The sequence below is a fragment of the Hypanus sabinus genome, chromosome 2 (assembly GCF_030144855.1).
Source record: "Hypanus sabinus isolate sHypSab1 chromosome 2, sHypSab1.hap1, whole genome shotgun sequence".
In the NCBI taxonomy this organism is placed as follows: Eukaryota; Metazoa; Chordata; class Chondrichthyes; order Myliobatiformes; family Dasyatidae; genus Hypanus; species Hypanus sabinus.
This window is the reverse complement of record NC_082707.1, coordinates 55,986,639-56,058,727: the sequence shown is the minus strand read 5'-3', so window position 1 is coordinate 56,058,727 and position 72,089 is coordinate 55,986,639. Positions and strand designations below refer to the sequence as shown.

At 39.9% G+C, this 72,089-nt stretch overlaps 1 protein-coding gene across 1 annotated transcript; it reads right to left on the bottom strand.

Moving 5' to 3' along the window:
* Positions 1–53,565: 53,565 nt before the first annotated feature.
* On the bottom strand, positions 53,566–70,524 carry LOC132404743 (vomeronasal type-2 receptor 1). Its single transcript, XM_059989177.1, has 6 exons — positions 70,406–70,524; positions 65,617–65,908; positions 61,865–62,755; positions 58,725–58,952; positions 56,907–57,030; positions 53,566–54,622 (listed from the first exon to the last, which is right to left on the bottom strand). Exons 1-6 carry the CDS (start codon positions 70,507–70,509, stop codon positions 53,622–53,624), a joined length of 2,640 nt encoding a protein of 879 aa, XP_059845160.1. The 5' UTR covers positions 70,510–70,524; the 3' UTR covers positions 53,566–53,621.
* Between the last annotated feature and the right edge of the window lie 1,565 nt (positions 70,525–72,089).

Sequence of the window (72,089 nt, the reverse complement as noted above, 5' to 3'; positions counted from 1 at the left end):
AGCTTGCATGTCAAGTGAGTGCTCTTCAGGTACTGAGAGAGAAGAACCATTGAGATTCTAGAATAGCATAAAAAATTGTTCATTAATATGATCAAAGTACAGTCGGCCCTCCTTATCCGCGGGGGATTGGTTCCAGGACCCCTCACAAATACCAAAAGACACGGATGCTCAAGTCCCTTATTCAACCGGTCTCAATACGGGGGACCTTAGGACCCAGCAGAACCCCAGATCTTATTTAACCTGTCTCAGTGTGGTGGGCATTAGGACCCGGTGGTAGAGCTCTGAATCCACAGTGTTTCTGTTCACAAAAATAATACGATCATGATTGAAAATAAAGTGGAAATAATAAAGCGATTGGAAAGAGGTAAAATGCCATCAGTCATTGTAAAAGCATTAGGCTACAGTCGGCCAACGATTGGAACAATTTTAAAGGATAAAGTGAGAAAGGCCCTGCCCCGGTGAAAGCTACAATTATCACTAAGCAGTGGTTTAATTATTGGATTTTGGGTTTTTGATCCTCCACATCAACCAGGCACGGATGGAGAGTGCATTCAGAAGCCATCTTTCACTGGATCGAACTCGGGAACTTCCTGAGCCCGGCTCTGAAACATACGTTCTTAAGTGTTTTATATGCATAGAAAGGTAAAATATATACTATATACTAAGACAAACGTTTGACTAACTGACGCTAAATAATACCGGATGTACCTGTTCCGACTTACTTAGTAAGAGAACTTCTGATTTTTTTTCGATCCCGACCCATGGTAACCTACGCACATCCTCCTGTATACTTTAAATCATCTCTAGATTACGTAGAATACCTAATACAATGTAAATGCTGTGTAAAATAGTTGTTATACTGCATTGTTTAGGGAATAATGACAAGAAAATAAAGTCTGTACATGCTCAAACAACAAGTGCTGGAAGAGCACTTCCGGGTTTTCTCGATTTGCAGTTGGTTGAATTTGTGCATGCGGAACTCGCGGAGAAGGAGGGCCGACTGAATTACCTAATGCAACTTTTCTGTCTCTAGTAGTGCATTGGCTGCACAAAACTACTCATTCACACTTTATATTGAGAGAATGTACAGTATCTATCCTTACAGCAGTGTGATCATTAATTCTGCATAATATTCCTACCTTACTGAAGCATATCTACTTCACCTTGTGAATTATCCAATGTTGATTAATGTCTGAATGACGCCTCCCACTGACACACTCTCACTGTTAAACCTATCTTTTGCAGAAAGACAAATCATCAGCCCTCCATACTGATACCTTTCAGTTGCTAATAGCTTTGCTTGCTTCAAATTCTCTTCATCTCTTCATCTTTCTCTTCATCTCATCGCAGCCAAAGCATTGTCTCCTTCACATATTTGCCTCTTTCTAGTGTGCCCATGAAAGACTTTTGCTCAAATCTTTCAAAGACTAAGACAATTCAGAATCCTTTATTGCAGTTCTTCCAAAGAGACATCCTACAAAGAAGTGCCTTGATGAATTTCGTATCTGAAATCCTCAGGTAGTAGTGATTCATGATGCCTTCTCATTCAAAGTCTCACAAAGATCACCACGATGCACAATTACTACAAATTAGAAAAATAGACAATGCAAGAAGAAAGATTTTACAAGTTAGCATTTGTGGTTTTCATGAACCATTCAGATACGAATGACAGAGGGAAAGAAGCTGCTCCAGAATCATTGATGTGGGCCAGGCTCATGTACCTCCTCCCTGTTGGTAGTAATGAGGAGAAGACTTGTTCCATATGGTGACAACACTTAGTGAGAGTTGCCGCTGCCTTAATTACATATTCAGTGCCGGAGAGAGTTGTGTCTGTGATAGAGCTGACTCTGTCTATGACCCTCTGCACTGGAACCTCCTTACTAGGCTGATGCAACCAGTCGGGATGCTCACCGACATACATCTTCCAAGGCTGCTGAGAGACGCAGAAATGGAAACTGTAGAAGGTAGATGCCAAAGGATTGTAAATGGCAAATAGATTCTAATGAGTGTAAGGATAAATGCTGCAAATATATGCTGTGTAGTTTAAGATCAGTGGTGGGAATGCTTCGAGAGATTACCTCCAGGGGAAACATTAATAACCACTTAATGAGATTTGAACAAAGGTCAGTGATGCACCATCAATAACTCTCGGAGACGGGAGGCGAACGAAAGGTTTTTATTAGCAGCAAAATGGAGCACAGCATCTCGGATACTGAGGGGGGGAGCAGTGCCTCCAATCGCCTTTATACGGGGGTCTGTGGGAGGAGCCACAGGAGCAGTCAGCAGAGGGGCGTGTCTAGACAGGTATACATAGTTCACCACAGTCAGCAGAACCGATTTGTTAAAGGGAAATCACGATTAAGCTTTCTTTTGCCAGGTAGCAGGTTGGAGGCAGCCATGGGAAAGATGCTAATTTACAGAAACCGTCAATAAAGTCCTACATTAAGTGCTGATTATTAAAACTGATACCAAGGGATTAAAATAGTCAGTGGCAGCACAAATAAGAAATTAGTTTAGCAATAGAAAGCAAAAGTCTTTAAACATCTGTTTTTAGTCTGGAGAGTGGTAAATAGTGATGTTTCACAAGGATATTTGCTGTCAATGTGCCTTTCTTTTCTGATTTGTATTAGTAGTCTGGATTTTTCACTCAGTTCAGATCAGTCAGTGGAAATGCCAGCAAGTTCAGGGCCAGTACACAATGACAAACAAGTTCTGACAGTAATTTCCTGGTACAGTCTAATGGTGGAACAGAACTTTTTTTAAAATTTCATAGCCCTTACACTGGGAACTTGTTTATGCCTCGTGCAAGATTGCAACCCATTCACTTCAATAGAGACTAGAGAAGCAATTAAAAAATTATAAGAACAAAGTAAGTTGCAATCTATTTAAATATCGGTGTTTATAGTTTTTAAAAAATTATTTAAATGTAGTTTTAACATTTTACTTTTTCTAAATTTGGTTTCAATAATTACAAATATTCAAATTATATTTTTTAACATTTTATGAATGCTTCTGAATAGATCACAAGACCATAAGATATAGAAACAGAATAAGGCCAATCAGCATGTTGAGCTTGCTGCATATTCACTTACGGTTGAGTTTTTTCAATCTCCTTCTCCTGTCTTTTCCCCGTAACCCTCAATCCCCTACCAATGACAAAGCTAAGAAAGCCAAAGATATTCAAAAGTATAAAAATGCTTTACAGCTTTGAAAGTGGGGAAATGCTGGTGGATTCAGCTTTGCCAGTTGTCAAAGTTCCGTCGAGGAGTTTCATGGATGGGGCTCGCTCTGGCCCTTGAACTGTCTCAGAACTGACACTAGGACAGTCTCAGACAAGTTAGGTGCCAGGAGTATGGCAGGAATTTTAATGAGATCAAGTGTAAAAGTGGCACATATTGGCATGAAGAGAGTAGAAATGATGAACTGAAACAACTTAGAAGTGAGTGTCGGAACAGAGAGGCCTGGATGTACATGTGCAAGTTGGGAAAATGGTTGATAAAGTGTATGGGATCCTCCGCTTCATAAACAGTGGCAAAGAAGACAATAAAGAAGTTATTTTAAGCCCTTAAATCCTTAACCTCATTATGAGATTAGTGTTCAGATCTGTTCTCTGCACTTTAGTAGGGACACATGGGTCCAACAGAGGGTTTGGGAAAGGTTTCCAGATGATTCCAGTTACAAGGACAGATGAGAAGGTTAGGAGATGTTCTCCTTGGAGCAGGGGAAACTGAGAGGAAATTTATTTATGCAGATTAATACTCAATAGATTATGTAAGGTTAATATAAAGAAATTGTCCTCAGTGACAGAGTTAACCAAAGGCCTGAGGACACCGCTTTAAATTGACTGACTGCCCTTTCTTAACAAATCAGTTATTATCTAGAAATCACTGACTGAAAATGAGGGGAGTGCCAATTCATTCGTACCATTCTAAGGGAACCTGAGAAGCATCTAAAGGTTTAAAAGATGGGAAGAACATACAAAATGTTGGAGGAACTCAGCAGGCCAGGCAGCATCTGTGGAAAAAGTACAGTCGATGTTTCGGGCCAAAACTCTTTGGCAGGACTGGAGAAAAAAAAGCTGAGGAGTAGATTTGAGAAGTGGTGGGAGGGGAAGAGAGAAATGCCAGGGGATAGGTGAAACGGAGAGGGAGAGATAAAGGAAAGAGCTAGGAAGTTGATTGGCGAAAGAGACAAAAGGCCATGGAAGAAGGAAGAAAGAAAAAAACCTGGGGGGGTGGGGAGAAGCTCCAGGAGGAGTCAAGATAAGGCCATACTGTACTTAGGTTCAAGAAACAACACCTTGTATTCCAACCAGATGGCATGAACATCGATTTCTCAAACTTCCAGTAATGCCTCCCCCCTTCTCCATTTCCCATTCTCTTGTCCCTCTCTCATGTTATCCCCTTGGCCGCCATCACCTCCCTCTGGTGCTCTCCCCCCCCCATCCCCCACCTTTTCTCTTTCTTCCATGGCCTTCTGTTTCTTTCACAATCAATATCCTAGATCTTTGCTTCATCCCTCCCTCCATCTTTCACCTATCGCCTGACATTTCTCTCTCCCTTCCCTCCACCTTTCAAATCTACTTCTCAGCTATTTTTCTGCAGTCCTGCCAAAGGGTTTCGACCCGAAACATCGACTGTACTTTTTTCCATTGATGCTGCCTGGTCTGCTGAACTCCCCCAGGATCTTGCGTGTGTTGCTCAGATTTCTAGCATCTGCATTTTCTTTGTTTGTTAAAGAGATGGAGGTGGGATTGACTAAATACAACACAAAAAGAGCCACAGCCTATTTGATTAGCTGAATCATCTCCTTCAACGCTGTGATAATGTATCAGTTCTTTAATGGTGCAGTAAATGTAAAACTGGTGTCAAAATTAATGTACTAAAACTGTCATTTCTGCCTTCATACTCTGTCATAGACACCCACAATAAAGAAATGCCATCTTGAAGCAGCAAACAGGATCAGTTATTCCCTTCCATCTGCATACTCGGGGGCTACTCCAACCAATGTAGCAAAAAATTACCATGAAAACACATGGTTGGCATTACTAAATTAAAAGATAGTTATATTTAACTGATTTATTGGAAGATTATGAATGCATCACTGGTAAAACAACAACCAGGCCACAAGAATAAAAGGGAAATTGTAAACTGATGGTAGATGCATAATTGGAACCATATACTGCAGTACTTCAGTAATTCCACAAGGTGGCACATGCTAATTAACTGATCCACAGAACTGAATCCTTGTCAATTAAGTCACATGACCAAAACGTTCCATTTCATAAAATAGGCTACTGTTAAAGTTAGTTGTTGTCATATATAATGATCATGAAGTACCACAATTCAACAGTTTGTGATTAGTTTAAACTTCATGTATGGATTTGTGGAACAAATTTTCATCAACATGTGAATTAGAATAAATTTTCAGTGTGAAACATGGTACAGGTTCACAATCCCTTATCCGAAATTCTGAAATCCAGAAAGCTCCGGAAACTGAAGTCTTTTTCACCAACAGCTGACGTCACTCAGGTGTGATGTAGCAGCATGAGCAGAGGCTGCCAGGCATCGGTTGTGGCTCAGCACTTGTACTGGTTACACGTGCATTTGCTGTTCGCTAATATTTTGTGTTCACTGTTGTCTTTGTGTTTAATTTCGCTGTGAAAATGTCAAAAAGAGCTGCAGATACCTCTTTGAGTAACAATGAGAAGAAGAGAAGGAAGCATCTATCATTATCAATAACGCAGAAAGTGGAGTTATTGCAGAAGCTTAATCGTGGTGTGTTTGTGCAGCATCTTTCTGAAGAATATGGTGTTGGAACTACCCCGTATATGATTTAAAGAAACAGAAAGACAAGTTACTGAAGTTTTATAGCGACAGTGGTGTTCTACATATATTCCAGTAAGTCATTTACCATGTGTTTGATTCGGTTCATTTGAAGCTGTATATTTTTATGTTCTATTGAATGTTTTGTTGGAAATATTTTTTTTCTTGTCTTTATTCCCTAAACAATACCATATAACTATATACATAGCATTTACATTGTATTAGGTAATATAAGTACTCTAGAGATAATTTAAAGTATATGGGAGGACGTGCGTAAGTCTGGAGCTCCGCCGGGTCCTAAAGTCCACCCGCAATGAAATAGGTTAAATAAGGGACTTGAGCATACGTGTTTTTTGGTATCCACAGGGGGTCCCAGAACCAATAAGGAGGGATTCTGAAATCCAAAAACTTCTGAATTCCACAATGCAACTGGCCCCAAGGATTTCAGATAAGGGATTGTTGATCTGTAACAGAAATTTCTTTTCAAGCCCTAACCCCCATCCTCACTCTTCCCTCCTGCACCACAACCCTTCCTTCCTTCCAAACCCAGCCTTGGTCTTGAGTGACACATTTTCAGTAACAAAAATGTACAAAGTCCTTTCAGTTGCACCTGGTCCTTGGGAACTACTAGCATTTCCCGCAAGTGACCACGGACCAGAACAATCATTAATGTCACATTGTAACACAGCTCTAGCTCACTCATCTAGCTATACTACTACTTATAGCAGGGGTGTCAAACTCATTTTAGGTCACGGGCCAGATTGGGCAAAATGCAGCTTCATGCGGGCCGGATCAGTCGGGCGCGTGCGAACGCAGCTTTCATTGCTTCCGTTTTTTCAGCCTGTTCTCATGTGTCTCAGTCTCTGCTATAACTACAAAGTGTTTCACTTCACAAATTCCGTTTCTTATGAAGAAGACGGCTGAGCAAGCATTATTTTTATGATTGGTATTAACTTACAATCATAGGCTTCATATCGCCGGGCCATTAATAATTAAAATAATAGATCTATCTAAAATGATCTCGCGGGCCGGATATAATTGTACGTCGGGCCGGATATGGCCCGCGGGCCTTGAGTTTGACACCTATGACTTATAGACTCTACTTCAGGATAATATCATTACGATAACTGTAATTGAAGCAAACATACGTTTTTCACCACTCTGTTCACAATTAGTTATGATAAACAAAAAACCTGTTAGAACTGAGAAAGGCCAGTAGACGTAATTATAACTATAAATTAAATAAAATTTTAGACCATTTCTGTGTATAATTGTAGAATTCAGTTAGCAAGCAATGCTAATGTTCTGAATAATGCTTAATGACTGTGCTGTCTTTACGACAGTTATTTAGTTTATAATATTTTCGCTTAGTAATTCATTCAATAGTATTTTCTAGTTAGAATTAGGAGTGTTTAAAGTATATTCATTGCATGTAAAATATATCGGCATGTGATGATGTCACATCCGGTTTCGCCGCGTCTTGTGGGAAAATACCGGTTTGAAATTAGCGCGAGGGTGGGGGCTTTCCACGAGGCACACCTGAGCAGAAGCAGTTTTGCAGGCATGAGAAATCACAGTGAGAGCAACGCTGTAAGTTAATAGATAATCGATATATTGAACTAAGATGTTAATGCCGATCCTGTTAGAAGTAACGACGGTAGATAATGTTTATGCTTTCGTTAGTTAAAGAGTCGCGGATAGTTTGCATGGAAGTGTATTTAAAGTAGTCAATGGAGCAGGTAAACTCTCCCTGTATACTGCACCTTAGTGTAATGTAGTTATAGTCACCTTTGCAAGTATTTACACTTGAAATGTGATATTAAGGAAGGAACAAATACTGTATCAATCTTGTATTGTTTTATCAACAGTTTTCACCATATGTTAATGTGAAGAGTGAACAGTAAATGGTTAATCTTACTGCGATCTGGTTTGCATTGGCTGTGGTTTATCCGGACGTTAAATTCGGCGTTTCGTTACACCCGAAGGAGAACGTTACAATGACACTTTTAATATACACTTTGCTAAGTATAGGCCAAAGCTTACCAGAACAAAATATTCATCAAGATTCACTACTTGAGACCTAGTTTATATTTGTAAACTATTCCACAGCACAGGGAAACTATTGCAGAAGCTCTCCAGCTCAACTGGGCTTACAAGGCCATGAAAACGTAGTGCTGCCATGACGATTATATAGAGCTTGGGGGAAGTGGAGGAACCAGTGAAGGGATCAGCTGTATTTAGCAGCATTCAGCTCAGTAAACTGCCATGGACAAATGGAAAACAATTAGAAAGGTTCATGGACTATTTGTATTTATAATCCAGTACACAAGAAGATAAGAAAGTGGTAGTTATGCTACAAATGTATAGAGTCAAAAATCAGCCTTACCTGGAGACCTGCATTGCTAGAGGGATTGAATTTAAGAGCAGGGAGGTTATGCTGCAACTGTACAGGGGACTGGTGAGGCCGCACCTGGAGTACCGTATGCAGTTCTGGTCTCTTTACTTGAAGAAAGATATACTTAGTTTGGAGGTGGTGCAGAGGAGATTCACCAGGTTGATTCCAGAGATGAGGGGCTTAGACTATAAGAGATAGAGTCACCTGGGACTGTACTTGCCGGAATTCAGGAGAATGAGAGGAGATCTTATATAAACATATGAAAGGGATAGATAAGTTAGAGGCAGGAAAGTTGTTTCCACTGGTAGGTGAGGCTAGAACTAGGGGACATGGCCTCAAGAGCTGAGGGAGTAGATTTAGGATGGAGATGAGGAGGAATTGCTTTTCCCACAGAGTGGTGAAACTGTGGAATTCTCTGCCCTTATGAAGCAGTGGAGGCTACCTCAATAAATATATTTAAGAGAAGGTTGGACAGAATTTTGCATTGTAGGGGAATTAAGGGTTATGGGGAAAAAATAGGTAGGTGGAGATAAGACCATGGTTAGATAAGCCATGATTTGGTCTCCATGTCTTTTCAAATTTAATAGAAGGGGCAAATACAACACTTCTAATTTTCTCCAAATTTAGACATAACATAGTTTGAAAAAGCCAATGAAATATGGTAGGGGGGTTAATTTCTTTCCAATTCAACAAAATAGATCTTCTAGCCATTAATGTAAGAAATGCAATCATTCGACAAGCAGAAGAAGATAAATGGATTGAGTCCATCATTGGTAAACCAAAAATTACAGTAATAGAATGAGGTTGTAAATCAATATTCAATACCATGGAAATAATATCAAAAATGTCTTTTCAATATTTTCATATTCAATATTTTCATATGATGTAATTTGACCCTGTTCCAAACCTATTCGTTTTTCCGGTTTTGATTATACATATGTTGAGAGGATTGGAGTTGGCGACACTGATGATTTTGTATTTTTTATAGATACTATAAACAGCCCATTATTCTTTTTTTTTCCTTTTTCTTCTTTTTTTTCTCTTTATTAGTTATTAGGTTGTTAGATTAGTTTTTCTTATGGTCAATTTTTTTTCTTTTTCTCTTCTTTTTTTTACATATATATGATATACCTAGTTTTGCTTTGTTTATATGATATTTGTATCATTTATGATTTGGGAAGACAACTATATTGTAACTATTGCTTGTGAATCCTTTCATGTTCAGTTTAAATTTGTAAGTTTGTAATCCCACTATGTATTAATCTTATCATGTTGATATTAATAATAATAATAATAAAAAGATTGAAAAAGAAAGAAAGATAAGCCATGATTTTATTGGAGGGTGGAGCAGGCTGGACAGGCTAGGGGATCCCTAGTCCTGCCCCTATTACTTATGTTCTTATGCCATGTCAAAATGTGGGTCCCTACATTTTAGGGAGAGTTTACTGGATTTGGAGGGAAAGTAGCAGAGATTTACCAAATTTAAACCTAGAATTCAAGAGCCAAATTGCATGGTATGTTTTAACACCAGAGTTGGTTTCCCTGACGCTTTAAAGGTAGAGTGTCTTAAAGTTTTAAAATGTTGAAGAAACTGATGATCTGATGATGTGGATAGATAAAATCCATTTCCATCTGCTGGGAAATTTGGGACTATGGTGGAAATGAGGAGTGGGGGGATTGGGGTGAAGATGGGGATGTAGGGTGGCAATGGTGTAATTTCATCAAAAACCTGTGCCAGGCCTATCTGATATTACAAATTGATTCTTTGTTGAAAAGGCGGTAGAAGTTACAAATGCCGAATTATTTGATTTCAGTTCTTAATTTTAAATCTGAGACTGTATGCCTTTTGTTTAATAGAAGATAGTAGGGGGCATGAGAGAGAAGTGGATGTAATCACTGAAAAGTCATAGAAAATGCTGGAGGAACGACAGGCTAAGCAGTATCTATGGAGAGGAATAAGCAGACCACATATAGCAGACAGGATGTGGGATATAAATTACAATAGGAGACAGAGAAGGCATAAAAAAAGGACAATGATAAGAAAGTCATGGGGGATTTCAGGTAGATTGGGAAATTAGGTTGGTGCTGGATCTCAAGAGAGGGAATCTGTAAAATGTTCAAGACATCTTTCTAGAGCAAGCAGCTTGTGGTTGAGCCCACTAGGGGAAATGCAGTTCTAGATTGGGTGCTGTGTAATGAACTAGATTTGATTAGGCCACTTTAGGTAAAGGGATCCTTGGAGCAACTGAATCTAATTTGACAGAATTCACCCCGCAGTATGAGAGGGAGATGAAAAAATCAGATGTATCAGTATTACAGTGGAATAAAGGGAATTACAGAGGCATAAGAGAAGACCTGGCGAAGGTTGATTGGAAGAGGACTCTAACAGGTATGATGGCAGTGCAGCAATGGCTGGGGTTTCGGGAGGCAGTTCAAAAGGCAGAGATGAAAAAGTATTTAAAAGGGAGGATGAGGCAACTGTGAGCAACAAGAGAATTCAAAGACAGCATAAAGAGCAAGAGGATAAAATGTGAGACAACAGGACCAATCAGGCGTGACAGTGGAAAAGTGTGCATGGAACTGGAGGAAATAGCAGAGGTGCTTAATGAATACCTTGCTTCAGTATTCACTATGGAAAAGGATCTTGGTGATTATAGGGATGACTTACAGTGGACTGAGAAGTTTGAGCATGTAGATATTAAGACAGAGGATGTGCTGGAGCTTTTCGAAAGAATGAAGTCGGATAAGTCACCGGGAGAGGACAAGATGTACCCAGGCTACTGTGAGAGGCGATGGAGGAGATTGCTGAGCCTCTGGCAATGATCTTTACATCATCAATGGGGATGGGAGAGGTACCAGAGAATTGGAGGGTTGCGGATGTTGTTCCCTTATTCAAGAAAGAGAGTAGAGATAGCCCAGGAAATTATAGACCAGTGAGTCTTACTTCAGTGGTTGGTAAGTTGATGGAAAAGATCCTGAGAGGCAAGATTTGTGAACATTTGGAGAGGCATAATATGATTGGGAATAGTCAGCATGGCTTTGTCAAGGCAGGTCGTGCCTAACGAGCCTGATTGAATTTTTTGAGGATGTGACTAAACTAATTGAAGGAAGAGCAGAAGGTGTAGTGTATATGGACTTCAGAAAGGCATTTGATAAGGTACCCCAGACTCCGCCTCCCACTTTTGGACATGTAAGACCCAGTTGCTTACAGTCCACCTTTAATCTCTCCCTTTTCCGATTTAAACTTTGAAATTTCAACTTCATTCAGTCGAATTTTTATGGCAATAGTTATGGCTACTTCAAAGACCACCAGACGAACTCCAGACCCATCTAATGGGAGATCTAAGAAGATCGACGATCCCCTTGGGTCAAGAGATTAGAATCTCGAATCAGCAGTATCTGCACTGAAATAACTCAACTAAAAGAGAAATTTGAAGAAAAAATTGACTCTTTCAGCCTCGATCTTAAAGAAGTTAACTGAAATGCAGCTGATCTTTCTTCACGTTTGGAAAAGGCTCAAAAAAGAATCGTGGATTTGGAAGCTCAATCACATTGGAATAACATTCGAATTGTTGGATTAAAAGAGAAATCAGAATCTGCCGACACACTGGATTATTTTGCTAAAATGTTTTAGTCTTTATTTCCGGAGGTTTGTTCGCAACTCCCGGAGATCAAATCGGCTCACAGAATGGTGCTTTAAAATCTTTGGATGAAGGTAAAAACAGGCATATTGTAGTGCGTTTTCTCCGTTTTAGAGACAAGGATCGCATTATTAAGCTTGCCAGAAAACAAAGAATATTTTCATTTCAAGGCTCAGAAGTCCGTTTTTGAAGATTTTCCACGCGAAATTGTTAAACAATGCGTTGCTTTTGCTCCTTCAATGAAACTAGCTTATCAAAAGAAGCTTTTTCCATTATTACAGTATCCAGCAAAATTAAGGATCATTATTAAAAATTCTGGAATTCGTATTTTCCATGATCCAGCTGAAGCATTGCATTTTATTGACTCTTTGTCTGATGAGTCCGATGGTGAATCTGAAGTTTGAAGATTGAATGATTTATAATAGTTTGATGGTCTCGTGGTGTAATGTGAATTGGAAGATTTGATGGTTATAAAAGATTTTACCTTAAAATGCATTTTTATCTCCAAAAAAGTCTGGTTTGGAGGGTTTTAATCTCCGAAGATATAGTGGGAGAACTGTTGAAAGACCGTAGATAATTCTGAACCATCTAGACTCTTTTTTTCTGTAGCATCTAAATGTACCAACTATTTTTTTTAATTCCGTATGCTTTTGTAAAGTTTCTTTTAAGTAATTACCTGGATTTTCTTATGCTTTAAAGAAAGCCTGGACAATTTAAAGATGGCGATTGTATTTTCTTCTGTGCAAGTAGTTCAATGATGACGAATTTGAAGCCTGAAGTTTGAGTGTCTTGCAGTGTAAAGACTGATAAAATTGGAAGATTTGATGGTCACAATAAGTCTTTATTTTAAAATGTATTTTTATTTTTGAAAAAGACTGGTTTGGAGGGTTTTAACCTTAGAAGATATAGTGCAAGAACTGTTGATAGGCTGTAATTAAGTTTGAACCATCTGGAACTTTTTTTTTGCAGAATTTAAATGAATCAATTGCTTTTTTTTTATTCCGTATGCTTTATTGAAGATTTTTTTAAAGTAATTATTTGGATTTCCTTATTTTTTTAAAGACAGATTGGACAATTTAATGATGGTGATTCTTTTTCTTTTGTGCAAATATTCCAAGAATTGTTTTGGATGTGTTTTTCTTCCTTTATCTAATATTATGAAGGTTACTTTCAAATTGAAGGTAGTTTGGTTTTACAAGAAAAACACTATCCTTCCAAGTTAATTATACTGAGATATATGTTGACTGTAATGAGATTTATATTCAGTAGAGGGAAATAGAGATTACATTTTTATTATTAGTTTTATATTACTTAGCTAGGCGGAGCTGTATTCGCGTCTATGCTTTTCTTGGGGCTTACATCGATTGACATCGACATGTTTCTGGGCTTTGTAGTTTGGGTGTTTTTTTTTTCTTTTTTTATCCCCATTATGGAATCCCAGAGCATATGCTAATTATTTTTATTGTTGTTCATCTCCACCATTTTCAATCACTTTATCCTGACATGCATCAAACTACATTTTTTAGATACGAAGTTTCATGATGACATCTAAACAGTTATATGTTTTAACTTGGAATGTTTGTGGTTGAAATCACCCTATTAAGCATAAGAAAACATTTAAAATTATAAATCAGTTCCACCCTGATATAATTTTTGCTCAAGAGACGCATATCAGGTTATGTGATAAAAATCAATTTTTTAAATTTTGGAAGGGCCCTCTATTTCATGCAAATTTCCAGAGTAAAACTAGAGGTGTCTCTATTTTTATCGATTCTAATATTCCTTTTAATCAGGAGGATATTATAGCCAATATTAATGGTAGATTTTTAATTGTTAAAGGAATAATTTGTAATAACAAAATGGTTTTGGTTAATATTTATGGACCAAATATTGATGATCCCTCATTTTTTAAATACCATTTTTGCTCTATTACCTGATTTCAATGAATATATGTAATTAATGGGTGGTGATTTTAATACTTGCTTAAATTCTTTAACGGATAAGTCATCATCCAAACATCAACTCCCTAATCATTCTGCATCACTTATTAATTCCTTTTTAATTGATTATGGTTTAATTGAGATCTGGAGGCATATGCATCCTAGTGATAGAGAATATTCCTTTTTCTCACGTTTATAATAAATATTTGAGAATTGACTATTTTATAGTCAACCCTTGACTTTTATGCAATGTTCAGAAACGTAAGTACGATGCAATTGCTATCTCTGATCATGCTCCTTTAAATTTAATATTTGAATTGAAAGATGTTGTTTCTACCAGACCATTTTGGCATTTTCCAGAACATTTATTACAAAGTGCAGAATTTGTTGAGTTTATTGAAACTTAGATAAAATATTTTTCCTCTTTAATAATATAGGAAATGTCTCCAAGTTAGTAATATGGGGTACATTAAAAGCTTATCTACGTGGTCAAATTATATCGTATATAGCTAAATTGAAGAAATAAACAAGAATGGAATTAGATAAAATTTCTAAACAAATTAACGAATTAGATAACATCAATGCAATTTCTCCAAATGTTGTTTCATTTAAAAAAAGAGTAGAACTACAATCACAGTATTACTAACATATCCTATTGAAGGATATTTGCTTAAATTGAAAAGTCAATTTTATATTTCTGGGGATAAAAATAATAAGCTCTTAGCTTCCCAACTAAGAGCAGTTAGAGCTAAAAGACAAATTTTAAAGATTCGTAAAAACAATGGAGATATAGTAAGTAACTATGAGGATATTAATAGCACTTTTCAAGCTTTTTACTCTGATCTTTATAGATCTCAACTTCCTGCAGGTTCCACCAAAATGCAGGCTTTTTTTTTTTACATAAGATTAAATTTCCACAAATTTCTGATGAAGATCAACAGATGCTTGATGGTCCAATTACCGAACATGAATTTCAGAAAGCTATTTTATCAATGCAATCAGGTAAAGCTCCCGGACTTGATGGTTATTTGGTGGGATTTTTCAAAAAAATTTAAAGATTACTTTCTCTGTATCTTTTGGAAATATTTCATGAATCCTTTGAGAAGGGTAATTTACCTTCTTCTTCTTATGAAGCATCTATTTCCTTAATTCTTAAAAAAGATAAAGACCCTGTTGAATGCTCATCATATAGATCTATTTCGCTATTAAATGTAGATGCAAAAAATTCTTTCCAAAATAATGGCTAACCGCTTGGAAAATATTTGAATTAAAATCATCTCTATGGACCAAACGGGCTTTATTAAAGGCCGTTACTCTTTCTCTAATGTTTGGTGTTTGATGAACATTATTTATTCACCATTATTTAAGACACCTCAATGTGTTATTTCTCTTGATGCAGAAAAGGCATTTGATAGAGTTGGGTGGCCGTACTTGTTCAAAGTATTAGAAAAATTTGGTTTTGGTAATAATTTTAATAGATGGATTCAAATGATCTATAAGAACCCTATTGCCATGGTCATTACTAACAATTACAGGTCTTCTTTCTTTTCACTTTCTCGTGGTACTTGACAGGGATGTCAATTAAGCCCTTTATTATTTAATCTTGTATTGAAGCCTTTAGCTATAACATTACAGGAGGCCAAAAACATTCATGGTATTTCTATAAATGGAACCATACATAAGATTTCTCTTTATGCAGATGATCTTTTGATTTTTATTTCAAATCTTGAGGAATCAATTCCTAATCTTTTGGAAACAAAGATTTTGGAAAATTTTCAGGATATAAACTTAATCTGAATAAATTTGAATTGTTTCCATTAAATGCTCCTGTTAGTACATATAATGATATTCCTTTTAGAATTGTTAATACATTTGTATATTTAGGTATAATAATTACTAAAAAATATAAAGAACTTTATAAAGCTAATATAGTTCCTCTAGTAGACTCCATGAAATTACTATTTTTTAGATGGAATCCACTTACTTTTTCTTTAATAGGTCATATCCATGCTGTGAAAATGATGATTTTACCTAGATTTTTTATATATTTTCCAAAATATACCTATGTGGTGACCCACTTTCCAGCGTACGCGAACCAGCTCACAAATCAGCGCGGGCCAGCATTGAGGCCGGTCCCAAAGTGGGCACCAAGTCTGCTTCACTAGCAAGGGGAAAAGCCCGCGCGCGGGACAGGACTGTGAATACGCGCCCCCTACAGCAATCCTGCCCAGGGAGGGCGGGATCAGGAAGGCTTTAAAGTGAGGCCGCGAAGTTCAAATAAATCTCTTTTGCAACTGCAGCTCATTGACTACGTGTCGTTATTTCAGCGCTGCGTGTAGCACACCGCTACAATTGGTGACCCCGACAGCCCGAACGATATTTGGGCCGGAGATGAATGACGTCGCATCTGTTCATGCGGTTTTGTTAAAACTGCCAAGCTTCTGGACGCTGCGACCTCCCCTATGGTTCCAGCAAGCAGAAGCCCAATTCCACGTTCGGCAGATAACCTCGGAGGACACACGTTACTACTACATGGTAAGCTCCCTCAACCAGGAAACAGCGGCCCAGGTTGAGGAGTTCATACAGTCTCCCCCTGCTGAAGGCAAATACACAGAATTCAAAGCCCTGCTCATAAGGAATTTCGGACTCTCACGGCGCGAGAGAGCTGCCCGCTTACTGCACCTGGATGGTTTGGGGGACAGGCCACCGTCGGCTTTGATGAACGAGATGCTGTCCCTGGCCGAAGGTCACAAGCCCTGCCTCATGTTTGAGCAGGTATTCCTGGAGCAGCTGCCCGAGGACATATGCCTGCTGCTGTCTGGCGGGAATTTCAGAGACCCCCGGAAGGTGGCAGCCCAGGCGGACTTGCTGTGGAAAGCCAAGGAGGAGAGTGGGGCATCCGTCACACAGATCACCAGGCCACGCTCCCAGCAGCAGACCAGACCAGGCCCCGCAGCAGAGCCCTCTAGCCCCAGAGGCAGGGGTGAGGAGACCAACGAACAATGGTGCTTCTACCACCAGCGGTGGGGCGCAGAAGCCTACCACTGTAGCCTGCCCTGCAAGTTCCCGGGAAACGCCAGGGCCAGCCACTGCTGATGGCTCCGGCGGCTGGCCATCGGGATAGCCTCCTGTATGTGTGGTTCAAGCGGTCGGGACACCATTTTTTGGTCGACACCAGAGCCAAGATCAGCGTCTTACCTCTGACGAGTTACGACACCCACAACAGGACACTGGGTCCCACCCTGAGGGCCACGAATGGCAGCACAGTAAGGACCTACGGCACCCATACGGTTCGGCTACAGTTCGGATCCAGCCTGTTCACGTGGGACTTCACACTGGCCGCCGTAGCCTAACCGCTCCTGGGCGTGGATTTTTTGCGAGCTCACAGCCTACTGGTCGACCTGCCCAGGAAGAGACTGGTCCTCGCCGAGACCTTTCAAACGTTCTCCCTGGGCAAAGCCCAGTTGCCAGCCCCACACCTAGACTCCATTACGCTGTCCGACAACGACTTCACCAGAGTCCTGGCGGATTTCCCATCGGTTCTGGCACAGCAGTTCACGGCAGCCATGTCCTGACATGGCGTACAGCACCACATCCCGACACAGGGACCACCCCTCCATGCCCGCACTCGGCGGCTTCCCCCGGACAAGCTCCAACTGGTGAAGGAGGAGTTCAAGAGGATGGAGGAATTGGGGATCATACGGCGGTCCGACAGCCCATGGGCCTCCCCCCTGCACATGGTGCCCCAATCATCAGGGGGCTGGAGACCATGCGGCGACTACCGCAGGCTGAACGAGGCTACAACACCGGACTGCTACCTTGTGCCGCACATACAGGATTTTGCAGCAAACCTGCACGGCGCATGGATCTTCTCCAAGGTAGACCTTGTCCGGGGATACCACCAAATCCCGATGCATCCGGACGATGTCCCCAAAACGGCTCTCATCACCCCTTGTAGCCTTTTCGAGTTCCTCCAGATGCTATTCGGCCGAAAGAATGCCGCACAGACATTTCAGCGGTTAATGAACGCGGTGGGACGCGACCTGGACTTTGCTTTCATCTATTTGGATGACATCCTCATAGCCAGCTGCAGTCGTCAGGAGCATCTGTCCCACCTCCGTCAACTCTACGCCCGACTCAGTGAATATGGCCTGACAATCAACCCGGACAAATGCCAGTTCGGGCTCGACACCATCGACTTCCTGGGCCACAGGATTACTAAAGATGGGGCAATCCCTCTGCCCGCCAAGGTAGACGCGGTCCGCCATTTCCCCCAACCCAACACAATCAAAGGCCTTCAGGAATTCGGGGTATGGTGAATTTCTACCACTGTTTCCTCCCTTCAGCTGCCTGAATCATGCGCCCCCTGTTCGCCCTGATGTCGGGTTCGGGCAAGGACATTACCTGGGACGAGGAGTCCGCCGCCGCTTTCATTAAAATGAAAGAAGCCTTGGCAAACGCCGCGATGCTAGTGCACCCCAGAATGGACGTCCCTACCGCCCTCACAGTGGACACATTTAACACGGCGGTCGGTGGGGTCCTGGAAGAACTCATCGAGGGTCACTGGCAATCCCTGGCGTTTTTCCAGCAAACACCTGCGACCACCCGAGCTCAAGTACAGTGCTTTCGACCGGGAACTGTTGGCGCTCTACCTGGCAATCCGGCATTTCAGGTACTTCTTGGAAGGTCGACCCTTCACCACATTCATGGACCACAAACCGCTTACCTTCGCGTTCACGAAGGTGTCCGATCCCTGGTCGTCCCGCCAGCGGCGACATCAGTCCTACATCTCTGAACACACGACGGATGTCCGGCACATCTCAGGAAAGGACAATGTCGTGGTGGACGCTCTCTCTCACCCTAACATTCAAGCCCTGTCCCATGGGGTAGACTATGAAACTTCGGCGGAGGCGCAGCAGGCAGACGACGAGATCCCGAGTTACAGAACCACAGTCTCTGGTTTGCAGCTCCAGGACCTCCCCGTGGGCCCGGGTGAGAGGACCCTACTCTGTGATGTCACCACCGGCCAACCCCACCCCATCGTTCCGGCAGCCTGGCGGCAGCGCGTTTTCATACAAACTTAGCACACCCCTCCATCAGGACAACTGTCCAGATGGTCTCCAACAGGTTCGTTTGGCACGGACTCCGCAAGCAGGTCAGTGAATGGGCCAAAACGTGCATGCACTGCCAGACGGCCAAGGTGCAGCAGCACACCAAAGCCCCACCGCAGCAGTTCCACCCCACCTGCCGGCGTTTCAACCACATTTGTGTGGATATCGTGGGCCCCCTGCCAGTGTTGTGAGGAGCACAGCACCTCCTCACTATCGTGGACCGATTCACAAGATGGCCAGAGGCGGTCCCGCTTACCGACACCACCTCCGAACCTTGCACCCGAGCCCTGATCACCACCTGGATATCTCGCTTTGGTGTACCGGCCCACGTTACCTTCGACAGAGGCGCCCAGTTCACCTCCAGCCTGTGGTCAGCTATGGCCAGCCTTTTGGGGACACAGCTGCACCACACAACTGCCTACCACCCACAGTCAAAAGGCCTGGTGGAGCGTTTCCACCGTCACCTGAAGTCGGCTCTCATGGCCCGCCTGAGAGGACCTAACTGGGTGGACGAGCTTCCCTGGGTCCTGCTCGGAATCCGAACAGCGCCCAAAGAAGATCTGCACACCTTGTCGGCAGAGTTGGTGTACGGCGCACCCCTGGTCATCCCAGGGGAGTTCATACCAGCCCCAAGGGGGCAAGAGGAAGAACCTGCAGCAGTCCTGGGCAGACTATGCGAGAGGCTCGGTAACCTGGCCCCCATACCCACTTCGCAGCACGGGCAGAACCCGACCTGCGTACCCAAAGACCTGCTAAACTGTAAGTTTGTTTTTGTACGATGTGGTGGACATCGGGCACCACTACAGCGGCCCTACGAGGGGCCGTTTACGGTGATCAGAAACAACGGGTCCACATTCGTGCTGGACATTGGGGGGAAAGAGGAGGTTTTCACGGTGGACCGACTCAAACCGGCCCATTTGGACTTGGCGCAGCCGGTCGAGATTCCGGTGCAGAGGCAGACCTCCCAAACAGAGTCCAGCCCAGACTGTGGACATTGGGAGGTGTATCGCCAGTTCTGGGGAGGGGGTTATGTGGCGACCCACTTCCCAACGCACTCGAACCGGCTCACAAAGGGGCATGCGCTGGCATTGAGGCCAGTCCCAAAAAGGGCGCCAAGTCCGCTTCACCAGCAAGGGGAAAAGCCCAGGCGCGGCACGAGACTGTGAATACGCACCCCCTACAGCATTCCCGCCCTCCCCGGGCGGGATCAGGAAGTCTTTAAAGCGAGGCCACGAAGTTCGAATAAATCTCTTTTGCAACTGCAGCTCATCGACTACGTGTCGTTATTTCAGCGCTGCGTGTAGCACACCGCTACACCTATCTGTTTAACTAAAAATTTTTTGATCAAATTGACTCTCTTATTTCTTCCTTTCTTTGGAACAATAAGAGACCAAGAATTAACAAATACCATTTACAAAAACCCAAAAAAGATGGTGGACTTACACTTTCTAATTTAAGACTGTATTATTGGGCTGTAAATATTAGACAATTATGTTTTTGGTTATACTGGCTCGATAAGAGCCAAAAACCACTTTGGGTTGATTTGGAATTAAAAGCTGTTAAACAATTTCATTTAACTTCAATATTAGGAGCTCCATTACCTTTACTGCTCTCTAAAATTCCAAATTTAAATTTTTACCTAGTTATTAAACAATCTTTACAGATTTGGATTCAGTTTTGTAATTTTTTTAAATTCTAAACAATTTAAGTTGTCTAGTTTTTTTTAATATTTAAATTTTTCATTTAAACCTTCAATAACTGACACCATTTTTCTCCTATGGAAAAATAAAGGGATCTGTTTTTTTACAGATTTATTTTATAATGGTCGATTGATGACTTTTGAAGAGTTAATTAACAAATACTCTCTCGCTCATACACATTTTTTGCAATATTTTCAGGTTGGACATTTTTTACAACAATATTTACCTATGTTTCCATATTTACAAGAATATTATTTGTTGGATACCATTTTGAAATTGAATCCCTTAGTGAAAGGTTCCATTAGCAAAATTTATAATTTACTCTTGTTACAAAAAGAGAACCTATCACTAAAGATTAAACAAGATTGGGAGAGAGAACTTACTATGACCTTTGTGAATGAAGATTGGGTTTGAATTTTGAAAAACGTAAATTCTTCTTCTATATGTGCCAATCACTGTTTAATTCAATTTAAAATTGTCCATTGTTATTATTTAACAAAGGAGAGACTATCTAAAATATTTCCTAGTGTAGATAATTACTGTGACAGATGTACAACTGAAGTAGCTACTTTGTCACATATGTTCTGGTCATGTTCTTCATTAAAACTTTTGGAAATCTTTATTTTCTACAAACTCTAAAGCTTTGAAAATTAATTTACAACCTAATAGACTAACTATTCTATTTGGAATAGTTCTGCATCACATTCAGAGTATTTCATCTTCAAATCTTCAAATATTACATTGTTGGCAAGAAGGGCTATTTTATTAAAATGGAAAGATATCTCTTCCCCTACATTAATTGAATGGTTTTCTCAAGTAATGTTATGTCTCAGCTTGGAAAAAATTAGAAGTAGAACTTTTGAACCTTGATTTGATTTTGTGAGAAGATGGGGTTCTTTTGCCAAATATTACCATTTAAGTTGAATTATTCTATATGGTTTCCTTCCAATTTTATTATTGTTTTTTAAAAAATGTGAATTGGCGGTTGATGACTTTTTTCTATATATCTAGATGATGATTAAACATATTGCTTCCGGGGATTGATTCCTAATGGGGTTTTTTTGTAGTTAATGGGGTTTTTTTTTCTTAGTTAGATGGGGTTCTTTTTTTCTCCTTTTCTCTATATATAATTTTTTTTCATTTTTATATATTATGATTAGTTTTTTCTCTTCAGCTCTATTAATTGTATGCATAGTAATTTGTTGAAGTTTTGTATTATTCTATAGTTGTAGAAGAATATGTATTAATAAAAAGATTCTAAAAATGAAAATGATAAGGTACCCCGTGCGAGGCTTATTGAGAAAGTAAGGGAGGCATGGGATCCAAGTGGACATTACTTCGTGGATCCAGAATTAGCTTGCTCACAGAAGGCAAAGAGTGGTTGTAGATAGATCATATTCTGCATGGAGGTCGGTGACCAGTGGTGTGCCTCAGGGATCTGTTCTGGGACCCTGGAGGGATGGGTTAGTAAATATGCAGATGACACAAATGTTGGAGGTGCTGTGGATAATGTGGAGGGCTGTCAAAGGCTACTGCAGGACATTGATAGGATGAAAAACTGGGCTGAGAAGTGGCAGATGGAGTTCAACCAAGATAAGTGTGAGGTGGTTAATTTTGGTAGGTTAAGTATGAAGGCAGAATATAGTATTAATGGTAAGACTCTTGGCAGTGTGGAGGATCAGAGGGATCTTGGGGTCTAAGTCCATTGGACATTTGAAGCTGCTGCGCAGGTTGACTCTGTGGTTAAGAAGGTATATGGTGCATTGGCCTTCACCAACCATGGGGTTGAGTTTAGGAGCCGAGAGGTAATGTTGCAGCTATAAAGGACCCTGGTCAGACCCCACATAAGGAGCATGGTTTCCTTATGGCGAAATCTTGTCTGTCAAATCTATTGGAGTTGTTTGAAGAAATAACAGACTGAATAAACAAAGGAGAGTCAGAGGATGTTCTTTACCCCAATAAGAAGCTCTGGATGTACAATGAAATCTGGAATTTGCTGAGAGCCAGATCAGAGGGATTCAAGTCTGGAGATTCAGAATGCTACAGGAGATGCAGGTATTATTTCCAGAAATTCATGTCACAGGCAATGTGGAAATTGCGGACTAGACTGGTATCAATGAAGGATGCTTGACAGCTGTAGCGGGGTTTGAATGGCATAACCTCCTACAAAGTTGAATCTTGCAACATAGAAAACAGCAGAACTTAGCTTCCAGATGAGCTCAATGCCTTTTATGTTTGCTTTGACCACCAGAACAGGAAGGAATCATTGGGCACCCCCATGTAACCTGATGATCCTTTGGTCTCAGCATCTGGTCCGGACCATCACCCAGTGACACTTCCACCCAGAGTGATAGAGTGTTTTGAGAGGTTGGTGTTGAAACGTATCAGCTCCTGTCTGAGTGGTGACTTGGATCGACTCCAATCACCTACCAAAACAATTGGTCTGCAGGCTCTTCACACAACCCTGGAACATCTGGACACCAAAGGTGCATACATCAGTATGCTCTTTATTGATTACAGCTTGGCATTTAATACTATCATCCTCTGAAAACTAATCTGTAAACTCCAAAACCTGGGCCTCAAAACACCATAGTGCAATTAGATCCTGGATTTCCTCACTTGTAGAACACAGCCATTTTGGATTGGCAAAAACATCTTCACATTCTCCATCAGCACAGGTGCACCACAGGGATGTGTGCTTACCGCAATACCCCCCCCCCCCCCACCAGCCGCTCTACTTGCTTTACACCTATGAATGTGTGGCTAAGTACAGCCCCAACACCTCATAAAAGTTTGCTGATGACACCACTGTTGTGGGCTGTATCAAAGGTGGTGATGAATCGGAATACAGAAGGGAGATTGAAAATTGGATGAGAGGTGTCATAACAACAACGTCAATAAGACCAAGGAACTGACTGTAGACTTAAGGAGAGGGAAACCAGAGGTCCATGAGCCAGTAATCATTGGAGGATCAGAGGTGGACAGGGTTAGTAACTTTAAATTCCTGGGTATCATTATCTCAGAGAATCTATCTATCATATAAATATAATTGGAAATAAAGCACTACAGTGCCTCTACTTTCTCAAGAGACTGGAGATTTGGCATGTCATCAAAATCCTTGGCAATCTTCCATAGATGTGTGGTGGAAGTGTGCTGACTGGCTGCATTACAGCCTGGTATGGGAAACACCAATGCCTTTGAATGGAAAATCCTACAAAAGGAAGTAAATTTGGCCTAGTACATCATGGGTAAAACACTCCCAATCATTGAGCACATCTACAGAAAAGCAGCACCCATCACCACCCAGGTCATGCTCTTTTCTCACTGCTGCCATCAGGTAGAAGGTACAAGCGCCTCAGGACTCACACCACCAGGTTCAAGAACAGTTACCACTCCTCAACCATCAGGTTCTTGAATAAAAGGGGATAGCTACACTCATTCTATTTCTGATGTTCCCACAACTGATGGTCTCACTTTAAGGACTCCTCATCTTGTTATTTCATGTTTGATATTTATTGCTATTTATTTATATTTGCACAGCTGTTGTCCATTGATCTTGTCTACAGTTATTGTTCTATAGATTTGCTAAGTATTCCACAGAAAAAGTATTTCAAGGTTGTATGCGGTGACGTGTACAGGTATGTATTCTGATAATAAATTTTATTTTGAACTTTGAACTTAGTTTTTCGGAAGGCCTTTAGCAAAGTGCCACACATGAGTCTGCTTAACAAGAGCCCATGTTATTACAGGAAAGATACAAACATGAATATAAAATTGGCTGACTGGCAAGAGGCAAAGGGTCAGAATAAAGGGAGCTTTTTTTGGTTGACAGCCGGTGACTAGTGGTGTTCTGAAAGGGATGGTAAGGGGACCGCTACTTTCATGTCAATGATTTAGGTAACTAGATTGATGGCTTTGTGGCCAAATTTACGGATTGTATGAAAAGAAGTGGATGGGCACGTAGTGTTGAAGAAGCAGTGAGTCTGCAGAAGGATTAAGAGTGGTTAGGAGAATGGGAAAAGAAGTGGTGGATGGAATATAGTTGATAGGTTCTTGATTGGTCGGGGCATCAAAGGTTAGGGGGAGAAGGCAGGAGAATGAGGTTGAGAGGAATAAAAAAAATTAAACATGATGGATTGGTGGAGCAGACTTGATGGGCCAAATGGCCTAACTCTTCTCCCAGATATTATGGTCTTCTGGACTTACGGATGTTTTGGGCCAAGACCTTTTATCAGGACTCATCAAAACATTGATTACTTATTCATTCCCATAGATGCTGCCTGACCTGCTGAGTTCTTCCAATATTTTGTGTGTGTTGCACAGAATTTCCAGCATCTGCAGAATCTCTTGCATCACAGAAAAGACGATCTCTATATGACAAAACCTGGTGGTAGAACAACTGTTCCACATTTCCTAGATTGCTATAAGCAGTGAAAGATGCCATGATAGAAGCATTCCTTAATTATGAAATATTGACAGTAATGGACTATACCTGTAGAGCATCGCAATACCACACTGCTTCTTCCGTGGAAGATTCTCAGGTGAGTCGGTCAATGAATCAGAAAACATTTCTCCAAATAAAGAATCATATCATCCTCTAATGAAGGAAAATCAGAAAAAATAACACAACTGACTAGCAGCTATCTAATACAAAATTATCATCTACACAATATTGTGGTCATTTCTTTGACTTCTACTAGCATGACATATTAAATCTCTAAACTGTTTATAAAGTTTTCATGTTTATTTCCAAAAAAAGCACAAATATGAATGTTTATTTAAATAAGATCAACTTGCTATTGGCTCCTGCTGTATTCCTCCAGTGCTTATCAGGGCCATTATACTGAAGGAACAGAGATGCGAACTATCCCACAGGTATTCTTCAACTCTATGTAATTACCAAAGTCAAAATTAAACAAGGCAGTCAACCAGGTGCCCTCCTTTAGCTTAATCCTGTGGCTTCCCCTTTGAATGAGATCATTTCTGTCAGAAATTCGCTCATTTAGCTGGTATTTACCTCTCACCTTGCTGTTCTCAAAAATGTATTACTTCCCATAATTATTAAACTTCCACTAAATCCATTTGGTTGTGAAAACTAAGTAAATAATAGATATGCAATCTCAAATGGAAATCATCTTATTCAGAACACCAGACTAGAATTGCTTATATAAATTGCAACTAATATTAAAATAGATTGCTTTAATTAAATAGTAATGAATCTATTGACAATAGATCAGTAGGTGAGTGCATTAATAACATTAGTAAGAATTCAATCCAAAGTTAGGAGACCACTTTCTCCAAATAGCTTCATTCTGAAGTCCTGTGATGCAATTAACTAATTGATACAATTATTTTTCTAATAAATTTGGATAAACCATTCTTTCAGTTGCAGGGATTTTTGCAAACCAAAAGCCATATAATTGAACAGGTGAAATTTAACATCTGGATCCCATCGGGGTGACGATGAGTAAGTAAGTTAATTAAAGGTATTGAGCTGTGTCTATACATTGGTATTTTGTTCATGTACCTGCACGCCGCTGTGTTTATAAGTGCTCTCTGATGCATATGATGTTATCCCTCGATAGAGAAATATTTTTCAGTTTACAGCAAAAAGTATTCCCACCTCAGGGTTGATGCTACAGAAATGAAGGCATAGAGCACTAAAACACAGAAACTGGCCCTTCGGCCCATCCAGTCCATGCTGAACTTATATTTTGCCTAATTCCATCGAAGCACACCTGGATGTAGCCCTCCATATCGGTGAACAGGGCTGTAAGCAACCTTCTAAAGAAACAAAATCCGTAATTCACTACTACCTCATCACTCCTGCAATACTTATTAACTCACTCATTACCTCCTGGGTGCCTGCAGAGGGGTATTTCAATTATGCTTGAGCTGGCTTCTTGAAATCCTTTAAGAAAGTTTCTCATGTAAGGATCTGGTATTTGATGAATAAACTCTTCAGCTTCCAGCCAGATGGAGGCATCAATTCTAACCAACGTTTTGATGACAAACTCTGCCATCTTCATTAGGGATGATGCCTGGGCACGTTAAGTCTGGTGGTAGTCACACCCCTGTCATCCTTCACTCCTGATTGGTTAGTACTCACCCAATCAGGTTTCTGCTGTCCCACCTTGTTTACAATTGAATTCCGGTTCTTACTTAGAGTGAGACTTCTGTCTGTTAAAATTCTTTTCCTCTGGTTTTACTTCAATGGCTTCCTTCACCAGGCGGTCCCAAAAGCCATTGGTGCAGCACAGTAGTTTTGTGCTGTCAAAGTCAATCCTATGGCCATTGCAAATTCATTATTCTGCTACCACTTATTTCTCCGTGTAACCCAAAAAAGATATCCCTCCTGTGGTCCTTGATGCAGGTTTCCACCATTATCCTGTCTGGCCAATATACATGCTCTACAGTCACAGGGAATCCTGTAAATGCCTGCTGTCCTGTCCCAGGTCATCTTTGATTTGGACTTCCTTACAGGCTTGTAGATGGTATTAATCCAGTATTCCTTCAGGATTCTGGTGATCCTTCCAGAAACCGTGGAAATATAGGGAAGAAAGGCAGTAACGACAAGTTCCTCCTCATTGTTAGTTTGCTGATTTTCCCATCAATATTATTAAGGGCCTGATTTATTTCCTTACTTTGTAGCCATTCTGTGGGAACATCATGTGTAATCACCTCATTTTCTCATGGAGTCTAAAATAGTTTTCGCACAGTTAATCAAAGTAGAAAGAACTGCTCTATGTTGGGAGGCATGATGGTGGCTGTAAGTAAGCACTAGAATGTGATTGTCAGCAAGGCGGGACAGTGCAAACCTGGTTGTATGAGGACTAACCAATCAGGAGGGACAGATGACAGGGGTATGACTTCCACCAAACTAAGTATGCCCAGGCATTATCCCTGATGAAAATGGAAGAGCTTGTCATTGAAACGTTGATTGTACACAGCTGGACATCTGAAAAGAGTCTATTTGTTTCTCATAAAAGTCTGTTACATCTGGTCAAAATTGTTAATCTCAAAATTAATACTCCACAGGGACAACTAATTTCACAGAAACAGAGGAATGTACTTCAATTACAGAGCTAAGGAGGGGGGCATATTCAAATAAATCTCTAGAGATGGATGTTGGGACCCTACTCCATCCCATGGTGATGCACTATCAATAACTCTCAGAGACGTGAGGCGAGATATAGGCTTTTATTGGCTGGAAGAAAGAACAAGCAGCAATTGACCACCACACTGCATCCTGGAGACTGAGGCCGGGGCTGCGTCTCCAATCGTCTTTATACCGGGGTCCATGGGAGGAGCCACAGGAGCAGTCAGCAGAGGGGGCGTGTCCAGACAGGTATATGTAGTTCACCACACATGGTTTAAGAAACTCAAAACAGGTTGCAAAAGGCAATAAACTGGGAAGGATGTGAATGCAGCCAAACTTCTCACAGCTTTGTTTTGAGGCCTCATGTGCAGCACCATGTCAAAGACCTTCTGAAAACTCAAGTAAACAACATCCACCGACTCTCATTTGTCTATCCTGCTTGTAATTTCCTCAAGGAGTACCAATAATTTGTCAGGCAAGATTTTCCTTTAAGGAAACCATTCTGACTCTGGCCCTTTTTATCATGTGCTTCCAAATACCCCGAAACCTTAGCCTTAACAATCGACTCATAGTCGGTGGCGTGGCTCTGTAAGTAAGAGATGAAATTACATCTTTAGAAAGAGGTGACAAAGGGTCAGAGAATGTTGAATCTTTGTGGGAGGAGTTAAGAAGCTGCAAGGGTTAAAAAACATTGTGTGAATCATATATAGGCCTCCAAATATTAGTCAATATGTGGGGTGGAGATTGCAAAGGGAGCTGGAAAAGGCATAGAGTAAAGGTAATAACACGATTATAATGGGGGACTTCAATATGCAAGGGGATTGGGAAAATCGGGTTGCTCTCAGATCGCAAGAGCGGGACTTTGTTGAATGCCTACAACCATTTGGCAGCTTTGGGCTTGTACTTACTGGAATTTAGAAGAATGCGGGGGGGCAGGGGTTCTCAATTAAAGCCTACCAAATGTTGAAAGCACTAGATAAGGTGGATGTGAAGAGGTGGGGTGTCTGGAAGTAAAGGGCACAGCCTCAGAACTGAGTGGCAACCTTTTAAAACAGAGGCAAGGAGAAATTTCTTTTAGCCAGAGAGTAGTGAATCTGTGGAATGCTATGCCATAGACAGATTTGGAGGCCAAGTCCATGGGTATATTTAAAGCGGAAGTTGATAGTTTCCTGATTGGTCAGGGCATCAAAGGATATGGCTAGAAGGCAGGTGTATGGGGTTGAATGGGATTCAAGATCAGTAATGATAGAATGGTGGAGCAAACTTGATGGGCTGAATGGCCTAATTCTGTTCCTATGTCTTATGGTCATATAATTTCCTGTTCTCCAGTTCCCTTGCTTAGAGTGGATTGTCTCTTTAAGATCACTAAGATTTTTGAAAGATCACTACTAATGCATCCACAATCTTTTCAGCTATTCCTTTTATAACTCTGGGGTGCAGTCCATCTGGTCCAGGTGACTTATCCACCTTCAGGCCTTTCAGCTTCCAAAGCACCTTCTCTATAGTAATAGTGCCTACACTCACTGCTGCTCCTGACACTCGGAATTCTGGCATGTCGCTGGTTTCTTCCACAGTGAGTACTGACACAAATTACTTGTTAGGGGCATCCACCATTTCTTTGTTTTCCATTACTACTTTTCCAGCATCATTTTCCTGCAGTCTGAAGTCCAGTCTTGCCTCTCTTTTATTCTTCATGCATCTGAAAAATCTTTTGGAATCCTCTTTTATATTGATGCCCATCTTACCTTCATGTTTCATCTTTTCTCCCTTTATTGCTTTTTTCCCCTACTTCTGGTGGTTTTTAAAAGCTTCCCACCAATTTTTGCCATTTTGTATGCTTTCTTTTTGTTTTTAAATCTGATCTTGACTTCACTTGCCAGCCATGGTTGCCTCATCCTGCTTTTAGAAAACTTCTTTGAAGTGAAATGATCCTATGCCTTCCAAATTCCTCCCTGAAACTCCTGTCACTGCTGTTCTATCATCTTCCCTGCTAGGGTCCCCTTCCAATTAACTTTGGCCAGCTTGTCTCTCAAACACTGTTACAGGAATTTAAAATTAAAAAAAAAACAAATACAGATACAGTACTACAAACCTAAAATAAAGAGATTCACTCAACTGTAATACCAATGCATCCAGTTTTAACTTCTCCCTCTCAAACTGCAGGGTGAATTCTATCATATGATCACTGCTGTTTCTTTACCTTATGCCCACAGATCAAATTTGGTTCATTACACAGCACCAGATCCAGAATTGCCCTTTTCTCCAATGGGTTCAACTGCAATGCGTTCTAAAAAAAATCTCATACACTTTCTACAAATCCCTTCTCTTGGGATCCAGTGAAAATTTGATTTTCCCATTCTACCTGCAAATTAAAATTCCCCATGACCACTGTAATTTTTCTTTCTAACATGCTTTTTCTAACTCATGTTGTAATTTGCATCTCTCACTGTTCAAAGGCCTGTATCAGGGCTTTTTTCCCACACTTCCAGTTTATCATCTCTACCCACCAGGATTCTACATCTTTATACAGCAGACACAACAATATGGTACAGTCAATGCAGATTAGTTTTCATTCATGCCATGTGATGTAGAATGTCAGCACTTTGGTCACCAATGCACAAGGCAACATTAATTTCAGAGAATGTAATTACAGTATGATTCATAATCCAAAATGGCTTTCAATGGAAGTTAATTATAAAGCCTTATTTCAAAACACATTGAAGATATTGCGTGTACTTCACAATTCAAATGTAATAATCACTATAAACCTCTTTTTATCAGAGGGGCCTGACCTTCAGAACAAATAGGCTTGTACCAAATCATGAAGATTAGTCCCAAATGTCTGACTCAGAGAGAAATAAGTAGATCATATGTAGTACATATCAATTTTATTTCTCAAGATCAGCCAAACATCTACACCAACCTCCACAATATCTTCTGCTACACACTGGCTAGCACCTTCCTGTGGTACATCAGGAAGATATGAGGAGATATCAGGGGTAAATTTTTTTTATGCAGAGAGTGGTGAGTGCGTGGAATGGGTTGCCGGCAACGGTGGTGGAGACGGATATGATAGGATCCTTTAAGAAAATCCTGGACAGGTATATGGAGCTCAGAAAAATAGACAGCTATGGGTAACCCTGGGTAATTTCTCAGGTAAGGACATTTTTGGTACAGCTTTGTAGGCCGAAGGGCCTGTATTGTGCTGTAGGTTTTCTACGTTTCTACATCCAGCAATATCTTACTGAGCAGCTATTACCAAGAAATTTTAGAGTTCACTGACCATATGCTAATACATCCTGATACTGAAGGTGCTGGTGGGCCTCCTAATAGCTCTGTTTCTCATCGTTGACTGCATCTTTTGAGTTTACTTATATGAACAATCTGCTTCACTTGACTCACTTTAAATTGATGCAATACACACTTTTTTTTGACATGCCAGGCTATTAGTCCATCAAGTGTACACTAAACATTGAGTGCCTATTTACACTAATCCCACATAAATCCCAAATTCTCCTCACTCTCCCACATTCTACCACTCAACTACACACCATGGGAAAATCAGTGGACAAGTAACCAAGATCATCGACAGAACTTTCCAGAGCCAAAAAGCTGGAATGCTCAGTAAAATAGATAGCGTCTGTGGAAAGAGAAATATGCACATGATACAGTGGCACACAAAAGTTTGGGCACCCCTGGTCAAAATTTCTGTTACTGTGAATAGCTAAACGAGTAAAAGATGACCTGATTTCCAAAAGGCATAAAGTTAAAGGTGACACATTTCTTTAATATTTGAAGCAAGATTACTTTTTTTATTTCCATCTTTTGCAGTTTCAAACTAACTAAAAAGGAAAAGGGCACAAAGCTAAAGTTTGGGCAACCTGCAACCTGTACTTAATAACACCCCCTTTGGCACGTATCACAGCTTGTAAACACTTTCTGTAGCCAGCTAAGAGTCTTTCAGTTTTTGTTTGGGGGATTTTCACCCATTCTTCCTTGTAAACAGTTTCTAGTTCTGAGAGATTCTTGGGCTGTCTTGCAGGCACTGCTCTTTCCACAGATTTTCAATCATGTTTAGGTCAGGGGACTGTGAGGGCCATGGCAAAACCTTCAGCTTGCACCTCTTGAGGTAGTCCATTGTGGATTTTGAGGTGTGTTTAGGATCAATATCCTGTTGTAGAAGCCATCCTCTTTTCATCGCCAGCTTTTTTTTACAGATAGTGTGATGTTTGCTTCCAGAATTTGCTGGTATTTAATTGAATTCATTCTCCCCTCTACCAGTGAAATGTTCCCCGTGCCACTGGCTGCAACACAAGCCCAAAGCATGATTGATCCATCCCTGTGCTTAACAGTTGGAGAGGTGTTCTTTTCATGAAATTCTGCACCCTTTTTTCTCCAAACATACCTTTGCTCATTGCAGCCAACAAGCTCTATTTTAACTTCATCAGTCCACAGGACTTGTTTCCAAAATGCATCAGGCTTGTTTAGATGTTCCTTTGCAAACTTCTGATGGTGAATTTTGTGGTGAGGATGCAGGAAAGGTTTTCTTCTGGTGACTCTTCCATGAAGGTCATATTTGTGCAGGTGTCACTGCACAGTAGAACAGTGCACCACCACTCTAGAGTCTGCTAAATCTTCCTGAAGGTCTTTTGCAGTCAAACAGGGGCTTTGGTTTGTCTTTCTAGCAATCCTACAAGCAGTTCTCTCAGAAAGTTTTCTTGGTCTTCCAGACCTCAACCTGACCTCCACTGTTCCTGTTAACTGCTATTTCTTAATTACATTACAAACTGAGGAAATGGTTACCTGAAAACACTTTTCTATCTTCTTATAGCCTTCTCCTGCTTTGTGGACATCATTTATTTTAATTTTCAGAGTGCTAGGCAGCTGCTTAGAGGAGCCCATGGCTGCTGATTGTTAGGACAGGTTTTGAGGAGTCAGGATATTTATAATGCTTTGAAATTTGCATCACCTGGACTTTCCTAATGATGACTGTGAACAAGCCATAGTCCTAACAAGCTAATTAAGGTCTGAGACCTTGGTAAAAGTTATCTGAGAGCTTAAATCTCTTGGGGTGCCCAAACTTTTGCATGGTGCTCCTTTCCTTTCTTTCACTCTAAAATTGTACAAAACAAAAATAATGTACTAATCTTGCTTAAAATGTTGATAAGAGTGTTTTATCTTTAACGTTATGACTTTTGGAGATCAGTTCATTTTCTACTGACTTAACTATTCACAGTAACAGAAATTTTGACCAGGGTGCTCAAACCTTTGCATGCCACTATATCTTATTTCACACAATTTCTTATTTTTTAATTGTTTTCTTATTTTTTTCTCAGCAGTGCTGAGAAAAATAAGAGATCAACCATATTTTAGGTTCTAAATTGAGATGTTCTTTTATATTTAGCCTGCTGTACAAAACTTCTCTTGGTAGATATTTTTAATCCAGGTCCAGGAATTGTTCTTGAATTCCTTTATTTATCATTGATTTCATTTCATGATAATAAAACTCTGATAATAATGCATCATGTCATTTGAAATTCCCAATGATTTGGCATCTGACTCTGTGATTCATCTGGATGGTCTGTTGGAGTCCAAAGTACAAGTTAGCACACAGGCAGAACTGGGCCTGAAAAGCGTAGCAAGAGCCAAGGTCCAGACTGTGAGCTGGAGCTGGAGTTGGACCTCCAGAGTTGAGGAACTTGCATAGATTTGCAGCTAACACCAAAGTCTGGGGTACTTGTAGGTTTCCCAATATTTTGTTTGGTGCTTGCTGGTACCTGAATATGAGTTACACCCGTTAGCCCAGAAAGTGTACTGGTCTGACCCCTGTCAAGTCCCCAGGGTTCTGGATTAATGTCGTTTTACTGTAGCTGTTTTATGGTACACTTTATCTCTCATTTTAAAAGCTTTAAAGTTTTTTTTTTACACACAGAGTGTGGTGGGTGCTTGGAACATCCTACTATGGGTGTTGCAGAGGCAGGTACATTAGTGCACCCAAGAAACTCTTAGATAGGCAGGTGGATGATAGAAAAATGGAGAGCGGTGTAGGAGAGGAGGTTAGATTGACTGTACAGTAGGTTAAAAGATCAGCACACGTTGCTGTAATATTGTATGTTCTGTAGGATAATAGGTAGATAGTATGATTCTACGAATATTATTTATGCTGAGGAAACTGTGATTCCACAATACCAAGTCTCTTCTGTAGTTGCTAGCTCAAGGTTTCAGAAGGTAACCACCCAGAGCATCTATTCTCCCATTTTGCTGCCTCAAGATCTCAGTTCTCTCAGCCATGCTGGATATTTCGCCCTCGTTTGGCCATCCTAAGGGTCTCTGTCCTCCCCTTTTACCACAAGTAATAGTACAATAGTATTAATTTTCTTCAATTTCCCCTGGCTTTTCCACAACAGATCTGCAAGAATTTTAAAGTAATCCTGCATTTTAGGTAAGGCCTTAATTATTTATACACTTCTGTGCTCCCACGTTTTCCTGAAAATATTTGAAATTAATAGCTTTTGCCACTTTGCCTGGATGAGAAGCGGAGGACAAAGGAAGCAGTCACATGCTTCCTTTAAAAATGTTTAGCCTCTGAAGTTATGGGAATTAATTATTTATTTGAAAATTATTTCTAAAATTCCAGGACAACACCACATAATAGATCACAACAATGCAGTCTATGTCAATGAGCTCCATGAATTTGACCAAAACAAGATTTAAAGGGTATGGAATTTTCTGGAATGGCAGAATTATTTGCAATGCAACTCAAGTTTTAATACCAAGTCTTTTAGAAGAAATATTGCATTAATTTTCTTATCATTCCCAATATTGTAGAGGCACAAACATTAGAGTTGAATGACATTGATAACATCAATAGTTAAGATAAACTAAAGAGATTAATGAGACTTAAGTTGATTAAATAGGAGTTTTTCTGTAACTGCAACAAACTTTGAATCTTACCCCTGAAACACTAATATGTATACAATAAGACCCTCACAAAAATGTTACAAAAGTTTCTGCCTCTTGCCAAACAAAGAACAACTCATAATTTATTCCTGACTCAATATCACATTCTGAACAGGAGCTAGCAGTAGCAAAGCTTCAATCGGTATGATGCCCTACATTCTTGAAATGAAGTTGACTTTCATGAAAGCTCTGACTCACCTCTCTTCTGCACAGTTCCTTGAGATTTTGGAAGAAAATTCTGGCCCTGATGTTCTCTGGGTTGCAGATGTTCTGTCTTTGAACTATTACCACTGCTGTTCCTACTTGTTCATTCACACAACTTTCAGAGACACATTAGCAATGATGAAACCAGAAATTCTGTTCCATTAATATCACAACCCTACTCAATTGGGAGTCCTGCCAACATTCACTTGGTCAGTATATTAAAAGCCAATGATAAATTCTCAAGAGACCAGTTAAACACAGCCTCTATTTGCCTATTATTAACCTATTGAGATCACCATGAAAGACAGTGATCACCATACTTAAAGGTTTCAGTAAGTACACAACCCATTAAATAATATGTATCTGGCATTTAAAATTCCTTATAATGAGACGAATGATCAGCAAAGCCACAGCTTCAGTATTGCTAAACACACTACACACTGGTGCTTGTGCATTGTCTCCATTCAAAATATACTTTTATGGAGGAGCTATAAAGGGTTAGCACCATAAAGAGGACATTCATGAAATGAGTTCCCAGCAATAGACCCCAGGGCCAATTCAGATTGGCTCCCCTAAGCCAATGAAGAACTAGGTGCAAAATGTGCGGTAAAGAGCTGATGTCCTTTTGGGCATCATTGCACTTGTCTGACATGATAGTCAGATAAAGAACGGTCTGAAAGGAAAATCATGGACTTGGCCATGCTTGTATCAAACACATGACTTTCTTCAACAATTGTATAATCATTAAAATATTATCTCCTACTGCAAAGTTTATTATTCTTAATGCAGAATTTTTAGACTAAAATCTTAGAAATGACAAAAAAAATTAAAAATTAACAAAAGAACTTAGATAAATCTAAAACATTTCTAAATGCTTCAAAAGATATAAAATGTTACTCTATTAGGGATTCATGGAAAATAAGAAAGGCAATGAGAGAGCATGAGGAAAAAACCTGGCAACAAACGTAAAGAGAGGCCAAAATACTCCAGAGGAATGTGAACAGGGAACAGATTGTAAGGAGTGGTGGGGTTGGGATGAGACTGAAAAGGAAATCTAGTCACTGAGAGGGAGCACACGGCTGTGGTACTAAACAAGTACTTTACGTCAGTCTTCAGAAGATGAGTTATATTTCTGGGTGAGCTAAAATTGATGAAGATGAGATACTAGAAAAACTATGTATATCTAAAAGTGGTTAAGTCACTTGATCCAGAGGCATGGAGAATTAGAGGAAATTGCAAAGGTCCTGGTCATAATCCTTCAAACATTGGTGAATTCAGGAATGGCATCTGAAGACTAGAGCATGAGAATTCTTACTTATTTGTTCAATAATGGGTGGCAGGATAAAACCGTGCAGCAGAGAAACAAGTTCTTCAGCCCACTGTGTCTATGCCAGCCATGATGTCCATCTCTACTAATGCCATTTGCCTCTGTTAATTCCATATCCCTCTACAGTATACCCTGCTCATTAAAGCATTGCCAGGATACCTCACAAATGTTGGTACTGTTGCTGCCTCCACCACCTCCTCTGACAGACAGCTTATTGCAGATACCAACTACTCTTTGTGTGAAAACATACCCATTGATTCCCCATGACACCTTCTCCCACTTACACTAATACCATTTAGATTTAAACACTCTTTCCACTGGGACCAGACACTGACAATCTAACCCATCTATGCCTTTCATAATTTTGTACCCCCTTATCATGTCACCTCTCAGCCTCCTTCATTCCAAGGTAGGCAAACCTCTCCTATTAATACAAACAACACACACAAATTGCTGGAGGAACTCAGCAGGCCAGGCAGCATCAATGGAAAAAAGTACGGCCAGCATTTCGGGCCGAGACTCTTTGGCAGGACTATTATTACGAGCCCTCCAATCCATCTAATATTGTGAATCTTTTCTGCAACTACTCTAATCACATCCTTCCTACAATATGGCAATGAAAATTTCATACAGTACCAGCAGTGCAGCCTGACCAGTGTTTTGTACACTGTAAGAAGACTCTAATTCTCAATGTCTTGGATGATATACACCAGTGTTCCACGTGTTTTCCTCACCACCCTGTCCGCGTGTTGTCCCCATTTTACCCAAGGTCTCTCTCTGTTCAACAATCCTCTCCAGAACTCTGCCATTCATTATGTTTGTCCTGCCTTGGTTTAACTTTCCAAAATGCAACATTTCGCACTTGTCCAATTTAAACTTCATCAGCAATTCTTTTGCCCAGTTGATCTATATCCTGTTGTGCACTTCACACTTGTCCAAGTTCCATCAGTTGTTCCCATTCCCAGTTGACCTAGATCTTTTGTAAACCTAGACAACCTTCTTCACTGTACACCACATCACCAGTGTTGGTATCATATGCAAACTTACTAATGCAGCCATTTACATTCTCAATAATTGATGTGACAAACTTCCAAAGACATTTGATAAAGTGAATCCCATCCATCATCGGCAATAGAGTGTCCACAGTGTGTGTCTTTTTTTAAAATTTGGTGTGGTAACTTTACTAAGCATATTATTTGCACTGTTCCCACTACTCAAGTGAGCTTCAATGAGCTTCATCTTGAACTGCTGCAGTCCATGTAAACAAGGTGCTCCAATAATGCTGCTGGAATTTGGGTCAGTGAGAAAAGAAGGAACAGTGCACAGTCAATTCAGAATGGCCTGAAACCTTGGACCATAATTAGGAGTTGTGATATTTCACCAATGCCAGCAGCAGTGTTCCATAGGAAACCAAGTGAAAAATGGCTTGTGATGATATATTCCTGCCAGTGACTGGCAATGGATATTACAACCACATGGAGATAATGAAGCTCAATTTGAAAGTGCTCTTGGATATGATCCCTGCAGTAATAGCATATTCTAAAGAACTTCAAGATGAATAAGTTCCTCAAACCTAAATTTCCTCCAATTCTTTAGAGAAAAAGAGGCACATTGTTTACACAGGGTTTTCTTGAAATGTTGGTGAACTCCTGTAAGTAGAGAAATAACTTTTAACAGTAACCATAAAATGTACTGGGCAATTCTGTATCATGTGAGTAATTATTTTATGAAATAGATGATCATCACTATGAACTGTCACAGGACATAGAACAGTAGAAAGAGACCCTTCAGCCCACAATGTTGTGCTGAGCCAATTAAATTAGTAATCGACTGATGTCACAAAAGGATTGAGAAATTTGAGTAGAATGAAATTAAAGGAACAAGCGTTGTGAAACACACTGTAGCACATGTTCAGTGATTTTTGTTTGGCAGTGACTCTGGGTGATGAAGAGTGCTTTTGTTTGGGTAGGTGCCAAACCCCTAGATCGAATGACTGTAGGTGGTTACAATTTTTGTTTCACGAGTGTGGTTTGAAGCCAGTTGGCCAGGAAGCAATTTGCTGAACTTGTTCATCAGTCAAAAACCTATGAACAGTTGGAAGATTACTCAGGACTATGAAGTGTTACAGTAAGCAATCAATTGCTAGTCTGGTTGGGACCCTCACTACAGATGGGAAGTTTGTGTGATATCGTTTATTTTGATGTGGCTTGTACTTAGCATTTCCCAGTCTTTTGACAACAGTTAGCATCCACCTACCTTACTTTATCCAGAACTAAATTATCTGTCTTCCTCAAATTTGTAATTAACATCAGCAGAGATTATCATATAATTGTACTATATATCAGTGATGCTGATACTTAATGCAAGGGAATATTACTACATATCTTCCAGTGTTCCTCTGCTGACTTACCTATCCATTTGTGACTCTAACCTCATGTCAAATAAAAGTTCAATTCACTTAGTACTCCTCTTTCTGCTAACTATTTTTTTTGTCGAAATGCACCTTGTCATTATGCAGTGACTAGCCTGATAGAGTTGAAGAGATCATTGAATAAATTGCAACCTATATTCTCTTCAGTGTTAAGCCTTCAGATATCACAGTCACCTTATTCACAGTTAAAGTCTTCCACACTGCATTTTAGCTTCTACATAATTGTGACTTACTTTCATTGTAAGTCTTTTTATCAAAAGTTAAAACTAGTTCACACACATTGCCAGATAGTATTGCCAATTAGTGCAAAGTAAAACATGTATTTCAAACCTGTGTAACATTTGGCAATTGAATTGTGATACAGATATCATTCCCTGCCCCAAAAGGGTCTTGATGTCATCATCTCCAATGAGAAGAAATGTTGAGTGGGAGTCAATCCATCCTTCACAAGGAACTGCAGGGAATTACCCAATAGGAGAACACATTCCTACATCACCAACAAAATGGCTTTGGCTGAGACTTCAAAATATTCTGGAAGAAGATGGTGCCAGCGAACAATGCAACCAAGAGAGACATCCTCCAGATGGTTCACAAAACTACTTCTTTCACTTCTTTTACATCTTTTTCTTTCAAATGTGGTTCTGCGACTGTGGGAGCCTGTGATCTACAGTTTTCGGGTGTGTTTTCAGGCTGATTGAGCAACCTGGCACTTTGCTCTCTCTTAGTGAGCTCCATGAGGCATGTGGTCTTGAGGCCAAGAAGACTGGACCTGAGATGTGAGCCCATGATCAACTTCATTTCTCACCAATCTCAGCAATAAATGCATTGAGGACAATTGAAATCATCGTGATGAATTCATAGGGCAGGTGCTTGCTCAGTGCCGTCTACCAACCACTCGTTCCTGCATTCAAATGGTCTCTCTCTCCCTCGATGTCTGGGAGGACGGTACCAGAGTCCAGGGCCTTGTGCAAAGTTTAATTGACGTAGTTTGTAGATTGGACTCTGTAGTTCATGTTATGTTAGGTTATGGTTTCTGGTCGATCCTTTTGTTGCCGTTTTGGGTGACTTAATTTGGATAACAAACACCAAGCTGAACTAAATATGCCTGGATTCTTTTGTTTTTGTGTGTTTTATTCTGTGTTTTTCACTTCTGTTTTTTGTTGCCATTTGCACAGTTTGTTCTTTTTTTGTACGTGGTAGTGTTTGGCGATTTTCCTTGTACTGGTTTTGTTTGTTTAGTGCCTGTCTGTGGAGAAGACAAATCTCAAGGTTGTATACTGACTACATTGATAATAATAGTACTACATTGACAGCCTTTGATACATGAATGGTAAGTATTGGAAAGCAGAGGCATTTTCATTAAGTACAATTGTCAATTCACTTAAAGTTGGTGGTTGATTTTAAATTAAAAAGGGAATAAAAATTGGTTAATCAATTATTGATTATAATTAGTCTACATTAGTGGTTCAATGTGAGAGTAAGTTGCACATTATGAAAGACAAATCTTTCGCAAATATTTATTTATTTATTGGCATACAATGCGGAGTAGGCAATTCCTCCAATTTATTCCTAGCCTAATCATGGGACAATTTACAATGACCAATTACCCTACCAACCAGTACATCTTTGGAATGTAGGAGGGAACTGGAACACCCAGAGGAAACCCACATGGCCACGGGGAGAATATACAGACTTGTTACAGGTAGAAGTTGGAATTGAACCCGGTCGCTGGTACTGGAAAGCATTGTGCTAAACATTACTCTGCCATACCGTGAAAGGCAATGTCACATCATATTTGATTCCAGATTGATATTCAGCAAATTCATTTCCTTCTAAATACAAACAAGATATATTTTCCATAGAAAATAGAAAATAGAAAACTCAGTCCAAAAGACCAGCAGACATTATAGCAGATGAAAATCTGCTCAGAAGTGAAAACATGAAGATTTCACCCAGTAGTAGTGTGAATAATATATGGTACTTAAGCTCATTAAGCAGTGAAACCATAGCAAGTACCATAACTTTCAGATCACTAATAGGGAGAATGTGCAGCCTGATTTGATTCAGCTCAAGGTACGTTCATTACATTGGATCCTTTGATACATATTTTTGTTGTTGCTTTTGGTCCTATGTACGTCTGCAGCACTTAGGTTTTAACTTTTAAATAGTATATGTTTGCAAGGTGGATGGAAGTCAGCTCCTTATGCCTTACTTTAATTTTTGTCTCATTAAGCAACCTTTTAAATCAAACACTTTAAAATAAACAGTTATCTTGATGTTAGGCCCATAGCAGTAGGCCATCTGGACCGTCGAGCCTGCTCCGCCATGTAGTAACATCATGGCTGATCTGGCCATGGACTCATCTCCACCTGCCTGCTTTTCCCCATAACCCTTAATTCCCCTACTAGGCAAAAATCTATCCAACCTTGTTTTAAATATATTTACTGAGATAGCCTCCACTGCTTCATTGGGCAGAGAATTCCACAGACCCACCAATCTCTGAGGAAAAACTGTTCCTCTTCATCTCCATCCTAAATCTAGTCCCCCGAATCTTGAGGCTATGTCCCCTCATTCTAGTCTCATCTGTCAGTGGAAATAATTTTCCTGTAACTAGTAGTGTGCCTCAGGAATCTGTGCTGGAACCATTGTTGTTTGTTGTCTATATCAATGATCTAGATGATAATGTGGTAAATTGGATCAGCAAGTTTGCTGATGACACTAAGATTGGAGGTGTTGTGGACAGCGAGGAAGGCTTTCAAAGCTTGCAGAGGGATCTGGACCAACTGGAAAAATGGGCCAGAAAATGGCAGATGGAATTTAATACAGACAAGTGTGAGGTGTTGCATTTTGAAAGGACAAATCAAGGTAGGACATACACAGTAAATGGTAGGGCACTGAGGAGTGCAGAGGAACAAAGGGATCTGGGATATCAGATACATAATTCCCTGAAAGAGGCATCACAAGTCGACAGGGTTGTAAGGAAGGCTTTTGGCAGCCTGGCATTCATAAATCAAAGTACAGTATTGAGTATAGGAGTTGGGATGTTAATGTGAGGTTGTATAAGACATTGGTGAGGCCAAATTTGGAGTATTGTGTGCAGTTCTGGTCACCTAACTAAAGGTAGGATATCAGTAAGATTGAAAGATTGCAGAGAAGATTTACTAGGATATTGCCGGGTCTTCAGGAGTTGAGTTACAGGGAAAGATTGAACAGGCTAGGACTTTATTCCTTGGAGTGTAGAAGAGTGAGGGGAGATTTGATAGAGGTTTACAAACTTATGAGGGGTATAGACAGTAAATGCAAGTAAGCTCTTTCCACGTAGATTAGGAGAGATAAATACAAGTGGACTTGGCTTTAGGGTGAAAGGGGAAAGGTTTAGGGGGAACATTAGGGGAACTTCTTCACAGAGAGTGGTGGGAGTGTGGAATGAGCTGCCATCTGATGTGATAAATGTGGGCTTGCTCTTAAGTTTTAAGAATAAATTGGATAGATATATGGATGGAAGGGGTCTGGAGGGTTATGGACTGGGTGCAGGTCAATGGGACTAGTGGAGTAAAGTTTTGGCACAGACTAGAAGAGCTGAATGGCCTGTTTTCTGTGCTGTAGTGTTCTATAATTCTATGGTTCTATTTCAACTGTCCCTTTCATAATTTTATATGTTTCTATAAGATCTCCTCTCATTCTTCTGAGTTCCACCAAATACAGTCCCAGGTGACTCAATCTCTCCTCATAATCTAACCGCCTCATCTCTGGAATCAACCTGGTGAACCTCCTACGAAGGCTCCAAAGCCAATATATCCTTTCTCAAGTAAGGAGACCAGAACTGCACGCAGTACTCCAGGTTAAGCCTCACCAGTACCCTGTACAGCTGCAGCATAACCTCTTTGCTCCTAAATTCAATCCTTCCAGTAATTCCATTTGCCTTCTTGCTGCACCTGCAAACCAACCTTTTGTGATTCATACACAAGCACACCCAAGTCCCTCAGCAATTTTTACCATTTAAATAATAATCTGCTCTTCTATTTTTCCTTCCAAAGCAGATGACCTTGCATTTAACAACATTGTATTTCATCTGCCAGACCCTCGCCCACTCACTTAATCTATCTATATCTCTCTGCAGACTCTCTGTATCTTCTGCACAATTTGCTTTTCCATTCAATTTAGTATCATCAGCAAACTTAGATGAGCTACATTCTGTCCCCTCTTCCAGATCGTTAATGTACATTGTGAACAGTTACTGGCCCAGCACCAACCCCTGTGGCACACTGCTCACCACTGATTGCCAACCAGAGTAACACCCATGTATCTCTACTCTGCTTTCTATTAGTTAAGCAATCCCTTATCCATGCTAATACATCAGCCCCAACTCTGTGCATCATTAGCTTATGTATTAGTCTTTAATACGGCACTTAATCAACTAGAAATCCAAGTAAATAACATTCGTCTATTTCCCTCTATCCACTGCACTCATTATAGCCTCAAGAAACTCCAGAAAGTTGGTCAAACAGGACCTGCCTTTGCTGAATCCATGCTGCACCTGCCTGATGGATCCATTTCTTTCCAGATGCCTCGATCTTTCTTCTTCATTGATAGCTTCAAGCATTTTCCCAACCTCAGATGTTAAACTAACTGGCCTATAGTTACCTGCCTTTTGCCTACATCATTTTTTGAACAGAGAACTTTGGTAAGTCATCACCAAAGCCTCTATTATAACTTCTGCCATTTCTTTCCACGTCCTGGGATGCATTCCATTGGGACCAGGAGACTTATCTATCTTCGGGCCCACAAGTTTGTTCAGCATTACCTCTTTAGTGATAGCTATTGTATCGAGGTCCTCACCTCCCATCACATCCATAACATTTCTCTTTGGATGTTAGACGTGTCCTCCATTGTGAAGACTGACACAAAATAATCATTCAAAACCTCGGCTATTTCCTCATTACCCAATATCAATTCCCCCTTCTTGTCCTCCAAGGGACCTATGTTCACTTTTGCCACTTTATATAATTATAAAATTTTTTACTATCTATTTTCTTATTTTACACTAGTGTATTTTCATAATCTATCTTCCCTTTTTTTATTGCTCACTTAGTGGTTCTTTGTTGCTTTTTAAAGTTTTTCCAAACTTCCAGTTTCCCACTGCTCTTGGTGACTTTGAATGCACGAGTTTGATGCCTTCTTTTACTTCCTCAGTTATCCAAAGGCTGGCTCTCCCCACCCTTACTGTCTTTGCTTTTAACTGGCATATTCTTCTGTTGAGCACCGTGAAAAATCTATTTGAAAGTCTTCCACTGTTCCCCAAATGTCCCACCATCTAGCCTGTGTTCCCAGTCTACACTAGCTAAATCCCCTCTCATCCCATTGTAGTGGTTTTCAGTCAAACTATTGCACCCTCCATTTGTATGAGAAACTCAATCATACTGTGATCATCGTTTCCAAGAGAATCCCTAACTACAAATCATTAATTTTACTTGTCTCATTGCACAGAACCAGATCTAAGATAACACATTCCCTCGTAGGTTCAGTAACATGCTGTTCAAGAAAGCCATCATGGATGCATTCTATGCAGTCCTCCTCAAGGGCCTTGACCAACTTGATTCACCCCATGCCACCTCCAAAGGGATCCCACTACCAAGCACATCTTTCCCTCTTTCTGCTTTCCGCAGGGATCGCTCCCTACACATCTCCCTTGTCCATTCATCCCCCCCCCCCATCCTTTCCCACCAATCTCCCTCCTGGCACTTACCCTTGTAAGCCGAACAAGTGCTACACCTGCCCTTACACTTCCTCCCTCGCCACCATTCAAGACCCCAGACAGTCCTTCCAGGTGAGGCAACACTTCACCTGTGAGTCGGCTGGTGTATACTGCGTCGGGTGCTCCCGGTGTGGCCTTTTATATATTGGTGAGACCCGACTCAGTCTGGGAGACCGTTTCGCTGAACACCTACGCTCTGTCCACCAGAGAAAGCAGGATCTCCCAGTGTCCACACATTTTAATTCCACGTCCCATTCCCATTCTGATATGTCTATCCATGGCCTCCTCTACTGTAAAGATGAAGCCACACTCAGGTTGGAGGAACAACACCTTATATTCCATCTGGGTAGCCTCCAACCTGATGGCATGAATATTGACTTCTCTAACTTCCGTTAATGCCCCTCCTCCCTTTACTCCATCCCTGATTTATTTATTTTCCCACTCCCCTTTTTGTTCTCTCTGCCCTTCATTCTGCCTGTTCTCCATCTCCCTCTGGTGCTCCCCTCCCCCTTTCTTTCTCCCGAGACCTCCTGTCCCATGATCCTTTCCCTTCTCCAGCTCTGTATCCCTTTTGCCAATCACCTTTCCAGCTCTTAGCTTCACCATACCCCCTCCGGTCTTCTCCTATCATTTCGCATTTCCCCCTCCCCCTCCTACTTTCAAATCTCATACTATCTTTCCTTTCAGTTAGTCCTGACAAAGGATCTCGGCCCAAAACGTTGACAGTACTTCTTCCTATAGATGCTGCCTGGCCTGCTGCGTTCCACCAGCATTTTGTGTGTGTTGTTTAATTCACCTCATCTTTGTGCAAGTTAAAGTCCCCCATGATAACTGCTGCTCCATTCTTACATGCCTCAGACATTTCTCTGTTTATTACCTGTGCCACTGTAACGTTATTATCCAGTGGCTGATAGACAACTCCCACCAGTGATTTTTTTCCCTTTACTGTTCCTAATCTCTACCCAGATGGATTCAACATTCTGCTCCTTAGATCTTATATTATCTCTCACTATTGCCCTGATTTCATCCTATCTCACCTCCCTTACCCTTCTGCCTGTCCTCCGTATTACCTGATATTCTTAGGTATTTAATTCCCAATCCCCTCCACCCTGCCACCACGTTTCGATAACGGTGACTAAATCATGCCACTTAGTACTGATTTGTGCCACAAGTTCACAGATCTTGTTTTCAATACTACAGGCATTCAAATAAAGTGCCCTTACATTCATTGTGCTTTTAAAATCTTGTAATCTTTTACTCTTTTGCACTTGACTTTTCTTTACTCCACTCTTACTAATCTCTTTTTTTATCTTTTGATTTTTCTATATCTTTATCTGTACATTTCTCTATTACTTTATTCATACTTCTCCAATCTGTTGAACCCACCCCTCTACTATTTAGTTTAAAGCCTTATGCCAATTTGCATGTGGCTCAGGTGGTGATCCAGAGACTACCTTCTTTTTTGTTCTGCTTTTTAACTTAGACTCTAGCTGCTTAAATTCCCTCAGCAGAACCTCTTTCTTAGTTCTACTTATGTCATTGGTACCCACATGGACCACAACTGGACCTTTCCCCACCCTCTGCAAATTATTTTGCAGATGAGATAAAATGTCCCAAATCCAGGCACCAGGCAGGCATCACAGCCTTCGGGATGCTCTGTCTGTTCCCCTGACTATACTATTCCCAATTACCACTACATCTCTTTTCTCTCCCCCTGAACCACAGTGCCACAGTTAAGTTGCTCATCCTTCCTACAGCCCCCACTCTCATCCACACAGGGAGCAGGAATCTCAGACGTGTTGGACAAGCTCAAGGCTGAGGCTCCTCCAGCACTGTCTCTCAGATCCCACTACCCACCTCATTCACAGTCACACCCTCTTGTCCCTGACCACAGACCGAATTTGAGGCAGCTAATCTAATGGGTGTGACTACCTCCTGAAACAGAGAATGCAGGTAACTCTCCCCCTCCCTGATGGTGTTTGAAGCTCAGATTTCAGGTCATCAACTTTGAGCCCAAGTTCCTCGAACAGCCAACACTTGCTGCAGATGTGGTCACCACGAACCACAATGGAGTCCACTAGCTCCCACAGCATGCAGCTACCATACATCACCCAATCCTGCATCATCCCTACTTTATTTAATCAGCTGTAATTTGGTGACTTTTTATTCAACCTCTACAAAAGTCTTACCTGCTACTTACCTGTGCCTTCCTGCTGAAGCATCTTGAGACAAAGCCTCAAGGCCCCACTCCTTCACTGGTCCACTCACACAATGGCCACTCTGCTTTAACCCTGCTTTACTTTTGTTTGCTCCTGCTAATGAATCGCAAATCGATTGGTCTGCTGAGCCCTGTGAAACACTCCTTTTTTAAACTCTTCTCCCTGACCTGTGTGAAGCCCTTTCCCTCTTAGCATTGATTGGTCCTCCACTTACAATTCAGACTTTGTAGTTCATTTGTATATAGTTTGTTTGATGATGTTGTGCAACCACTCCCACAACTCACTAGTTCTCTTTTTGTTTTTGACTTTGTAAGTTATCGTGCTATGGGAAGAAAATTATTAACCATAAGACCATATGATCAGCATTAGCTCATTTGGTTCATTGAGTCCGCTCTACCATTTCATCATAGCTGATCCATTTTCCCTCTCTGCCCCAATCTCTTGCCTTCTCCCCATATCGTCATTGCCCTGACTAATCAAGAATATATCAACCTCTGCCTTAAATATATCCAATGACTTGGTCTCCACAATCACATGTGGCAATGAATTCCACAGATTCATGACTCTCTAGCCAAAGAAATTCCTCTTCATCTCCATTCTAAATAGACATTCCCCCTATTCTGAGGCTGTATCCTCTGGTCTTGGACTCCCCCGTCATAGAAAACAACCTCTCCACATCCAATCACAAACAAGAGAAAATCTGCAGATGCTGGAAATCCGACCAACACACACAAAATGCTGGGGGAGCTCAGCAGGTCTGGGAGCATCTATGAAAAAGAGTACAGTTGTCATTTCATGCCAAAACCCTCCAGCAGGAAGGGTTTCCACATTATCTCTATCCAGGCATTTCAACATTCGAAAGGTTACAATGAGGTCCCTCCTCATTCTTCTGAATTGCAGTAAGTACAGGCCCAGAACCATCAAACACTCCTCATATGATAAGCTTTTCAATCCTAGAATCATTTTCATGAACTTCCTTCCAATCCTCTCCAGTATCAACACATTATTTCTTAGATAAGATGCCTGAAACTGCTGACAATACTCTGAGTGACGTCTCACCAGTGTCTTGTAAAGCCTCAACATTACATCCTTGTTTTACATTCTAGTCCTCTCGAAATGAATGCTAACATCGCATTTGCTTTCCTCACTACTGACTCAACCTGCAAATTTAAAGTACACGGTATTGGGGGTATGGTATTGATGTGGATATAGAATTGGTTGGCAGACAGGAAGCAAAGAGTGGGAGTAAACAGGACCTTTTCAGAATGGCAGGCAGTGACTAGTGGGGTACCGCAAGGCTCAGTGCTGGGACCCCAGTTGTTTACAATATATATTAATGATTTAGACAAGAGAATTAAATGCAGCATCTCCAAGTTTGCGGATGACACGAAGCTGGGCGGCAGTGTTAGCTGCGAGGAGGATGCTAAGAGGATGCAGGGTGACTTGGATAGGTTAGGTGAGTGGGCAAATTCATGGCAGATGCAATTTAATGTGGATAAATGTGAGGTTATCCACTTTGGTGGCAAGAACAGGAAAAGAGATTATTATCTGAATGGTGGCTGATTAGGAAAAGGGGAGGTGCAACGAGACCTGGGTGTCATTGTACACCAGTCATTGAAAGTGGATATGCAGGTACAGCAGGCAATGAAAAAGACGAATGGTATGTTGGCATTCATAGCAAAAGGATTCGAGTACAGGAGCAGGGAGTTTCTACTGCAGTTGTACAAGGCCTTGGCGAGACCGCACCTAGAGTATTGTGTGCAGTTTTGGTCCCCTAATCTGAGGAAAGACATTCTTGCCATAGAGGGAGTACAAAGAAGGTTCACCAGATTGATTCCTGGGATGGCAGGATTTTCATATGAAGAAAGACTGGATCGACTAGGCTTATACTCGCTGGAATTTAGAAGATTGAGGGGGGATCTTATTGAAACGTATAAAATTCTAAAGGGATTGGACAGGCTAGATGCAGGAAGATTGTTTCCGATGTTGGGGAAGTCCAGAATGAGGGGTCACAGTTTAAGAATAAAGGGGAAGCCTTTTAGGACCGAGATGAGGAAAAACTTCTTCACACAGAGAGTGGTGGGTCTGTGGAATTCTCTGCCACAGGAAACAGTTGAGGCCAGTTCATTGGCTATATTTAAGAGGGAGTTAGATATGGCCCTTGTGGCTAAAGGGATCAGGGGTATGGAGAGAAAGCAGGTACAGTGTTCGAAGTTGGATGATCAGCCATGATCATACTGAATGGCGGTGCAGGCTCGAAGGGCCAAATGGCTACTCCTGCACCTATTTTCTATGTTTCTATGTTTCTAGAATAAAGTTCAGGGTATCCTGCACTAGGACTCCCAAGTCCCTTTGTACCTCAGAGTTTTTTTAATTTTCTCTACATTTAGAAAATAGTGTACTCTTTTATTTCTTTTACCAAAATGCATGACTATACACTTCCCAACACTGTATTCCATTTGCCACTTCTTTGCCCATTTTCCTAATCTGTAGCTTTACTGTTTCCTGAAAACTACCTTACTTCACCTCCTCCTACCTTCATACTGACTGCAAACTTGGCCACAAAGCCATAATCTCCACCATCAAAACTTTAAAAGAATTGATCCCAACACAGACCCCTGTGGAACACACACGTCACTGGCAGCCAACCAGAAAAGGGTCCCTTTATTCCCACTTTTTACCTCCTGCCAATCAGCCAGTGCTCTATCACTCGTATCTTTCCTATTATACCATGGGTTCTTAACTCATTAAGCAACCTTATGTGTGGCACCTTGTCAAAGGCCTTCTGAAAATTCAAGTGCACAACACTCACCAATTCTCCTTTGTCTATCCTGCTTGTTACTTCTTCAAAGAATTCCAACAGATTTGTAAGGCAAAATTTTCCTTTAAGGAAGTGATGCTGACTACAGCCTGTTTTATCATGTGCCTCCAAGTATCCTGAAACCTCACCCTTATCAGCTCCAACATCCTCCCAATGACAGACGTCAAACTAACTGGCCTATAATTTTCTTTCTTCTTCCTCTCTCCCTTCTTGAAGAGTGGAATGACATTTGTAGTTTTCCAGTCTTCCAGAATCAGAATCAGAATCAGGTTTATTATCACCGGCATGTGATGTGAAATTTGTTAATTTAGTAGCAGCTGTTCGATGTAATACATAATCTAGCAGAGGGGGAAAATAAATAATAATAATAATAAAAAATAAATTTAAAATTTTTAAAAAATAAATAAATAACTAAATCAATTATGTATATTAAATAGATTTTTTTAAACATGCAAAAACAGAAATACTGTATATTAAAAGTAAGTGAGGTAGTGTCCAAAGATTCAATGTCCATTTAGGAATCGGATGGCAGAGGGGTAGAAGCTGTTCCTGAATCGCTGAGTGTGTGCCTTCAGGCTTCTGTATCTCTTACCTGATGGTAACAGTGAGAAAAGGGCATGTCCTGGATGCTGGAGGTCCTTAATAATGGAAGCTGCCTTTCTGAGAAACCACTCCATGAAGATGTCCTGGGTACTTTGTAGGTTAGTTGGACTTTGTAGGCTCCCAAGTTGGAGCTGACTAGATCTACAACCTCCTGCAGCTTCTTTTGGTCCTGTGAAGTAGCCCCTCCATACCAGACAGTGATGCAGCCTGTCAGAATGCTCTCCACAGAACAACTATAGAAGTTTTTGAGTGTATTTGTTGACATGCCAAATCTCCTCAAACTCCTAATAAGGTATAGCCACGGTCTTGACCATGATAGAGCCATGATAAAATCCATTGACTCTTGAAAGATTATTACTAATGCCTCCAAAATCTCCTCAGCCACCTCTTTTAATCAATTTGATAACCCTGGGGTGCAGGTCCAGATGATTTGTTTTCCTTCAGACCTTTCTCCCTAACTTCACATACTTTTGTCCACTGACATTCTTAAACTTTTGGCATACAGCTAGTATCTTCCACAGCGAAGACTGATGCAAAATACTTCATCAGTTTTTCTGCTCTTTTTTCGTCCCACATTACCACCGCTCCAGCATAATTTTCTAGTGGTCCGATATCTACTCTCGTCTCTCTTTTACACTTTATGTATCTGTAGAAACTTCTTGTATCCTCTTAATATTATTAGCTAGCTTATCTTCATATTTCATCTTCTCCTTCTTAATCACTTTTTAGTTGCCTTCTGTTCCCAATCCTCTAACTTCCCACTAATTGTGTTCTATTTTCTGCCTTCTTTTTGACTTTTATTTTGGATTTGACTTCCCTTGTCAGCCATGGTTGTATTTTCCTGCCTGTAGAATATTCTTCTTTGGGATGTACCCCTTCCAATCAATCCTCTCTCATGCCTCTGTAATTCCCTTTACTCCACTGTAATATTGATACATTTGACCTTAGCTTCTCCTTCTCAAATTTCAGAGTGAATTCTATCATATTATGATCACTGGCCCCTAGGGGTTCTTTCACCTGAAGCTCTTTAATCAATGTTGGTTCATTGCACAACGCCCAATCCAGAATAGCTGATCCTCTAATGTGCTCTAAAAATCCATCACATAGGCATTCTACAAATTTCCTCTCTTGGGATCCAGCACCAAATTGATTTTTCCCAATCTACCTGCATACTGAAATCCCCCTATGACTATTGTAACATTGCCCTTCTGGCATGCATTTTCTATCTCCCATTGTAACTTGTAGACCATAACTTTACTACTGTTTGAAGGTCTGCATATAACTCCCATCAGGGTCTTTGCTACCTTGCTAGGAGTCTCACTACACACTGTCTCTGTTTGTAAACCAACTACCTCATCCTCAACCCTATCACTCCAGTTCTCTTCACTGCCAATGTAGTTCAAACCCTCCCAACAGCTCTAGCAAACCTGCCCACAAGGATATTGGTTCCCCTTGGATTCGGGTGTAACCTGTCCCTTTTGGACAGGTCGTGCCTTCCCCAGAAGAGATCCTAATGATCCGGAAATCTGAAGCCTTGCCCTCTACACCAGTTCCTCAGCCACACATTCATCTGACAAATCCTCCTATTCTTACCCTCACTGGCATGTGGCAACAGGCAGCAATCCAGAGATTACTACCCTGGAGATCCTGCTTTTCAGCTTTCTACCAAGCTCCCTAAAATTTCTCTTCAGGACATCATTGCTTTTCCTACCTATGTCACTGGTGCCAATATGTACCAGAACTTCTGGCTACACACCCTCCTGGACCCAGTCTGTGACATCCCTGACCCTGATTCATGGGGGGTAACATACCATCCAGGTGTCTCTATTGCATCCACAGAATTTTCTCTCTATCCCTCTAGCTACTGCAGTCCTCTTCACCTCTCTTGTCTTCTGAGCCACAGTGGCAGACTCAGTACCAGAGGCCAGATCACTGTGGCTCCCCCCCCCCACCCCGGTGGGTGGACCCCTTCAACATTATCCAAAGTGACATACTTATTATTGAGGGGAATGGCCACAGGGGTTCTCTGCACAGGCTGCCCATTTCCCTAACAGTCACCCAGTTACCTGCCATCTATCACTTCCTCACTCTCCTGAAGAGCTGAAGGTTATCGAGTAGCAGCTCCAGTTCCTTAACTCATTCTCTGAGCAGCTGCAGCTCGGTGCACCCGGTGCAGATGTGGTTATCCAGGAGGCTGGAGGCCTCCCAGAATTCCCACATCCAACAACACAGTCCCAGGATCTATCCTGTGCACCAACAGATGCAAATGAGGAATAAAGAAGAGGAAACTTACCAGATACTTACCTTGCCTAAGCCTGATCTTGCCCAAGCCTGATGAGCCAAAGCCCCTCCACCACTGGCCCACTCACACAATGGCTGCTCCACTTGCCCAGGCTTTATGTTTATTTCCCCTTTTGTAATGGATTCCATTGATTGATTGAGTGCAGTCCAACTAGGAAAACTGCAGTGAGGTGCTGCCTTTTTTAAATGTCACCTGCAGACACAAATGATATTGCTTCTTCTTCCTCTTCTGCTCCCACTCAGTAGCCCACCTCCGAAAAGAGCCGCGAAGCACTGCCTTTTTAAAAATTCCACCGTGGACCTAAATGAAATCATTGCTTCTTCTTGTGCTCCTCCTCACTGATTGGTGCAGTCCAGCTAAAATTAGATAGTTATGTAACCGTAATTTCTATGCAATAACTATGCAATTTCAGAAATAAAACTGAAAAAAATACTTTGAATAAGCACTTAGGCTAGGCTTGTTAAGCAAAATAAGTTTACTTCATTATATTCTAAAACATGGAACATAGTTATGAGTCTTGAGTTCAAGATGAGCTTCGTCTAGCTCAAGCATTTACATATTTATGATATTGCAGAAGAAGGCATCAAATTGACTAGGTAAGAGCGTTAAATATTGAATAAATAACCTTATTAAAATATAAGCCATTGGGATTTTATATATGGAGCATACACTCAGTGGCCACTTTATTAGGTACACCTGTACACCATCTTGTTAATACAAATATCTTATCAGCCAATCATGTGTCAGTAGTTCAATGCATAAAACATGCAGATATGGTCAAGTGGTTCAGATGTTGTTCAGATCAGACATTGGAATGGGGAAGAAATGTCAGCTAAGTGACTCTGACCGTGAAATGTGTGTTGTTTGAGTCTCCCAGAAGCTGCTGATCTCCTGGGATTTTCACACACAACAGACTCTAGTTCACAGAGCATGGTACAAAAAACAAAAGAACATCCAATGAGCAGTAGTTCTGTGGGCAAAAAAATGTGAGAAGGAGAGGAGAAGGGCCTGTTTGGTTCGAGGTCACAAAAAGGTGACAATAACTCAGATAATCACGCATTACAACAGTGGTGTGTACAGAATAACATTTCTGAATGCACAATGTATTGAAGTGGATGGACTACAGCAGCAGAAGACCACACCAGGTTCATTCCTGTATCGAAGAAAGTGGCCACAGTGTATAATGCATAACTTCCTTAAATACTTGAAAGTTATAGAAATCTATGCTCAAACAAAAACTGTCTAACACCACAGCAAACCCTATCAAAAAAACAAGTTTATCACAAGTTTACCCATTGAGCGTAACAGTTGAGCAGGTAGTGCTTATTCCTGATGTGGACAATGACTGTGAAGTTGATGGAGCACTCTTATCACTTGTACCAGTTATGCCATTAGCTAATTGCTCTGTGTTCCTTTCTGGTTTTAATATGATAATATAGCATTTAGGAACAAAAAGGCAAGCAAGTACGCCAAAACTAGATGCCAAAATAGCAAACATTTCAACAGCTACCATGTATTTCCCCCGAGTGCTTAAGTAGGCTGGGACAAAAGAAATCCAAACAATAAAAAAGACAAGCAAGGCAAAGGTCATGAACTTAGCTTCATTAAAATTATCAGGTAGTTTGCGCGCAATGAAAGCAAAAATAAAGCAAATTCCAGCCAGTAATGCATCATAACCCAACACACAACACAGGAACACCACAGAGCCTTCATTGCATTCCATAATTATTTTGATATTTTGAGATAGGGTATTCTTGACAGGGTGAGGAGGAAAAATTAGTAGCCAAGCTGTACAAAGACAAGCTTGGCATAAGATAAAAACCAGCGCAATGATTTTCTGCTGAAAACGGCCGAGTTGTTTTTTCACTGCACCCTCAGATGCCTTTTGTAACTTGACTGCTTTGGCTTTGACCATCAAATTAACAGCCTTGGATAACATACATGAAAGACAAATAGCAAAGCTAATAGCAAGAAGAACCTGTCGAGTCATACAAGACCACGTTACTGGCAGACCAACAAAAACAATTGCACTAAGAAAGCAGATAGCGAGTGAAAATAACAGTATTAAGCTCAGTTCATGATCGTTAGCTTTGACAAGGGCTGTATCCCTGCGGACTATGTAAACTAAAGCAATAGCTATTGCAATGCAAGCCCCAAATATGGATAATGCTACCAAAGCTATTGCCAGGGGATCATCGTAACCAAGGTACTCAATAACTTTATGCACACATTCATCTCTATTTTCATTGGACCAATAGTCTTCAGGACATCGAATGCATTCCCTTGAATCTGTTAAATGAACATCAAAAACAAGTTATGTAATTGACAAAGACACTAATTTAAGATTGTCTATTAGTAATTTCATACTATTAAGTACACTTACGTGATCGATCATATGTGGTGCATAATTTATTTAATTATGCTCTCAGTTTTGGTCTAACTTAACAAAGATTATTCAATAATTTAGGAAAGCTATCCCTCCCGGGTCAGGACTCATTTTTAGAATGTCAGCTTGAATGCCTATTCAAAATCTCTGCAGCTTAGGAGAAAAATGAATTAATCAGTCTTAAACAATCAATAGTGGATTCCACATCAAAATAAAGAATTCTAATCTGCACAATGTATTTCATACACTTAACCAAATACTCAGAGTAATTAATTTCTGGATTTAGGAACCAAAGACAAACTCACAAATTCCCTTACCCTGATACACTGCGAGCATTCTGATGGATGCTCCCAAATGAACTGTGCTGTTACTTGGATCTACTTTGTGTTCTGTCATCCATTTTCAATTTACAATGTTTGACTAAAATATATTTTACCATAGATTATCATATTTTCTAATACAACTTTCTTGCCTTACAATTTGCTTTCATTCTTTAAGTCAGTAAAATTCAAGTTCTAATCTTCTCTTCTAATCATCTATCCTAGTTATTTATTTAGCTCTGATAAGAAAGGCAAAAGGGTAAAAGATTGCAATAAGGCTTATGATAGAATTATTATTAGTATATTAGTTCTTTGGAATTCTGAAGCGTGCAAGAATGATATCTTAATCAATATCCCAAACATAGGCAATCAATGTGTCTGATGGATACCAGCCAGCTTCTTCATGTGACAGAAAGAAACCTAGAACATACATTAATCTGCACAATTTCTGAGAGGTCTGTACTGTGTGATTACAAGCTTACCGAACACATATTTGATTTAAAAAAGTCAGGTATGAGGAAACGTTCTCCACCTCACTCACTTACTCCTTTCGATGAAATATTCAACGTGAAGAAGCTAAGGTAAAGTATACATTATTAAACAGGAAGGATTCAAATAGTTTGTGGAATCAGAAATATATCATATTAAATAAGGGTTACACAGTACTAGCATATTTCTGTGAAAAGGATTTTCAATATAATATAATATAGCAAGGTCAGAGAATTTTGTTTAGTAATTGTTCATAATGAAATTGAATTCATGATCACTGATTTAAGCATGAAATTCATACTAATTATACTTAAGAGTAGCCCCATACTGTGAAATCACTCTTTTCATACTTAAAGTATACAAACACATCTTATTAACTGCATGTTGACTATTGTATTTCAATATTTAAACTGAATGCCATCACTTCTCATCAATATTAATCTACAGTATTTAGAAATGATCTAAGAGGTAATGTTATAGCATTGTGCTCCTCAGGATAGCCTCACCTATCAGAAGTACATATCCATATATTTAAATGCCTAATTCTCACAATTTCCACACTTTGAGAGCACCACTTAATAAACTTACTTTATGTTTCCTTGCTAGTAGAAACTATGGGTCAGATCATGTTCAGAGCTAAATAGTGGTGCAAGGTTAAACATGGGCACACATTACCTTCCATTTTGTTCAATTTTTAAATTTACAGCTAGGGTAAGAGGCAATCAATAATATGCTGCACAAAGAAGTCAAATCCATTTCATCTCTGACCCATCAGCTTTGTGCCATCCAGGGCTGGTGATCTAGCAAGCCCCCGTACATTTGAATGGGTTCACCAAAAAACAAAGTGACATGTGAATTTTTAAAAAATTTTTGTTCTTTTCAACAAAATTACATGTAGAATGTGTCCTTAACGTAGCTTTTTTTGTATGTTTAAAATTATCTATATGTTTTCCAGCTGTTTTTGAACGTGGCCTATCATCAGTGATGATTAGAATCAGTGAAACGATCTCCTGATTGCGTCAATGTCGATAAATCACTAGGGGAGTCAGCAGATGGGGAATTGGTTAATATCACCTATCGCCTAGTTAGCGCCTACTGACCACTTTACCTCATTAAGAGGTCATAGCAACAGGGCTAGAAGTTGTGCAGCCACTAAGGGTAAGTGTAATCGTGGGCATCCTGCAGAATCCAAATGAATGTTGCTGACCAGGTCCGGCACAATCACATCCATTACCTCTGTGATCAGGCATTGTTGTTACATATTCAGTTTGTTGTTAATTTTTATGTGTTACTCAAATTATGTGACTGTATGTAGGTAGAAAATTGAGTAAGTATTTTGTATACATCGGTAAACAAAACAGAAATTTGTTTAACTAACCTGTTTCATTGGTTATCTCACCCTCGGCACATGGAATGCAGTCAAAGCAACAAACAGGCTCTCCTTGTCGAATTCCTTTCCTGGTACCAGGCTGACAGCTTACACTACACACAGAAAATGGAGGCTGCCAAATGGAACATTGATACAAAGTAAACACGGCTTTCCAGAAATAAACAAATAAAGATACTAACAAAGTAAAGCGAGCATTTTTATGGGCAACAGGAAAATTAAAAGTGAGTGAAATAACAATGCAGAGCATAGTAGAAATTCAGTGATCACATAAACACTGAATTCCCATTCTAGGACTGATGGCCTCTTGTTTTCAGAAGACCATGACCATTATGACCTGGGAGATGATCACTGCACTTCACATTTCTATATCGTCTGTGCAGCAAAATCAAATAAATGAAAATTTGCAAAATAGTTTGAAAAATAGTGAATATGTAACTAATTGATTCTGTGAGAAAATGTGATAGAAGCAGAAGGGGACCAGCATGATGCCTTTCAAAATGGACATGCCAATGATCATTTGAAATTGCTTCTAGACACTTGCTAATTCCCTTCTCTCATCTGAAAAGATAGATGAAGCACTACTGCATTAATTAACTCTTCTACTACTATCATTATATCCTCAATTGTATGTTATATCGATATATCAAATATGGTGATTTGTCAGTTATTATAAATAGAAGCTACACACTAAAGTTTAACTGAATCTGCTAAAAGTGAAAATCATGGAGATCTTCACCCGCTTAGAGAAACACCGTGTCCTTGTCTGACCTAATTTCTTGCAATAGATCCTCCACCATCAAGGAACCCGAGAACGTGCAGTTTTCCTTTCAGCTCATTTTCTGGTTAGCATCATTAAAGAATGCTTTCTCGGCAAAATGAATGCCCTCATTCATTCCCCAAAGCACTGCCAAGGATCATCAGCTTTTGTCAGTGCTTCTATGAAATACCAGAAGCTACAGTAAGTGAGTGACGTATTGTGTCAGACACATTAATTTGTAACACACACACTCACACCCACTACAACCTCTACTCTTAAGCTCAAGAGATTTCTGCAGATGCTGGAAACCTTGAGCTACACACGCAAAATGCTGGAGGAACTCAGCAGTCAGGCAGCGTCTATGGAGGGAATAAACAGTTGAAGTTTTGGGCCGAAACCCACAATCAGGACCTCTACCTCTATTCTATCACTTTATACAATTTCATAGATCAGAGTATTTCATATCAGTAAAATAACATCTGTTTGCTTAAACTTAAAGTACTACTGCTTGATAACATTGTAGCTCAGTTTGTAGTATTATCTGGAATGGCAGCTTTCTGATATCATTGAATTTGTCGACTCTCTTACTCCAACTTGGGGGGTTCTCAACCTGGGATCCACACATCCCTCAGTTAATGGTAAACCATGGCACAAAAAAAGGTTGGGAATCCCTGCTTTAAGTAATTCTTTTGGACTGTTTTGATGAAGAGCAAAGGACTTACTTCCTGTATTTATCTTGAACAAATATCCCTGAAAATCAGGTAATCTGATCATTATTGAACTACTGGACCAAAGGGAAGGTTATTTCCAAATGTTAACTACATTACAAAAATGATAACATGTCAAAAGTTCTTTGCCACCTAAATATTTTTCCATGGTCAACAGATTAGGAAAGACTCAATCTAAATGCGCTTTTTATTTCATCTTTTTTTTTTTGGCATATAAGCTTATGTTGTGTTAGCCAAAGAGTGATTTAGCTCTATTGGCTATTAAAGTTTAAATCTCCTCACATTGTTTTCTATAAAGCAGATGCTTCACTACTTACATACCGTAGTCTGATCATCGTTCCAAATTATCGAGTCGTTTTGGATCGTCATCTCTTCTCCAGGAGGCGCAGTGCCATTGTAACTGCCTATTACTTTATAAGTGATGGACCTATCAGAATTTCTTTGCCAGTTTATAATATCATACATTGCATCAATATCCCCATTTGCATCAAAATATATTTCTTCACCTAGAAGGCTTCGAAACCGAACATTTTTCAGGTAATACATAAGCTGGAAAAAAATCCAAAGAAAAATTAACAAGAGACAGAAATTTTTTGTGAATAATATTTTAGCAATGCCACTTGATTGGAATTGGTAGATTTGCCTGCTGGTTTGCACAATATTCCTTAATGTTTTGCTCAAACAACCACAGCTCCTTTGATATTTTGAAGAGCATGGAAGATTTACAGACTAATTAAACATTAAACTCAGTGTCAAATCAAAGCACATCACGAAACAAAAGAATATCACGTTTGGATTATTGGGCGTAGTACTGGGCAAAATACCTAAGAAAGGATGTGACGGCATAGAAAAGCATGTAGACTGGTTTACAAGTATTATCCTGGGAATGAAAGAGTTAACATATGATCAGCATTTGATGGTTCTGGACTTGCACTCACTGGAGTTCGAAAGAATGAGGGGGAATCTCATTGAAGCCTAGCAAATATTGAAAATCCTAGATAGAATGGAGGTGAAAAGGATGTTTCCTACAGTGGGGGAGTCTAGGACCATAGGGCACAGTCTCAGTCATCCATTTAGAAGAGCAGTGAGGAGGAACTTTTCAGCCAGAGGGTGATGGATCAATGGAATTCATTGACACAGACAGCTGTAGAAGCTAAGTCATCAGTATATTTTAAGCATAGGTTGATAGGTTCTTGATTAATATGGTTAACAAAGATTATGCCTTATAGTGTAATATTGTGCAGGAGGATATAAGAAAATGTTACTGGGCAGCAAAAGACAGTTCACTTCAGCATTTTTCCAATTCATTCCCAATTTTTTTAAAAAATTATTTATTGATATACAACGTGAATTAGGCCTTCTAGTCCTTCAAGTCACACCACCCAGCAATCCCTGATTTAATCCTAGCCTAATCACAGCACAATCTACTATGACCAATTAACCTACTCACTGATACGTCTTTGGACTGTGGGAGGAAACCGGAGTACCCAGAGGAAACCTATGCAGCCACAAACTCCTTACAGGCAGCGGCGGGAATTGAACCCGTGTTGCCTGTACTGTAAAGCGTTGTGCTAATCACTACAGTACCATGCCACCTCTACTAACTCAGTAGGTTGTCATGTTGCCAGGATCAAATTTTTCAAACAAGATGATAAAGTTCAGCAATGATGCTGATATTATTTAGCTCCTCTTGGTACAAATATGAAACTTTTTAACCTCCAACATGTAAAATTCTGATTCATGAAGCATGATGCAGAATTCACAGTGTTAACATTTTGTAACAATGCAGTATCAATATACATGAAGTTCAAAGAAAGAAGAAGTTGAGCTTGTTTTCCTTGGAATAAAAGTTGTTGCAATCAGATCCGATCAGGGTATTTAAAATCATGAAAGCAAGTCTTCCCAATAATAAAGTATCAGGTCTTTCTTGGAGTTATTGTGTATGCCCGCAAGAAACAGAATCTCAGGGTTGTATATGATGATATGTATGTACTTTGATAAATTTACTTTGAACTTTGGACTTGGAGGTTATTGGCAAAAAACCCCTAGAAGTGACCTATGGAAAATCTTCCTGCTTACATCAGTGATTAGTGTCTACTACTGTTAATAGTGAAAACAGATCCAGCTGCAAAACTTCAGTGGGAGATTAACATGTATCAGAATGGAACAGAATTTGCAGAGCTATGGGGAGAGTGGACGAGAGGTCAGAGACATTTTCAGCTTCAGCTGTATTTCTTTAAGCTTCTTCAGTCTGAAATCCATGCAAGTTCTATGCTTTATTTCTTAAAAATATCATATTTATGAAAAGCTATAAGTCTGCAGAAATCCATTACTTTCACCTGGAGAACAGATTACACTGCACCACATGAACAACTCACTATTAGACCTACCAGTCCTGTACTGAACTATTGTTACAAACAGACAAGAGAAAATCTGCAGATGCTGGAAATCCAGGCAACACACACAAAATACTGAAGGGACTCAGCAGGCCGGGCAGCATCTCCAGAAAGAAGTATAATCGACATTTGAGGCCGAAACACCAACTGTACTCTTCTCCATAGACGTTGCCTGTTCTGCTGAATACCTACTGTCACGTACACAAGGCTCTTAGACCCTCAACTCCCTGTGTATTCTTCAATATACTTTCCTTAGATTTCCATATTCCCTGATTCATGAATGACGATGTCCAAACAATTCACAAAAGGGCATGCTTATCTGTAACTAATAACAATGGTCATTCATTTATTAATAAAAGACCATTCCCAGTACAACTACAACAGGTTCAAAACTAATGCTAATTTCTGTAACATTTTAGGAAAGCAATAGTACTTCTTTAAAAATGGTGCGATTCATTCATATCTATATAATTTCCAGACTGGTAAAGATCTTGAGTTTCACTTTTATTTCATTTGTCCATTATTCTTATTCTGTAAAACTATTCATAATTAGGTGGCACCTAACACTTGAGAAACTGTTTCTTTAATAGATTCTTAGGAGTCCTGAGCTACTAAAGCCACTAAGTGGAAAAGTAAATGTATGAAATCAATTGTTATGATATGTGTTAGCAGAAATTTTCTGAAGGTTGAACACAACTTTCAAACAATGATTGGATAAAACTTTGGAAGGGGAGATGTTTGCAGATCTACAAGAGAAAAGCACAGAATTAGGGATGGGGTAGTGTTTCAAAGATCACACTTCAGAGAATTTCTTTTTGTGAGCCATCTTCCGTTATAATGCTGTGATTAGGTGCTTCAATTATTCAGGATAGTAGAGTGTTCAGTACAACTTTCAGGAAGTTGAAGAGTACACTTTCTATTATTTCCTTCTTTGGATAGATATTTCATCAGTGTCTGAATTGTTGCCTCACTGGAGATTAAGAACACTGTTAGGAGTTAGGAGCCAATACAATAAAAAGTAATAACTCAGAGAAGAATTATGCATGCAAACTATTGATTACATACCTGCCATGGTTGAAAGTCTCTGATGTTTGCACATGATCCATTTACAAATGGACCTTCACCTGTCTTACAGGTATACATATTGTGAAGAGCATGTGCTACAGTGTATACAGACTTATACACACTGTATGTCAACCTCAGCTGGGATACATCAGAATAGGTATTATCAATATCATTGAAATTCTCTTTTCCTGTACATAACTGCTGAGAAATAGGAGGAATGTTATGAATTCTAGCATCTACATCTGTTGCTTCGTACTCCTCCAGTTCATGATTCACCATTCTACTAAGAGATACACCATTTTCAGGCCACATGCAATCAAAGGCTCTCTCCCAAAACTCAGTTACCAGCTTATCTCCAGTATCTCCTGGATCTAGCTGAATTAGATGATTGTAAAGACCATGGATATCAGCTCGTGGAATTGCAAATCCAATGGTTCCACCCAAAAGAGAGGAATATTCTGGTTTGGAAATCAAAGCAGAGTTAATCCAAGCCTCACTCGCTATCCATGTTCTGCCAGAAATATTCCGTTGCATGATTTCTTCAATCAATGAGCTCAGATCAATATCAGCAGAAAAGACGGCAATGATTTTGGCAGTTGATTCTTGAATCTTGTCAACAATCCGAACTATTTTCTCTCGTTCGTAAACTTTGGGGATAGTCTCAGAAAATGAAATGCACACACCAGCCTTTTCTACTTCTTCTTTAAAATGTTTAATTCCATATTTCCCATAGTCATCATCTGATGCTATTGTGCCCACCCATGTCCATCCAAAGTGCATCACAAGTTTTGCCATGGCTGCAGACTGAAAAATGTCACTTGGTATAGTTCGGATAAAGGAGGGAAACTGAAATTTATCACTCAAAATTAAGCAAGAGGCTGAGTAATCCACCTGCAAAAGAATCAGCAAAGAGGTGGTTTTAAAACATACACAGCAAAATATACAGCTTCTCAGTAGCAGCAACTCTGTGTAGTATTGTGAGTGCAAGATGGAGCTAGCAACTAATGACAATGTCATGTAGAAAGTTCACAAAACAACTTCCTCTTCTCCTTCTTCTTTTAAATACACTTGTACTACTAATTTGTGTGTATTGCTGCCCACAATTTATGTTTTAATAATGTGTTTTGGGGGCCAACTGAGTGATCTGGCTCTTTTGCTGTCTTTGAGGGAACTCAGCGCTGTTGAGAGTGAGATTGAAAACAGAGTATGCGGACTAATGTAGAGTGTGAAACCATAATCGGCTCCATTACTCCCTGATCTCACCAATTAAAGCATTGAGCAAGATTAAAATCAATGAGGATGGGAGCGGAAATCAAGCAGGCATTCATTGTCATCTGCCTGCGTTAGACTGGTGTCACTTCTCCCTCTCCTTCTTGCTCACTGCTACCAGATGAAGAGCGTGGGTCTTGGGTCTTGGGCAAGGTTTGATCAACACAGTTTGTGGATTGGACTCATTTATTATTGCTATTTTGCATGGTTTTGACTCGAACTGGCTCTGGGGCCTGCAGTCAATGAACATTACAGCACTGAATTGAACTGAACTGAACTACGGTGAACATTCCCGGACTGCTTTAATCATTTTGCAGTTTGATCTTTAATATTTTGTGTGTTATTCATTTGTTTTTAGTTGTTTTCGTGATTTGTTTTTATTTGTATGTTGGGTATTTGATGTTTTCTTTGGATGGGTTCCATGCCTGCCGGAAGACAAGTTTCATAAATGCTTTGATGATGAATGTACATTGAACTTTTGAAAACAATTATGTTTTTCACACTTTTTAGTTTGTTTACTGGCTTTGTCTTTAAATCTATGTGGATTAAGGATATAAATTATGTTAATATTCCCAAGCTTCCACTTACATCACTTCTACTCTATTCATTTAGACTTTTCGACAGCTGGAGTAGCACCTTCACTGACCCTATTAACTTCAGCCTCTTTGGAGATTCCTTGTCGACAAGTCAAGCCTCCATGTTGTCACACACTGCCACACACACTGGTGAACAATGGAACTTATCACCTCGGTTTTAGGATAACATTTTGTCATCCGATCATATGTGCTAGTAGTTACTGTTCCGGACATCAGACTATCATTATTACTTCTTGCCATAATCCTGTTTAATGACATAGTTGATGCCAAGCACAAGGCTGTTTGTTTCTTACATGGTGTAAAGACAGAGAATAATCAACAAGATCTTATTCAAAAATATATGTTTATGAAATGAGAAATGAATGTTGTAAATATCTTTTGGCCTTTGAGATGGAAATGTTATATTTCTATTTTTTTTAAGTATTAATTCATTTCTAAACCCAATTTGAGCTTCATATATTAAATTTTGCCAGTTACAGATTACTCTGATGTTATTCTTACATTGCAGGAAATATCCATCTTCAAACCATTATGTTCTCCAGTGCATCAAACAAATATTTACACCAGTGTGAACTCCAGATGTGAGTTAGATCATCATTAGGTGGTCTGTATTGAGTTGTCTTAACTATCTCATTGTGAAATGCCTTTTGAGTTATCAACAAAGAGAAAAATGATGCAGATTGATTCAGCAAAGAGGAATGAAGTTCAATTAGAACTAATCACTGCCCTCAGTAGCATCTGTAATCCTTATAAGACTACAGTGAACCTACAACCAAGCAATTATAATGTTTCCTAAAGAAACAGTGACCTCTATTGTGCTACCATCTACATTACTAATGGATATATTAGTAATAATTCTACATATTAGAATTATGGGTTTCAAATGACAATTTGTTCAAATAGATTTTCAAATAACATTTTTACGTTACTTGCTTTTGCATATTGATTAGTTTCACGTGATAAGAGAACACCTAATAAGCCTTGTAGAGTTGAACGTCACCATGTAATTATTGATAGCTCTTTTAGCCCAAACAAATATCAAGAACTTTTTTACTAATTTCAGATTTTAAAAGTTATTCTTTGCTGAATGAGATATGCCTTTAACTGTATTAAAACACATAATTACTGCTTAAGAACCTCACTGGTTATTCTTACATTTAGACAATCCTGAATTTAAATCTTCTCAAAGAATTTGTACAAGTTTTGTAGTGGTTATAAAGCCATTGTTATCTAAGAGGTATAACTAAAATTTGAATTTCAGCTAAAAAATGTATTCTTAGGTATTAAAGAATAGGTGCTCATGCATTTCTTGGGCAACATCCAAGAGAATTGATGAATAACACACCAGCTGAGGTGAGTATGCCGCTATGCATGATGGGTACATGAATTCAAAATGGCTGCACAACACCGAGCATCGGAATCACCGCAGCTCATTTATATTTTATTCCAAAGATCATCTAGGAATATAATAGTTTCATTTGTACCTCATCTATCTTAAGTTTATGTGTCATAGAACTGATTGTGTATTAGAACTTCCAGCCAAAGATGCCGAACTTTAAGCATTTCAAGCAAAATTATCTGAACTAGACAAAACATAATAATGGATCAATCTGCTTAAAATTAGTAAGTTTAAGACAGCTTAAAATTAACATTTAAGCTTACGCATAGGTTATTTACAGGAAGGTGTTTAACCTTTCAAAGTAAATTATTTCAGTAAAGTTTACAACTTGCATGTTAAAGCTTTATCGTGTGAATAAATTGCCAAATATAACTGCGTGTGGATATTCTGCCACCTTAATTGAATAACTGTAAAACCAATATCTATACTTTAATAAAGTTCTGCAACAAAATTGAATCAGATCTTGATTGAATTTTACATCTTGTTACCTGAGGGAAATAGTAGAGGCCCAGGATTCTGGCAGTTGCAATAGATAGAGCTGATCCTCCAGCTCCGATCAGTACCGCTAAAGGTGCTCCGGAGCCACACCGGTAGTTGGGGACGGCTTCATCCTGTCCAGTCAGATATGTCAATGTTCCCTCAACAGCTTTGGAAATAGTAAAACACGAGTCATAGATTGTGTATCCCAGCTGGAGACCAGGCAGAATGGAATCATCCTGGTTGACCTCATTAATTGCATGGATCATTGTTCTGGCCCAGCGGAAAGCTCTGAAATTGAATCTGGTCAGGAAATGAAAGAAGATTATGAAGAAATGCCCTCTTTTACAGAGCTACATAATAAATTTAGAGATTAAGACTATTAAAGTTCCCAACGATAAAGGAACATAAGAATTAAAATATTGTCTCAAGATGTTTCACAAAAATATGCGTAGCCAATGGAAAGAAATTCAAAAATGTTTTTATGTGAGGGGGGACTGAAACATAATAAGCTTTGGGGAGGTTCTTAAAGGTCAGCTACCCAGTGCAAATCCTATCATCCAGCTCTAGATCTGTAGCCTGTAGGGAATGGCTCAGCACATACAAGCACTATTTTAGTACAACGAAGGTTTCTTCCTGTACAGTCTTTTTGGGCAGTAAGTTCGTGATCCATCTCACCCCAACCCATTCCCCAAGTACTAAAGTCTTCTGGGTGACTTTTTTCCCTTTGTTTTTTTTTTAGTTGGCTTTCTAATTCCTCCAATAACTCCAGTTTTTAATTCCTTGGCTAAGAGAAATGTTTTTGTTTACTCTATTTTAAGGAGGTAGTTACACAAAATTGAAAACTTAAAGCATTAAAATTCCTTCAGAAAAATAAAATAAGGGAAAATCACTCCACAAAGCAGTCTTGATTTAGAATTCGCCATCTGAAAGAATAACAGAAGCAGCCATAGTCATTGGTTTAAAATAAAAGAAATGGATAGACGGTTGAAGGAGAAAAAGATTACAATAAATTATATCTCTTGCTGTGGGGCAATAGATCAGGAATGAGCTTGCTGTTGCTGACACCCAGTGAGGACCTTATTGACTGAATGGCCTGACTCTGAAACACTTCTGCAATTCTACCTACCCTCCTCCTTTGAATGGCAACATCACTATGTACCCCTGCCTGAGGTGTTACGTACCCTTGTCACATGACAGGGGTTGAAGCTATACTGGACTTGAGGTAATGGTCTTGGGATGGTGGAGTGATGTCATTTTCCCGCCAGTAGAGGTCATGTGACAGGTTTTGTTTACAGGGTATAAAAGGAGGACCCCTCCCTGTGAGGAGGGGCAGTTCGTGGCTGGATTTGCCATGTTGACTTCATGCCACTGCGCGATTTAATGTTATGACGCAGTTTAGTTGAAAGATGGAGTTTTATCTAATGCCTAAAGTTTAAAAAGTCATTGCCAGCAGTTTCTTTATAATACTGCTAGTTGAGAATCAGTGGAGAGTGAAGATTGGAGTTCAGGAGTTAAAAGATCGAGGAGAATCGATTTCGACGGTGAAACAGGTTCGACCTTGTTTGATCCTCATTCGGAAGGAATTCGTTGACTGTTCTCGTGTTAATCCCTGTGAAATAGCAGAAAGGATTGGGAACAGTTTTGTAAAGGAAAGGTCAATGCCTTTAAGCCATTACATATCATCTTCGTAAAATTCTTCGTGGGAAAAGTAGTTCGACTGGGAATCGAAACAAAACGACGTGAAAGAGAATTTAAATCGTCTTAAAAAGTCTCTCCTTAAATGGACTGTAAGCATTTTGAACTTTTGCAGTACTACTTTGAAGAACTGTTTTTGCAACATCACTTTAAGAACTGTTTAAGCTGCTGCACAGCAGCTGATTTCCGGTTATGTTAGTGATTTGTTTACTTTTGGGGGTTTGTCTTTCAGTGCTTAATAAATGTTTTATTTGCTATAAAAACCCCTGCCTCACTCATATATTTATTGTTGCTGAATCAGTAACAGTATATACAAATTAACCTGACCTCCCATGTACATGCCTTCATATAATTGATATGTAGTTGTGCAAGCACAACCAATTGGTGATGAGTACGGACCTGAATTTCAGCAATACTACTTTGAAGAACTGTTTTTGCAACATCGCTTTAAGAACTGTTTAAGCTGCCGCACAGCAGCTGATTTCCGGTTACGTTAGTGATTTGTTTACTTTTGGGGGGTTTGTTTTTCAGTGTTTAATAAACGTGTTTTTAGTTGTAAAAACCCCTGCCTAACTCATATATTTATTGTTGCTGGGTCCGTAACAGGGGTATCTGCAGTTTTGCATTTCCCAAAGCAGAGGAACAACCTGGGCAGTCATGTGTCATCAGGCAACAGGGTTTTGTTCACTATCTGGCACAAAAACTTACGTTTTTAGTTTCTTTCATCCCTGCAGCTTCATTCCACTAAAACATTTTATAAATATCTTCAGAGCAAAAAAAGTAACCAGGGAAAAAATAAGGTTCACTAAGGACCAAAATAGTAAACTGAGTGTTGGGCCAAAGAACTTAGGGAGGTCTTAAGTGTTTGCTCGATAAATCCTCATTGGTGCCAGGTGGACCTACAAAATGAATGGTAGGGTCTCAGGAGTACTGAGGAACAGAGAGACTTTGGTGGGCAAATCCAAGGATGTGGCCAGCATAGTGGTGCAGCTAGTAGAGCTGCTGCATCACAAGATTCAACCCTGACTTCGGACTGCGTTGCCTGTGTGGAGTTGCCCCTTCTCCCTATGACCACATGGATTTTCTCTAGGTGCTTCAGTTTCCTTCCACATTCCAAAATGTATAGGTCGGCAGGTCAAGTGGCTACTGTAAAGGTGTTTAGGTGAGCATTACATTCTTCACATTGTTGCTGGGTAGGCTGAGCTATGATAGAATTTTATAGCACAACGGTTAAGCCTCAAATCAACATCGTATCCAGTCCTTGTCATCACACAATGCGAAGAATATAATTGTACTGGAAAGGCTGTAGAGGGTGTTTATTAGGATATTGCCTGGAATGGAGACCGAAGACTGTGTTTGGTTTCCTTGGAGTGCAGGAGATAATGGGTGAGCTGATAGATGAGTTCAAAATTATTGGGGGGCCATAGACAAGGTTGAGAATTAGAAAGTTTTGTAAATAGCAGTTATCGAAAACAGGAAGGCAAATGCTAAGAGAATGGGAGGGGATTTGAAGAAGAACTTTATTTGGAATCCAGAATGCCTGGCCTGAGAGCATTCTGGAAGAAGGAACTCTCATTTAGGAAGTATCTAGAAAAACACTTGTATCATATAGAAGCAAGTAAATAGCATTAGTTGTAGTTAGATACTTAATGATCAATATGGATTTGGTGAGCTGAAGGTCCTGTTTCTGTGCAGTATGACACTTGAACCACCTCAGTCTAACCCCATCCTTTGGAACATGTATATGTCTGCAACTACTGATGAGAGAAATGAAATGCAAGACAGTGTCGAAGCTGATCACTAGCTTCCCCAAGGTGATACAATCATTCTGAGACAAGGTGCAGTGTGTAATAAATCAAAGGATTTAAACCTATAGTAAATTATTTTAGGGACCGGGATTAAATGCCAATGCTCTAAATATTGAGTGATGATATTAAAAAAAACTCTTGTGTTTTATGCAGATATTCACAGAAGGATTTGTCCTTTAACCATCTGGGATTTGTCTTATAATGCACCCAGCACTGCAACCAGCTCCTGCTTTGTCCATCAACAACAGGCAAAGCTCGCTGGAGATGTTCTCAGGTAGTTGGACCTTTCTGATTGGCAAACCAATTTGCCCACTCTCTGATTGGCTAAGTGTGGCCCTCAGAGACAGAAGGGGAGCAGTGAAGTTACAGGAACCACCAAAAAAGATGATTTTTTTCTCTGTTTACGAGAAATCTCTATAATATTTATCTCTTAATAAATAAATAAATAAAAGGAATTAATAGAGAACAAACAAAGCTTTATAACTTTGGTCACAAGAAATTCAGCAAATGCTGGAAATTCAGAGCCACACATACAACATGCTGGAGGAACTCAACAGGCTTGCCAATGTCGATGAAGGGAAATAACCAGTTGGTATTTCGGGCCAAGACCCTTCATCAGGACTGGATCTGCCCAGGGGCGTCTCAGCCCGAAACACTGAATGTATATTACCTTCCGCTATTGCTGCCTGACTTGCTGCATTCCTTCAGCACTTTGTGTGTGTTGCTTAAGAATTCCAGCATCTGCACAATATTTTGCATTTATAAAAAAAATGTCGTTCTGTTTTTGTATATTTTACCAAAATTTTGAAGTAATTAGTATTCAAGTAATTTTTTAAATTTACGTTGTATTAGGTATGTTTGTGTTTGCACATGGATTGCTTATTTTAAGAGTACCTAGTAAACATCAGGACAAATGTCCGCTTCAGCTAATAGCTGAGAGCAGGAACCATATCAGGGCCAGTCTTCAAGAGCTTTTCATGCTGTACTGAAAGGAGGCTGAGCTATCTTGCAGCAGAAATCATAAACAATCTGACAGGAGACACCAAATCAAATGAAGCAATGGGTATAACTGAATGGTTTTCATTTGCTTCCAAACATTGGCTGAAACAGTATTCTGAGGAGCAATCAGCAACTGTTAGGTTTTCTGTGGCAATGGAAACTAAATTATTTCCTTAACTCTCTGTTTATTTAAAAGAAACTCTCTTAAAATTACATAGTCAAATAATCATTGAATTGCCCAAGCTTTTTCATAATGATAATCAAGTTTTTTTATAATTGAGAATATGTTTCTTACCCCTCACATCCTGAAGATTGTGGCGCCGTACTGGATGATGAATTTGTGGATACTACTCTGTAATGAATGGGAAACATCCCTCCAATCATCACATCTCCGGGCATTTTGAAACTATTTAAATTAAACTTTCCTTTTAATTTGCATGTCGATTTCCCAGAAACTACTGTCAAAATGGTAAAACACATCACAAGACGCAAGTAGCTTTGCAAATGCATATTAGTATTTGCAGGACATGAGGGGGAAAAGAACTCAATCACCGGCAAGTCCCCAGCTTTTATGGGTTCTTGGGACACCAACTTTAAACCCATTGGTTAAGACAATGAAATGAGCAAAAGATACACCTTGAGATCATCCCGGAGGGATTTAGGGTGTTATTACAATGCAGAGCTCAGCATTTCAGCTAAAGAAAACATTTCCCTTTAAAACTGCTTTGTTTTATTTATCTCCGTTTTGTGGGAAATGTTTAGCAATTAACACTGCAAGTAAGCAAAAAGATTAAGTATTAATATTTTTCCCGTGTAGATCTTGTTACCCAAATATTGTGAATTGGCAAAAAGTACAGTCCACAAGATCTTGAATTAAGCAGCTGCTTGTGTAAGTACTTGTGAATAGAGCACAAATACCCAAACGGGGTTTATCAAACATCCATCGAAATTATTCACAAGACCGACCGGTTTCATTTCAATAAGAGGCAAAAATCTGAGCAGAAAGTTGGGACTGCAATTTCTGAATGACTGAAGCTCAGAAGTTGAGTTGCATTGGTGTTTAAATGTATCCGGCCCAAGGAGTGCTGGAAATCTCTTCTGGCAAGCGCTGGCTTTACGAGTCATCCCTTGCTAATTAATTACAGAAACAACATAATTGATGAGCACCTGATTAATTTTTATTTAAACCACTTGGATAGATCACGGTCCTAGTTAATGTTGTTCTATAAATCTGACAAACATGTGTGAAGCCACAACGGACTTCAACATCACTCTTCCTTTTAAACTGAGGCCTCAGGTTAAGTGCAGATCAATAACACATACCATCCCATAAGGTATAGATATTCTACATCTTCCATAATCATTGGACCTCATCTATCATGCATGACTGTTCCTGGATCAGCTGGTTACTGCCAGCTTCTCAACTTAAGACAACAAAAATGTGGACTAAAATTTCCTTAATGATTTGATTTTCCTTCAGTGATGAGGAAGAAAACCACAACAACCGATTAATGCAATCTGCATATCTTTATTCAATCAATGAGGTTAAAACTGAGAGCTGAAATTTCATTTATAAGGCAAATGCTCAGAACCGAAAAAGAGTTCCAGTAGCTTGCTTGTAAACAGAACTGATCTATTTATGTTTAACAAAACTAATTAATTTAACAATTACAAATCTGTTCCAAACGAAAGATAATTATTGCCCGATTTCCCCTGGTAGAGAAATATAATTAATATACCTTTGAGCATGGACTAAACAATTAACTTTATGGAATTGTTTACTTCAAAGAGCTGCTCAGAGAATTAACAGTTGCCATGAACATGTAGTTATAAACGCAACATCTGCTTCCAATGGCTCATGACGTTCTGGGTTTCGTCTGGGTTTTCATGCTTCCAAACTTACTTTGTGTTTGTAAGACATATTACTCACAAAACATCACTAAAACCAATCATAACACCGAATCTTAATTCCAAAGATC

Bases quoted from the DNA above. Each gene is read 5' to 3' on its own strand.
- LOC132404743 (XM_059989177.1), bottom strand. From the start codon at position 70,509: ATGCCCGGAGATGTGATGATTGGAGGGATGTTTCCCATTCATTACAGA. The intron at 65,909-70,405 runs GTAAGAAACATA...TTTCCTGACCAG, and splicing joins CAATCTTCAGGATGTGAGGG to ATTCAATTTCAGAGCTTTCC. The intron at 58,953-61,864 runs GTATGTAATCAA...ATTTTTTTCCAG, and splicing joins GAGACTTTCAACCATGGCAG to CTTATGTATTACCTGAAAAA.